This window comes from Triturus cristatus, chromosome 4_1, assembly GCF_964204655.1.
Source record: "Triturus cristatus chromosome 4_1, aTriCri1.1, whole genome shotgun sequence".
NCBI lineage: Eukaryota > Metazoa > Chordata > Amphibia > Caudata > Salamandridae > Triturus > Triturus cristatus.
Genome location: NC_140585.1, coordinates 939,436,497 through 939,508,585, shown reverse-complemented (window position 1 = coordinate 939,508,585; position 72,089 = coordinate 939,436,497). Strand labels below are relative to the sequence as shown.

The following is a 72,089-nucleotide window of genomic DNA, read 5'->3' as shown; positions in this document are numbered from 1 at the left end:
GCATCACTCCATGGTGTTACAAACTAGAAGGCTCTCAGTCTTTTTAGCATTGAGCTTGAAGAAGTATTGTGACATCCATAGCAGATCTTCAAGCAGACAGGTGGCCAATGAGGCTGTGGAAATGGGAGCCAGGTGATTTGGACACATTATCTATTGTGTCATTAGCATGTGGGATTGCTAGGCAACTGAATTATCTAATCAGTTGGTCTAATGGCTACACAATGTTAAATAACATTGGGGAGAGAGAGGAGGCCTGTGGAATTTTGCAGGCGACATCCCGTGAATAAGAATGACATGGTGAAAAGGCCACTGCCTTAGTCCATCCTTTAAGGAAGGAGGAAAAGCAGGCTAGGACAAATCCTTCAATACCAATTTGTGTCTGGTGGTTAAGTAGTACATAATAGTCCATTGTATCGCAGGCTGACAGGAGATCAAGCAGGGAAAGAGCGGCAGAGTCACCGTGATCCAATATGGTCTGCCAATCATCAACTGAGGGTTCGATTCCAGTCTCCATACACTGACCAGAATGAAAGCTTAGCTGCCACCAATCAACATAGTTGAGTTCGTCAAAGTAGCAACCTGATTGCTTAGCTACAATATACTCGGTAATGATGAGTTTTCCTAAGGCTGAGAGTAATGTAATAGTGCAGCTATTTTTGGTCACAGCCACATACAAGTTGTCGTTTTTATGAAATAACAACTCCTGACTTCCATTCTGGAGGTATTGTGGTGATTAAAGACCAAATTGATGATCTGTGTCAAAGATGGAACAGTAGCATGTGAGCAGGACTGGAGGAAAGAGAACGAACAAGGATATTTAGGAGAGCCTGATTCAATTAGCTTTAAGACAGATGTAAGTTCTGGGTGGTTAGTGGGGAAAACGTTTGCCCAAGATTGTGAAAAATAAAGGGTACCATCTGTTTGAGAAGTGCTGGTGAGTGGAGTGCCAGCTATTTACATGCTTATACATGTTCTTAATGGTTAGAGGGAAAGAAACGTGCTAGCCTTTTGCAAAACAATCATGTGAAGGAGAAACAGTAGTGGTAGTACATTAAGGTCAAAAAATGGCTTTAGAGTCTGAAAAAGGACATCATATCTTTTGGTATGCTCAAAAATGCAGTTGCAAAGGTAGTCTCCATCTTTTTTCCCATTTTAACACTATGCCTTAAGTAAAGTGCACAGTACAAAATTGGAACGACATGGAGGGCTAATATCTGACTGTAGACTAATAGAGTTGAAAACGCCGAGCATTGTTTAATTAGCGATTTATTGTTCTCAAATCTTGTCTGAAGTTTAAACGCATCCAAATATTTTAGTAATGTGTAGTGACCAGGAACATTCATAGATATCCCATTTGAAGACATTGATAGTTCCTCAATTGTAGTGAGAAATTCACAGAGCATTAAAAATGCCCCTCCAGGCTTTAAACCATACAAGCACTGATGTCCTAGCATTTAGACATTTGCAGAGCTTTGAAATTGCACATAAGCTATCCAACATTTACACACTGAAACATCTCAAAAGTTCTAACAAGTAACAATGTATCTCCTGCTGGGTTTTTGTAATGCACTGCTATCCCAGCAGTGACACATTATTGAGCTCTCACAAAGAAATTGTTTTCTGAGTTTCAGGTCCGAAATGTTCCTATATGCAACCTACAACCTTTAGGTTAATTGGACAGGAAAATACTTTTTGGTCCCATTTTTTTTTTAAACATTGGGTGGAGAAACCCCCTCCAAAACTCTCAGTGGGAGACCCTAGACTCCCTCACTGATTGGTGTCCCACTCTTGTGGCCTACTCATTGACAAAGACATTGTGACATGCTCCCCACACTAAAGTGATGGACATCCCTGATCTCTTCCATTTGGGTATAAGCCCTCAAAGCACAAATGTGGTCTTGAGTTGGGTAAGGAGGGCATTGTGGTCGTCCGTGTTGAAGGCAACAAACATGTCTAGGAAATGTGAGCCACTTCTTTGAACATTGTCCCCAACATAGAGTTAGTTCCTGATGTTTATTAGGGCACTTTTGGTGCCTTATCTAAGGATGGAATGTAAGTCACAAAGGTGGTAATTTCCAGATAGAACCAGAATTAGAACGTGAGTTATATAGTGACTGAAGCTTCCAGGGTGTTGGTAATGATGTGTATATATGGTATTGGTCTGTAGTTTGGCGGCATGTTTAGGTCAGCGGTGGGTTTCTTGAAGAGTGATGTGACAACATAGAGTGATGTGACAACATTGGCATCACTTAAGAGTCACCAGGAGTCTCAACTGCGAACCCACGGGCTGACATTCATCTTGGTGCCCCCATGCACTCCTGTGTTCCCATGATTAAGAAGCCAAACAGAAACTACAAGAGAATAAAAGGTAAACTGGGTTCTAAATAAATTTTCACTTGCTGCAGTCTTCCAACCTCTTTGCTACTTTCTTAGTTTCTAATGAACATACCGATGTCTGTTGAGAGCCTAAGGTTTAGGGAAGAGGTCGGTACACCCACACTTTGCCGCCTCTACCCTAGTCTCTGTGGGGCCTGTGATTGTGTTACAAAAGACTCGATATAGGCGTACAAGGGATATGAGCTTTTCCTTCCTCTAACTTCAGAGAAGGAAAAGAGATTTCTCTGTGCCATGTGCTTCTCTTATTTGGTTTGAATGATGGAGTGGATGGGAGGTGCTGGAATGCTATGTTTTCGACTTGCATGTAAAAGGTGCCAGGAGAGCTTGAGGACGCAGAAGTTTTGTTTACTGTGCAAGTCGCAGTTCTCTCTCTGCAGTTAGCAGATACTTCAGAACTGCAGAGCACAAGATTACAAGTCTGGACCTAAGCCCTTGCAAGGCCCCATGAAATCTTTTATGTTTAGATGCTTGCTCCTTATTTCTGTTAATATTGTAGATCATTTTAATATTGCTTTATGTTGGATTAATACATCACTATACACTTGTGCATCCAGATCATTTGTACCCTGGCACCTAGACATATGTATCAAGTAGCTGTTGTCTTTAAGTGGATGTGTCATGTGTTACTGTCTAAAATATTAGTGGTGGCATTTTGATATACCTCTGTAAAAAGATTGTTGTCCAGTGATTTTCTTTTTTGAATTTTGATTCTCGACCATTGGAGAAGTAATTTAGCTTGGGTAGACATTGCTGATCTGGGATGAATTTTTCTGGAGGTCATTTTTATAAATGGAGGATGCGTAGCAGTGATGATGTAATATTTCAGGAACCATGAGACCTATATAATTCATTTATGTGTCAAAACATAGGTTTTGGGGGTCAAGCAGTCTCATAGAGATAGAAAATAACTCCTCAGAGCAACAATTCCGCCATTTTCCAAAATGGCGGCTATAATAGAGTAATTAGAGACATTTATGGAAACACATAATAATGTTTTTTAATCCTTTTATGTATACACCAAACAATGTTTATGATCTGAATATTAAAAAAATAATAATGTTTATCGCTCCTGTTTTAGAGACATTTTCGTAGTTCACCTAATTTATTTGTTTCGGCAATTGCTAGTGGTACATTTGCAGAATGTTAAACATTTGAGAACAGCATATCGACAGGGACATCTTTTTGTAGCACAGGCTTTGCAAGTACATGTACGTGTAAGTTCTGTGGGTGGAGGCTTTAGACATTTCGTGGGTTTTAGCACCCATCAATATCTTCCCAACAAAAATCTTTCTCTACATATGCATGAGCCAAAACATCTACATATCTTCTGATCAAGTAGAAGTCTCTTTTATTGTGTCCACGCACAGAATATGACGTCAGTGGAAGATCTCTTACCGGGAGTGATCTCTTGAACTCATTGTACCGAAGACAGTCAGAACTCATTTTCTACACACGCACAAGGTATTTTTCTACATCTTCAATGTCACATTCTTCTTCTGTCTCAGCAAATCCTTTTAGAAACTTCACAGGTTCAGCAGTTAAAGCTCCACACTGTGTTGCAGTTTTGCTCATAGTGTCGTCATCCGTAAGAATATGTTTGTTGATAAGAACACTGGGCTTCTCTGGATCAAGTTGTTTGTACAAAATATGAAGCAGGATTAAGTGTCTTTTCTCGCCTGTTCCATAACGTATCCATAACTCGGACAATCCTTGACTTATGAACATTGAAACAAATCTAAGTAGCACAATAATAACATCTGTGTCATTTGACAGCACAATGACTCAATTGGACCCATTTCGAACAGCCCTCTCAACATGTGGCACAATACGAAGGTCAGCTTCCTCCAATTTGCTGTTAAGTTCTTGAACAATATGGGCGGTACCCTTTGAATATATCTCCGCAGACACCAAACGCTCTTTGACAATTATTTTATTTGCAATAATTGGAAATTCAGTGTTCACTGAAGCATCAGCAATGTTTTGGCGATTTAACATCTCCAAGTTCATCTTGTTTCATGTTGATGACCAGAATGTATCAAGTTGCACAGGTATAGGTGTCAAGTTTTTTGCTACAGGCAAGGTCAATTGTTCCACTTGTAGACATTCGTCTGATTCTCTCACATTCTTTGACGGATAAGTCAAGATAACTGTCAAAGACAATGTGCAGTTTTTGCAAGGTGCACACTGACTTTGATATCTGTAGAACAGTCTGAACGACCTCTCTGAAGTTATGCATGGATGAAATGTTGTGCTTTTGCAATTGTGACATATAGTCCACAAAAGCAGCTGTTCTCAATGAGGATATCTTTTCAAATTGAAATTATTCAGGTGAAAGGTTTTTTTGAGCTCTTGTATGAGTTTGCGTTTCACTGGTTTGGTTGCAGCGTCTCCATCAAATAATGCGTTTGTTCAAAGAAGATCATGCAACAGAATATCCTTGATAAGTTCAACCCTTTCTTTTGCTATATACATCTCTCTATGTGATAGCAAAGGTTTTTTTTGTAACCTGTTTGTAGTGGCTGATTGGACAAAACTCTTACCATGGCAATTAAAGCTTGGAAGTTAACCTTTAGTGATTTTGTCATACACCTTTTTCTCTTTCAGTACAAATCTCTACTGCTTAGTTCTGCATATAGGTTTGATCTATGTTCCAGGACATCTAGTAGATGTGTCTTTATATCGTTATCCACATATTGTTTCATCATGAAGTTGTGTAGTCACACGGGCTCAGTCATTTCAAAGGCGTTTCCTTGCTACTCCAGAGTATTGTCCTTATTGGAGAACTCAAGCTAGCCACTCTCAATGGCTATTCCCTATGGTGGCAACAGATTAACCCAGAGAAGCTTTTAAAACAACTAATCCGCAGCACCGGGCAAGCCTTTGAGATTTGTCTAAACGATACTTCACAGCCCAAGGAGATTGCCAATTCCTTTTTGTCAATCTCACTGACTGTGAAGAAGAGTCTCCATATCACTAGGAAAACCAAAAGGGACAGGAGTGGTTGGTTTGACTCATCATGTGATATGGCTAACAAGAAACTAAAGGAAGCCTTACATAACAATCCAAGAAAGAGTAGAGGGCCAGTCCTGTAGATCAGCTTATACACAGGTGGTGAAACAAAGGAAAGCATGACTAAGAGAGGAGGCATGGGATGTTTTACATGAAGTCAGTACTAACAAAGACAATAATGCATTCTGGAAGGTAGTTAACTCCGCACCATTGAGGGAGGATACTGGTCCTGGCATCGTGGTTGCGATACCTGACGACGATTGGGTAAAACATTTCTCTGGATCCTATTCTCTATCTCCCCCAACATTAGACTCTGTACAGGCACCTAACTCTAATGAAGGTATAGCTATAGGTCAGACCTCCTTTATTACATCTTTTAGCTTGGAGGAAGTTAATAGAGCAATAAATACGAGGAAAGGGGGTAAGGCACCCGGTCCTGATGCTATCCCCGTGGACCTGTACAAGGCCAACATTGCCCTGTGGGGACCTGTATGAACTGTTGTTTTGAGAGCCTGCTGTAAGATAGGCTTTCTCACCACATGGGCGGAATCAATAATAGTTCCGATATATAAAAAAGGTGACCGACATAACCCTGCCTGTTACAGGCCGATTTCATTGCTTGACTCTCTAATGAAGATCGCAGGTAGAATTATTTTAAATAGACTCCAAGAGGGGGCAGAATCTCAGGGCATTTTTTCCAACCTCCAATATGGGTTTCGTACTGGGGTGGGGATGATAGAACAGGGACTCTTAAGTATGTTACTGTGCAAATATATTAACATCAAGAGAGGGAACTTAAACCTGGGATTTGTAGACCTGTTTGTCCACTTTCGGTTGCGTAATTCATTCTAAGTTATGGACAATTATGTTAAATATGGGAGTGGAGACATCAATTGTTTCCTTCTTGAGAGACCTGTACATAGGTACGAATGCCAGGGTTAGATATGGGATTATGGGGGAATGTACTCAGCCCTTCAGTGTGGAGAGAAGGATAAGTCATGGCTGTGTCCTAGCTCTTTTTCTTTTTTCACTTTATATCAACAACATAGGCACAGCCCTAACCTTGCACTCTAAAGAACTAGCTCAGGTGGGCTAGCAGCCTTTGCCTGCCTTTCTCTATACTGATGATGCTGTTTTAATGGCCCACACCCCCCTCTTCCTGCGGTCAGTACTCAATGATTTTGTTGATTTTATACAGCACCTTGATTTGCGAGTGAACCAATCTAAATCATTTATAATGAAGTGCGGGAGGAAAACTGGCATCTGTCGGAATATAACAATTTTGGTTACCCCCGTAGAATTTACAAACACTTTTTCATATTTGGGAGTATTATTTGATAAAGAAGGTAGATGGAATCGTGCTATCTCAGCCAGGGCACTACTGTTTAGAAGTGCTTGTATGGCTTTATGAAAACTTGCCATTAGGCTGGGCACAAACCCCCCAAAGAGATGCTAATGATCCATAAGGCTAAATGCATTAGCATAGCATCATATGAGGCGGGTATATAAGGGCATGCAAAATGTACGGCGCTACAATTAGTGAAAATTAGTTCCTGAGGTAACTGCTTGCTACGCCCAAAAGTGCCTCTCCATTTGTGTGCCATGCTGAGCTTGGTGCCTCGTTCCTCACTGACTTAATTAAGATTCAATCTATGTTATTGTGGCACAAAGTGTGGACATCAGAATATACTGTGTTAAATCCTTCTATTTTAGGGGATTGCTTAAAATTAACCTTGCATACATGTATGTCATGGCTGACATACATACAGCGCTTCTTTCAAGACCTGAGGCATCCAGACTATTTTAACAACCCTGAATCTCTAGTAGAAATTGGATGGAAAGATTTTAAATCTGAATGTATTACTCGTCTGGAGAACATAAGACTGTCTGCCAAACTGTTAAAGCTCACTGTTCTGAGAAATCAGCTTATCTTATCCATTTATGATATGCAGCCATACTTGAAAGCCGTACCCAACTCTAGGCACAGATTTGTCCTGACACGTTTTAGAATGGACATCTTTCACCGAATGGTTAGTTTTCCTGAACCTTATGACTGATCTCCAAATATGGGTAATTGTCCTTGGGACAATACAATGTTACAGAGCAAAATGCACGCCGTACGTTTTTGCAAATTTTATAAAAAGTGGAGGAAACATTATATTTTAAGGACATTAAGGTACACTCAATGTCGCCCAGCCTATCTTTTTCTACAAACATTAGCCAACATTGATATCTTGTGATAGATTGTCATGCTTTTTATGGGGTGTTTTTTATGCTAGGAAAAGTATCCCGACAACTGATGCGAGTAATTTTGTATGATACTGGATTAATAAGCAGAAGATAAATGCTTTTTACTAATTATTTATTATTTATAAAATATGTTTTTTAGCAAAAAGAAATTCTATGAACTATAATAAGAGACTTGATTAAGAATGTATGGCGGACCCTGATCTGAGGTTTCTTTTCTCTTTATATGTGAAATGAATTTAATTGTTTTTATAAGTATCGTTGTAAACAACATGGGATTTATTATTGTATTTTTATTGTATTTCTTGGTGCGCTTTTATGATCTAATTTATTTAGATCAAATAAAGCTGTTACTTGACTTGACTACTGCATGATATGAAGAAGGCTGTCAACATGTTTATTAAAATGTTCCCCTCTCTTTCCCTTAAGTTCATGGTGAGAAACAGTTTTATGATGGTCTATTCATTTCAAATTTATCATCTCTCTGAAAACATTGCAAATAGAAAGGACTTCATGGTAAACTCGCTGCAGTGAGCAACATATTTACTTTTACGTGTCTGACCAACAATTCCCTTGGAGCTTTTCTGTGGTCTCTGGGTCGTCTGTTCCAGTTTCATATCTGGAGCCACCCTCCCTCACTTTCTTTCACCACAAAATGTCTTTAGATTCATTTTTTGTAGAGGTAGGGTTTTTCCAACTCTAGCTTCTTCACTCTTTCCAAATACCAGGACCCATATCTCAGGCAGTTTATGCAATCAAATTCGTGAATCACAGTAATCAGTGACTCCACTTGCAGCTCCCAATCACCTTCTCGCTCAGCATGTACCAAGATTTTCACTAGAGCTATCATATGTAAAACATTTCCCTAGTACTTGCAAAGTTCTGATATTTCTTCACATTCTACAACTTGATTTTCAGGTTTTCTGATTTTGAACTGAGTGCATTGAACATTGCCTGGCTTTGCATTATGTCTGTTGAATGAAGTGCACCCTATGACTTGTTCACTTCTGAGATAAGATATTCAAAACCCTAATTTGTCATTCTTGTTCCAGAAAGCATTCAAACGCAATGTTTCTATAACCTCAGATATGATGAGCATACCTTGTAATGAACTAATGAACGAACATAATGAGTTCCACTCAATACTGACTGGACAGTTTTGCTTCCAAAGATTTCACCCTTAATAAGTGCATCGACTATGCCACGTCCACTGAGATAACTTCCTGCATACAGCAATGCAACTTTTGTAGAAAATGCCCATCATTGCATAAAGATCATCAAATTCTACTGGATTGCTCATAAAACTGTTAGCTACAATACGGAAAACACCTTAATCGCAGAAAATTGTCAGGATAGGCTAGTCTTCAAGCTGAGAATGCACATTTTGGAATGTTTTAGAACTGCGTACACTGTTGCGTAGTTTGTGACTCGAGATTGTGCTACTGGTAAAAACCCAACCTTCTTTGGTGAGACAGTATTCTGCGAGATCATAGCATGAATTCCAGCCCCCAGAAGAACTGGCTTTTCTTCATCCTTCAGTCCGCACCGAATAAGCAATATTATAACTTCAGTTAAATCAGCTTTTCGGACCGCAGCATCAGGTAGAATAAAATCCATGCCCTTGGCCACTTTGATACTTTCTGGTAGATTTGGACGTGTTGATGGCTGGTAGTGATTTTGCACATGTTGGCAAGGCAGTTGGGTTATAAGTTTGCAGCTTTTTTTGTTTATGCCTACAGCTGACATAGCTTGTTTTCCAGCAGATACTTTGTTGGTACAGTCTTGAAAAGGCACCATGTCAGTATCATGTGTGCTGGATACTGCTGTGGTGCCTTTTTCAAAACTCTACCAATGAATTAGTTGATGGATGACAAGTTGTCTTCAAAATCAAAATTATCAAGAGCAGCAATTGTAAATCCTTTTCTAGTAAAGTGACTTGGAAGTGGTGTGCTGTCGGATTCACAAGATATTACAGCATGAGCTGCTAACAAGTTCCTGCTCTGTACTATGTCATTATAACTTGTGATACACCAATCCAATTCACTGAAGTGATTGGCTCTCTACTTTTGCTCTTGTCATAGATTGCATGGGCAGTCATCAAGTGTAGCAGAGTTATCTTTTTACCATGATGTAATTTATAAAACATGATTTGGAAAAGAAAGCACATTTGCACAGCATAAGCCTATCTTTTCATGGGATTGTCTTCCACTTCTTCGCTTATATCTTCAAAGCTATCATCAATGTTGTTGACTTCTGTTCCGAACTCAAGAACTTTTGTTTGTAACAGTTTACTCTGCTGATATTAAACAATGATGTAAAACATGGTAAGATAATAGCAGGCATTCTTGTCGACTCCCATGATTTGTGGAGCTCTGGGGTGTCACGAAAACTGTCATTAATTCTAAAATCTAAATCTTTCTGGATGTTTCCTAAAATAGCTCCTGCTGATTTTAGTGCATCCTGTAATCTTATTTTGACAGCAAGAACTTCAGGAGTCAGATCAGCTGAGAACACTATTAGTGACTCATTCTTTTTGTCAGAGTGACAAAAACGAATTCTGTCATTGTTCATTCTCACTAGAGAAATCTTAATTTCATTATGAATCAATACATTTTCATCAGTGTTGACCATTATTTCTCTGACCTCACTGGGTGTGAACCCATAGCAAGCACTGAAGAGGGGCTCCAAAACTTAATTTCCTTTTTCATAGAGTGCAAACTTAACTGAAGGCCGGCAGTTACATTGCTACTGGGTACTCATTATACATTCATATTTTATAATGTATACAGGCATGCAGTTCGCTCTGCAATACGAACACGCTGCAGATAAATTCACCTTGCAGTTTAGATGAGCTACTCAGGTGAAAACTTCATCTTGGAAGAAACTAGCTGCAGATACAAACATGTTTGCCTTTTGTGACTCACACACTCGGTACTTTGATTTTTCATCAATCTTTTTCGCCCTTGTTGTGGCTAAACCACAGAAAACGCATTGACGGTCCTATGCTTTCTGATCAGTTTTTGAAGGTGGACGAGTTGTAGCCATCGATCTTCTAAGTGGATGGGCATTGGGTTTGTTTGTTATTGCTTTCTCAGAAGACTGAGATTTCTGTTGTGGTTTCTGCTATCTTTTGACAATTTTTTCCAGGCTTCTTTCCATTGTATACAACTTGTAGCACTCGTGTTGGTACAATGACAAAATATTTGATCCTCTTCACCCATCAGTTTTAATGTTTTGTGAACTTCATCTTGCTGTATTTCTGCAGCATCTCAAACTCTTTTCTGTTCTGTTTTCAGATGATATTAGCTTTTCTTTCGGATTAGTTTGGCATATGACACATTTTTCTTTGTTGAATGAGTCCTCATATGTTGTAGTTAGCAATACTCTATCAGAAGGTATAGAACCTCTGCTACTACCTGCTTCGCTCATGTTTACGAATTTGAATCAGTGGAAAACTGAAACAAAAACAATTTTAAAATAAATTACCAATATGATGGCTAAAACACATTATTATAGAGCTGTCATTTTGGAAAATGACGGAAGGGTTTCTCTGAGGAGTTATTTTCTGTCTCTTTAAGACTACTTAGCCCCCAAAACCTATGTTTTGACATGAAAATGAAGAATACAGATCTCATGGTTCCTGAAATATTATATCTTCACTGCAACACATCTGCCATTTTTAGGTCTTGCCTAAGCAGCGCATGTGCAGTTTTCTAGACATGTGGTATTCAGTCTATGGGCTTTAAACACGCTCAGCACTTTCCATTGGTTTTTTCATCTGCTTTTACAAATTCCTTTGCTTTTGCTGGTCAATTGCATACATTTGTCCCACTTTAGGGCTGTTTTGTTCAAGCCTGAAGATCGCCCCTACTACATGGATCCTTTCACTATGGGCCATATGTTTTGCTTCAGTGCGCTAGTTTATCTTTCCGCTCTTTCTCACTGCTGGCCCAGTACACTTAATCTTCCATGCCATTCCCACAACAACACCTCTCATTTTTTACATTGCCTGGGCTTGTGTGCTTGGAAGGTTATTTGTTGTTTTTCCTCCAAAGCAGACCCTTTCCACGACTTGACACAGCACAGCCACATGCCTTTATATATTTTTTAATGGCGCTGCTTTCACTTTGGCCTTGTGTACTTGGAAGGTTCTTTTTTTACTTTCCTCTAAAGCAGACCCCTTCCACGCCCCAACACAGCATGACCGCGTGCCTTTATTTATTTATTAACGGTGTTGCTTTCACTTTGGACTTATGTGCTTGGAAGATTTTTTGTAGGCTTACCTCCAAAGCAGACCCCTCCCACGTCCCAACACAGCATGGCCGTGTGACTTTATTTATTTATTAATTGCACCATTTTCACTATGGGCTTGTGTGCTTGGAAGTTGTTGTTTTTTTGCTTTCCTCCATAGCAGACTCCTCCCACGCCCGACACAGCATGACCGCATGCCTTTATTTATTTATTAACGGTTCTGCTTTCACTTTGGGCTTGTGTGCTTGGAAGGTTGTTTTTTGGCTTTCCTCCAAAGTAGACCCCTCCCATGTCCCAACACAGCATGGCCATGCACCTTTAGTTATTTATTAATAGCGTCGCTTTCATTATGGGCTTGTGTGCTTGGAAGGTTGTTTGTTGGCTTTGTTCAAAGCAGACCCCTCCCACATCCCGGCACAGCATGGCCGTGCGCCTATATTTATTTAGTAACGGTGCCCCTTTCACTTTGGGCTCGTGTGCTGATGAGAATAGTGTTGTCCTTTAAGTGTTACTTGTGTTGTTTCTAGGCAATTAGCCGGGGTTTTTGCTTTCTCATCTGAAAGCTTGCACTAATGTATTTGTGTTTTCATCTTCAAGCTGGATGGTCATCTTCACAACTAGAGACTGTCTGTCAATGAAAATAAAAGGTAACCCGGGACTAAACATGTTGCCACAAAATGTCGAAGGCCTGAATGATTTAATAAGAAGGGGTAATAGAGCTCTCAATTCATCATGTCATTTGTGAGCTCATCAGTCAGTTCTCATGTCAGTGTGGTTCTATGCTCACAATACTCCATGCATGACTATACAGTACCTCTACAAATAGCAAACAACATACATCCACTTCACTACAAACAAAAAACATAAGTAAATACCAATATAATTTACAACACTAGTAGCTCCAACTTTCACAAATGCGAGACCGATTGCATTGCAATTGCTTGTTAAAAATGTTGTCAAGAAAAATTTGGCCGAGATCAGCAACGTCTACCTAAGCTAAATTTCTTCCCTAATGATCCAAAAAACACAAATCAAAAATGAAAAACTCTGCACAACAATTTTTGTATGGAGATATATTAGGGGGACGGGATTATATGGGGAGGAGTGGCATCTATGTTGCAGTTTGTGTTTATGGCAGGGAAATTATGTAGCTTTTGATAGTTGACATGGTTAGATGGGGCAGGTCAAATAAGCTGTTGTACTACTGCTACTGCTTGCTTTTCTGAGGTGTTAATATGAGTCCAGTAAGGAGAGATGCAGTGGCCTCCTCCTGATGGTGCTGCCAACCTCACTCATCTCCATGGCTGCATTTATGTTTTCTGGACTGCTGGGGCTTTTTTTCATACTGTAAATGCAAGATGCAGTCAGGGCGAAAACTGGACCAGGTCCTTTCGTGTCTGAGACCCGCTGGTAAATAAAAACGAACATTAAAATGTACTCTATTGGGCCTTATTTGCAAGTCCTTAGCCCTATTGGAAAATAACACTGATTCATTTTTCAACAATTAATGTAAAAAACTTTAAGGTATTCCATGTTAGTGATATTGTTTCTGTTTACATTTGACATCGGTTGACTTAATTTTGCACCAAAATAGCAGACAGGGGGCAAATATAGGGCTCACAAAAATGTAGTTACCGGGCCTCATGTAGGTAGCCAAATACCGGTCGGTAACGGCCGATTTTCGGTAAATATGCCGTTACCGACCGGTATTCAGACAAGTGAGATGTAGGAGTCCAAAAACCACCTTTCGGTAAATATGAGGCGGTAAATACCGAATCATATTTACCGAATACATACTTAACGAATCGGTAAATATGAAGTGGTAAATATGAAGTGGTAAAAATCAAAATGACATGTAGGAGCACTCGGTAATTAAGAAATCCAAGAAAATCGGTAAATAAGAGTCGGTAATTAACACGGATTGAAAGCAGGTGGTAACCATCAACAGTGCATATTAGCAATCCCAAAATGCAACAGCGTGGACAACATGGCCGCTATGTATGTCATTGCAAGGCGCCTACGTCTACAGGCAGCAGGACTGAGGGTTTGGCGACGGGAGGAACGCATCTACAGACAGCGCATCACACTATTCCAGCTGACTGATGCAGAGATACATGAGAGGTACAGGCTACACCCCGAAACCATCATGGACTAATTCAGGGACCTGCACCCACTCCTGGACCAGCCAATAAGATGGGCGCACGCCATACCCCCACATGTGCAGGTGCTCTGCTGCCTACATCTGCTGGCATCCGGCAGGTAGCAGGTGGTGATAGCTGCGGTGGGTGGTGTATCCCAGAGTTGCCTGTCACGTGTATTCAGGAAGTTCCTGGATGCCATGATGCAGAGAATGCACCACTACATCAGCTTCCCCAACACACAGGCTGCACTGCAGAAAACAAAAACAGACTTTCAACACATGGCACAGTTCCCCCATGTCATCGGCTGTATTGATGGTACACACATCCCAATCTGTCCACCAGCTGACACAGAGCACATCTACAGGAACAGGAAGTGCACCCACTCCATCAATGTGCATACCGATTTGAATGATTTTGTTAAGGGTCCTGTGGGTGGCAGAACCAAAAGGTGGGCGTATGCTATTTATTTGACAGGCGAGGAATGTACCACAACACCAGACCATTCCTTGGTATGTAGGCACATTCAATTACACGGCGCATGCAATGTACAAGCCCCGAATTTGGCGTGCGTCCTACGAGGTATCCCAGTGCCTGTGATTACACCTCCTTTCACGCTGCTTGCAAACGGTAGTTATTCAATTTTGAATAATGAAGCTTGCTGCGGGATGTTAGTGGGAAACCTAACTGTCTCGCAGAAAGTTGTCTGCTGCATTAATGTTCTTTTCCACCCCCGCATGGGCGGCTGGATGTTTCCATCTGGCCTTCGATTCCAACCTTGAAAGCAGAGTTCAACAAGTTGAGCAGAAGAAGAGCGCTATTGTCCCACAAAGAGGTGCCTTTGACTTCCTCTCGTGAAACATTTGTCCTTCACGTTGCTAATACGCGCACTGAGGTACAGGCGCTTCTGAATACTGACCTCCCCCTACATTTCGGCTCTTTGATCCAAACTATTTCCAATGCCTCGGCCACGACCGGCCTGGCTCATTTTTTTAACTTGTGGGCTCGGGTCTCGTGACCTCTTTCCAAACTATTTTTGGTGTGATTCCGGCATTTTTTCATTCACTTTTCTCGAGCATCTTTGGAGGTGTCCCGCTGCTTCTGGCGCTAGTGGCAGGTGTGCTGCATTTCCTTTTTCTACTCCGGAATGGCTGGTCCTTCTGTGCCACACGAGCACCTGTCCCGTCTGCATCTTCTTCGTGATAGGATGCTTGACTTTTATGGTACTTTGCCATTGGCGACTTTGAGCCTGGCTTATGGATTATCCTTCAGGTATTCCTACTTCACCTGCGTGCAACCTGTATTTCACTGCCTGGATTGTCCCTTTGAATGGCCTCTGGATTTGTGCCTGACCAACACGGTGTCTCCGGTGCCGGATTTCGATCGACTGATGAGGCCCTTAGTGTCTCACGAGTTGGCCTGTTCTGGTGTCCGGATTATGGCCTGTGGTGCGGCGCATGGTATCCTGGGTAATTGGGACATATCAACTGCTGCCTACGACTTCTTGGCTATGAGCTATTTGGAGGAACATTCCGGTTGCCCTCTGATTGTGCTAGAGGCTCCGATGGTTGGAGAACACGTATGTTCCTTTTCTTTACTTAATTGGATGGCTGAGACTTTTAGTGGCCCTGCAAACGATTTTTTGTTGGAAGCAGTGGCCACATATGCTGCCTATACATTCATGGATTAACTGGACTGTCGTCCATTGCGCCTGTGCTACTGGACAGCACCCTGGCGCAACATTTATTTCTTTTATTTATCTTTTTTCTCTTCCTGATGGTCGTTTTGAGTTTTTTTATATACTTGCTTTTTTTGATAGAATTCTATGATGCTATTTTATGTAGTTTCGGACTTTTGCACAGCATTGGTTACGCCTTGTTCTGCGCTGACTAAACTGAACTCTGCGTTCTCTCTTTTCTTGCCTATTAAATGGTGCTTCGATCAAGGGGCCGTGTAGTGAGTTCTCCCTGAATACGTACATACATTGTTCAGTTAGCATGACCACGTTAAATGTTTGCAAGCCATCTTTTTGTCTTTGCACACGACACTACGTTTACATGTTATTTCTTAAATAAACTGCTGACTCGAGACTTGCTTCACACGAGAGCAATCTGTTGTTCCCATCCCAAGCTCTGCGCAGCGACCTTGGTCTGTACATGGTGTGACAAACAGTCTGGAATATTACGCAATGCATGTTTTCCACTCTAGGTTGATCGACCCACTATTTAGCCATGACACACGCGCAGCTGCAAACACCTGAAAGTTGGTGCTTTTAATGTCACAGACATCATGTTTATTATTCAGACCGAAGACGAGCCTTCCTGCGAGAAGACTCCTGATGCTCCTGTGATGTGATTTCACTAAGCTGATCTTTGAGGTATGGGGTCCCCTATTCAAGCCTGAGAGACCTTCTATTGGCATGGTACTAATTTTAGCTTTAGTGAAGGGAAGGTGGTAGTATCCTCGGTATTTTCCGATTCGGTAAATGCCACCTCGGTATTTACCGATTCGGTAAATACCACCTCGGTATTTTCCGATTCGGTAAATACCACCTCGGTATTTACCGATTCGGTGAATTCCGATTCGTGATTACCGAATGTTACCGAATCGGTAACTGTTACCTAATTTTTACCTACATATAACTTGCCGATTCTAATTTACCGATTCGGTACGGCTCGGTATTTAAGAATCGGTAAAATTTATTTACCTACATGAGGCCCACCGTGTGTAAGTCACGCCCTTAATTATGTAGGCCACACGCCTATAAGAGAACCACCTTCCCACTTTTTGCAACTCAATTAAAGCCATAGGTGCAGTGATAATGATTTTTTGATTGTTTTATCTGTCAGTGGGTTTTACGTGTATTGTTTTTCTTCATGTGCTGCATCAAATCATATTTTAAGTATCTGTAGTGAGAATATTCACCCCATGTTTCTCCTGTGGTAACTCCGTAATGAGTTATTTTCACCTGGCATCATTGCCCATCTGCACAATCTCACAAAAAAGGTACCCTCGCATTCTTGTAGTAGAATTGATGATTTCAAACAGGACATGTGGACATAGTTTACCTAGCGTTCCCAACTCGCGAGGGGCATTTTTAAAGCTATCATTATTTTGAAGTGCTTTTTAATGTGCAGCCTTTTTGATTAATCATATTTACCTGTGACAAATGTAGGGGTCGCTAACAAACGTCATTGAAATGATATGGCGGCTGCTTGCCCTTATAGTGTCTGGCCTCCTCATTTTCAATCTGTTAAAAATATAATGTATGAGCCTGGGTACATGTTGAAAGTATGTTTTGTGACTTGACTGTGTGACACTTCTCCTTTTTAGGTCGAGCATCAGCATGCATGCGCTGTCTGCAAGACCTGCTGTATTAAATACAGGACTGTCATCCTGCCTGCTGCATACCATAGGTTTATTGCAGTCTCACTCTTCTTTGCAGCCTGCTAATTGCCTCCGAACCGAAAACATTACTTCTGTTTTCTTGGTGAGGAGCACCACTCTACTACACATTAATTTCCATTGATTAGTGGGTTTCCGCTTTTATAAGGTACTATTTCTTCTTCTCCCTTCCCCCTGCCCTCCATTTTTCATTATTTGTTTTTGTTTTCATATCGCGGCAAGCACTTCTAGTGCAGCACACCGCGCTCTCTAGGCTCCATTTTGGGACCACTTTCATATTTACAAAATGGGTGCTGATCTTTGTTTGAGCATGGCGCCTGCTTTCATGTTTTTTTATATACCATGGCGGCTACTTCATGGGCCTCTATGCGCATAACTTTCATGTGCAAGGTATGTGAACGGGTGCTGTGCTTTATCTGTGAGCACGGCGCCCACTTTAATTTCTTTTGGTTTTGCCGATCTCGTAGAGCACCCTGCTGCCAAATCAGCAGTGGAGCACTGGAGACACCGTAGGGAGCTCCGGAATATGGCCATCATGCTTGGGCTACTTGCTGGGGCTGCGAAAGGGTGGTCTACCCATAAACACATGCACAGAGTCTGTTGTCCCCAAGAAAGAGTGTTTTTTTGCTTCTCCTAGCGTTACTTGCAGTAGAATAAAGGAGTAGAAAATACACAATTTTTTAAAAATGAGTTAAGAAGGGTGTAGTGGTGCCCCTTAAATACAGAAAAATGGAGCAGAGGGCAGGAAAGAATCATCGGATGCACAATTATCAGAAAACAAGAGTTCAGGTTATCTTCCTTCACCGACTGAAACAGCATTGTTTTTAACATGTGTAACATCACCCATTGAAGGGATGTGGGAAGGAAAGAAGAGGCAAAGTGAAAAGGTATCCTTGCAAATCTTACAAAAAATGAAGAGAACACATATGAAAGAATAAAGGGCACTTACAGTTTTAAATACGCATGTAAAAGCCAATTAAGACAAAAAAAAGAGACATCATTTTTCCACGCCCGATTTACAAGCCCATGCCCCCATCCATTCCCAAGCATTTTCTTTTGTAGGGCACCCTTTTCCTCCTTTGTCCTTCTGTCCCCCTTCCACTCCCACCCAGCACCAGCCCAGAGCTCATATTTAATACCTTCTCAGAGCAGGTGGCAAATGTGAGCATGTATCCTGCCTAAGAGACAAAACCGAGCAGAATTCTGCCAGGTAAAACAGGGTCTGCACACTAATGCCTCATTCTACAGGAATTAAGTCATAACATTATTTTTAGATTCGAGTTTGCACCCTAAAACTATACAATTGTAATGAAGGCCAAAGGATGGAAGCAAATAGATTTACTATGCGAAAATCAAACTTTTTTTGTTTATTTCAAGAAAAAAAAGTTGTTAATGTATCATACAGACAACAGAGTTCCTATTTCTCTGCTGCTTGCCATGGAAACTGGTCAGCCTGAGGAGAGCGGGAAGTGTCTAGGACACATTAGAGGTTGAATCTTGAGCAGATAGTGTGATGGGAAGGAGAAACAGGTAGACGCATATTAATGCGATAAAGGTGATATCAGCCGCGGTCGGTAGTAGGAGTAACTGCAGGGCAGTGACTTGGGGAGGGGGAGGGGCAGGGTGGGGGGTAGTAAACTATGGATTACGGAGGTTTACAGGTAAGTTCACATATAAACTAATTTAAAAAAATTGTTGCGTGCACTGCATCCCCGAATGTGATGCTGTGCACGCAACGAAATTCGTTTTATTAATTTATATGTCAACTTACCTGTAAATCTCCGTAATCCATAGTTTACTACCCCCCACCCTGCCCCTCCTCCTCCCCACGTCACCGCCCTGCAGTTACTCCTACTACCGACCGTGGCTGGGTGATATGATCCATGATGTGCAACATGTGCTTTGTCGGTGTGGCAATGCAGGTGTGGCTAGTCTTCCTAAACTGCTTACGAAGTCAGATAGCTGCCTTATAAACTGCTTCTAGCTGATAAAGGAGCTTTCCTTTTTCCTTGATTAAAGGGCTTGCAAAATAGGTGCTGTTGTATACAGGGAAACTGGAATTATGTGATTCTGGGGCCACAGCATGTTTCGTATATTTATGGATTTACCACATTTGCCACATAATCCATCATCTGCTACATAATTCTCAGATTTTAATTTAAAAACATAGTTTTGAGCTCAACCGGATCAAAAGCTACCAAAAAACGCAGCAACACATATTGTTTTGCAACAGAAGGCAGTTTGCGAAGGTTGACTCTTCACCCTACAGTTACATATTGCTGTATTTTTATGGTAAACTATTACTAACAAGGCAAAACCTTTGTCCAGACAGTTTTAGCATGTGTACAAATGACAAAGAATAAATTGATACTATCACAAAAAGTGCAAAATTATGCAGCTTAATTTGCATTTTCTTGCTGCATAATTTGGTAGACCTTGCCGCATAATTTGCTCGTCCCTTGCCGCATAATTCCAGTTCCCCTGGTTATAGTCTTACAGCTCTCAGCGGACGGTGGAAAAAAACAAATAAGATGCCATTAACTTTGGAAAAAACATGCAAGGTTTGAGGAATAGAATACAACCAAGGAAATTCAGGGATCATATCATAACTGTGTAGTGGGCCTTAATTAAATTCATTGAAGACTCAGCAGGCGAATGTAAAGGCCCTTGGTCACAATGGATTGATTACGTGCACGTATAACATTGAAAGTTATAGTGACGGGATAAAGCATCCTGTACTAAATATCAACTGCTATAAAAACCCAGTACCGGTCACGATGTAAACTTAGATGCAGAAGGCTTCCAAGACCTAGCCAGCTAATACCAAACAACACATGCCCAGAGTATAAACCGTGACGAAGCCTAGAGAGGAAATCCAAAAGGCAAATCTTACCTCCAGACCACATTTAGCAAAATTGGAGGCATGACACCATGTCCCACTTCAGCCTATGCTAGATTTGTATGTGCTCTCTCAGTCAAGATGGCAGGCTCTGGATATGCTAACAAACAGGTGGTTGTTTGAGAACCTTTCAATGTTTTCCCTTTTAAAATCATCCAAAAATTACACGAAAACAAATAACCCATCGATCAGTTAAGCAGTAAACATGAACACCACCTTAAGAATGCTGGATTTAATTTTACTTTCAGATACATGCCGCTGGCCATAAGTCTCCAGATTACTTTAACAGCTTAGGAGTGAGCCTTTGGTGTAGCACTTTTGGAGGGGAGGTCTCTATTTACACAGGACATTTATTTCCACAAGTGGCGGCTCCTCCAAAGGGGCGTGGGGGTGTCGCCTCACTGCTTTCTCGCAGTGCGAAAAGCAGAAACATAAAATGGTAAAACTACCAATTCATGTTCCTGTTTCTCACCCTGCGAGAAAGCAGAAGTGCCTGGTTGTGGGTGGGAGGGTGGGCGGCCCTGCTCAAGGGCAGGGGGGGAATGGCTTGCCCAATGTTGTAGGCCCTGACTGCTTTGGTCAGCCTGGGGCCGACCAAAGCAGTCATGCGCACTCTCCCTTTTCTGTATGTAATAAAAAAGGCCTCCGATTAGCCTACCGGATGGGGCGCTGTACGCCTGCACCGCACTGATCACAACGCTGCCATTGCAGCATTGTGATTGGCGGAGGGGAGGGAGGCTGCCTATGGGTGGCAGTTTCCTGTCAGAGGAGAGCTGCGGCAGCAGGAAAACACGGCACCCAGGGGAAGGTAAGTTTTATTTTATTTTTTAAACCTCTCCCCCCTCCCCCTACCCCCACCACACACAACACCCCCACACGATCCCCCAACCCACCCGTCATGCCACCCGCAACTACTCTGGAAGGTGACTTATACCCCTAGGATTCCCAACCACGACAGGTGCCACCTTCACCCCGGACAGTCAGAGGCCGAAGTCGGGCACAGGCAGATCCAGGCCGTTCCGTCCTCGTTCCGATGAGCTGTCACAGGTTTTGCCATCAGCTGGTCCCACCATGCAGCTACTCCAGGCCAAAGGGTCGTTTGCGCCTACCAGCCCCCCCATGGGGTTCGTTGGCAGGCCTACAAGAGTGGGGAGCAGGATCAGCAAATTATCCCCTATCAGGCCTCTAGCCAATAGCCAAACAGAGTGGAAGGACTGGCCGGCGACCAGTCGAGGGCCTCAGCGAAAGTCCAGCGCTGGAGATGCGGGAAAATACACCTCTCACGGTAACAGTGGGCCACGCTCAAGTTCCATATTGACAGTGGCTGCTGGAGTGGCAAGCACCAGGCCTCCCTGCCCCCCTCCCGGTGTATTTTCCTCTGGCCTCATCGCCAGCCAACACCCAAGGCAGTCACTCTGAGCCTCTCTCTAATATATTTTCCGTGTAGATTTAGATACCCCGGCACGTTAGTATAATGTGTCTGGCCCCATGGGGATTGAAAATGAGCGTTTAGTAGCAGAGGATGATGGATTATGTCACTTGCCTGCAGGAGCCTCCCATTTGTGTGCCCATCTTGCTGTTGCGAACACACAATTACAGCAATGTTATTTCCTCCAGTCACAAATGGGAATAAAGTACTACATTATAGACATTGACCCCAGTCTTCCAACGCACTGAAGCACTCGGATGTCGATCAACCACTCATCCAAAACCTTTACTCCTCCCCACTTTCAAATGTCACCAGCCGCCACTGATTTTCAGGGAACTGGTCCGATGCTATGGACTGCATGTGTTTGTGCTCCTGTGTAAGCGCAGTCAGCTGGACCTGTGCCTACGTCACATCAGTCCGAAGTGTCTTCGCTATCCCTGCAAAACCGAAGGTGCTTCCTGAACAACTGCATTTCACTTCCTACCAACTCGACTTTTTCAGAAAAGCCACAATTTATATTCAGTGACAGGCGAGACGTTGCCTGGAGTGGAAACACTTTACAAAGGGACATGTTTTAACATGTTGACAGATATGCTTAAATATTTTAACTCCCTTCCAGCTGTGCCATCATTTTGTAATTGGTAGTAATCCTTTACTTTTTTTTATTTTTTGTAATCTTTGATAATGCTGATAGGATGTTGCAATCACTTTTTTCCGAATTGTTTTACTAACTAAAAAAAAACTGTTGTCATATACGTTTTTAATTATCCGTGAAGACAGACCTTAGCAAGGCCCAAGCTTCTATGTTTGCCAGAAGTGGATTGTTTAGTGGTTCAAAAGCCCAATTTCATCTTTTGTTTTTGTAGTGTTATCTGACGATATTGTTATATAACCAATGCAAATATACCCGCCTGTTGTCAATGATAGAGCGCCATGTTATTTGAAAATTTGTAGGGGTGCATCATAATCACAGGTAGTCCACACCTGCATATCTAAAGGAATGTATTAACGTGTGGTCATTAGAAATGTAGTATTAAAGCAGAATACACTAGTGCGAATAGAAATGTAATCATGTCATTTGTGAAGATCAACGTAGTGTTTAATCGAAAAAGTATTTTAGATGATGCATAATGAATTAATTCACGTATAAAGTGATGCATTAGGTTTAAATGTACACCATATTAAAGTCTGCACGTGTAGTTTTGCTTATTCATGTGTGAACTATAATGAAATATATGCTTATAATGTGATTTTAGAATTGTGTGTTTACATGTGAAACGGTCTTATCGCATATACGTTTAAGAGAAAGGCCTATTTGTTTCTTATGTTAGCTGAATATCGTAGACCGAAAATTGTTCCCTTGGGAAGGCTCTCGGTTGGAAGCAGTTAGCAAATTCTGCAAGTGGAAAGTTTTTCGATTATACGTTTCTGTTGCAGGTGCAAGGACACATATCTTGTTAGGAAGACTAATCCTTTGTTTTAGGAGTTAGGATGGTAGGAGAGGAGAACAAGGGGGTACACTGGAATGCAAATACGATACTTTCCGCGGAGAAGGTGCCTGGGACCCAAGGCCATTCCAACGGTCTTTGGATGAAGTAAGAGTTTCGATGGAAAAATACAGAAGGAAGACCTGGCCGAAGAGGTGTGACAAAGGCGTGTTCTACTGTTTTGTGATTTTGTATTAGGGACAGTGCCCGGAGGGTGAGGCAGTTGAGGATTAGATGGGAAGATAGAAGGAGCATCTCAGAACGAACTCTATAGCTTTGGCTACTGATTTAAGCAAAGTGAGTGTACTTCAAAGGAAGTCTTCACTACGGACACCTTTTCTCTCTTGTCTGGGAATAATGCTAAGTAGGGATGTCACTTTAGAGTGTAGGGATAGACAAACTGTTTTTTTCTTTTACGTTAATGAAGTCTAACATAGAGATTGGAGCAGTTATTGGTTGCCTGATGCTTTTGGAGTTAACTTTTCTCCTTATTCTGAGTCGGATGAGACTCCTGCGTAGGATATTCTTTGTATTAGTGCCCATTTATTTTCTTAACCTCGTGATGAGGTGCTTGTATGTGCAACTATTTTTGACTTTGTAATAAACCCCTTAATTTGGAATTCGGAGTCAGTGATCTTTGGAGTATAAAATTGAAGTTTAATTGGCTATATAGAGAAATTGGATGTTCTTCCGTTCACACTATTCAGCAGGTAAAAAGGTTCAGTTAACCTGTGGATTCTTAGAAATGGTAAGGTACGATAAGATAAGAACCCAGCTTTATCATTGGTAGCAGAGTAGGATGGGTTCCTTTGATAGTAGGGGGAGATCTAGATCAGGATAAGAGATTACTGAGTCCCATAGAGTTCGAGTGATGGTGATCCATTGGATTGTAAGAGGAGGACGACGGCGGTTGATGGAAACCGTCGGAGAGTACCGGTGCGGTGGAAGTAGCAGTTCGTGGTAGCTTGAGTACGAACAGGGTGATGTTGTTAGATTGCGGTGTTGATTTGAGTGCGTGATGTCTTGCGGAAATGGAATGAGAGTCGAGTGATTGAGGTTTGGACCGTGAGTGTGTGCGGAGCAAGAGATTTGATTTTGATATCCCGGCATAAGAGATTGTGCTGTAGAAGACACCTAGAGTTGAGATTGTTGACCAGAGATTGTGGGAGTCATGAGACGTCGTTGACAACCCACGGATGATAGGGAGCATATGTGTGAGTGTGTGAGTAACCAACGCTGGTCGTAGGTTGCTGTATGTGGAACATCGAGAGTTTGAATCCTATCGATTGATTTAGAGGCAATTGTCCAGTTGTTTCGCGGACAGACAGTTGCCAGATTTGAGGTCAACAGTTTTGAGAGACTGTTCGGTCGTTGGTGGACAGACAGTCAGAGAAGTGATTGTCCGGTCATTTCGTGGACAGATAATTACTGAGTGTGAATGAGACGCATGTAAGGGTGAGAAGCGAATTGTAAAGGAGGGGAACTGCTTCGAGCGAGGAGAAGGGTGACGTCAGACGGTGCCGCACTGCGATAGGTCAGTTGGTGTGAGTTGCGCTGGTATTGGTGGATTGGCATCAGGAAATAAACGAAAATACTGTGTGTGAACAAAAATCAGTTCCATCATGAAATGTTTTAAAGTTTCACGAGAATTCTGTAGAGGAGACAGACATGTGGTTACTCGGGGAGGAGAAGAAGCCCCTCCTGAGGATACTCCAGCACATTACATGGCTAAGAATATGGGGTTGCATATTATAATTTGGCTTGAAAATTGGCATAAAATGACTCAAGGAGAGGGAGAATTGACTTTCCCACGATATGGTACTTTCAGGTTAGACGTGTTATACCAGTTGAAATCTGTGATGTCTTCTTTGCGACCTCTGCCTAGACCGACACAATTTGAGGCGCAATACGCATGGATTAGAGCAGCGTATGACAGGAAAAGAGATAGAAGTCAGGAAAGAGTGAAGAAGTCGATCAGGGCGTTTCAGGATGCGAGATGGGATGTATTGGAAAAAAGGTGGAGAGTGGAAACGATTGAGGGGGATATCCGCTAATAGAAAAAAAATGTGAGGTGCGCAGGCAAAGAGCGTGGAGGAAGATTACAGTGATACGGATGACAGCTTGGTAGAGAGATTGTTTTCAGAAAGACCACCTCCATTTAATCCAGATTCTTATGAAGGAAAGTAGACACCAGTAGAAGGGACTGGTGGATCACAGACTCAGTCAAATGTGTGAGTAGTAGGGAAAATCTCAACAGGAACAGAGGACATGAAAATACAGTCTAACCTAGGTACAGAAGCAGCAGGAGTTGTGAGGTTACCGGATACCCTAACAGTACCGGTTACCATTGGACCCATAGTATCGGTATATGGCCCAGACCAAGTGAAAATGGCAGTCTAGCGCAGTCAACTGCAGGAGAGAGAACCACTACCGAAGGAAATGGCACTGGCTCCGAGACCTATAGAATGGAGTACGCCATTGCCAGCCACAGCAGACTCCTCTAGAGGACAGGTGGATGTGAGACCGGGGAGACCAAGGTCTTTGTCGAGTCCAGATCAGATCTGAGAATGTGGGTACCACCTGTGAGGAATCAGAATGGTAGGACGACAGGGAATAGTGAGCAAGATGATTTAGACCAGTCTCTAGGAACATAGCAGAAGAGAGTAGGTCTCGAGATCAGAGCTGCGAGTATGATGAAAGAATGGCGCAGCTTGTCGAGCAATGTTGCGAGGTGCCATGAGGGCAAGGATGTTGGATGTAGTGAGGTTGAAAGCAGAGGTAGATGAAATAATTAATGGAAATCTGCCTTTGGATAGAATAGAAATGTATGAGCAAGATGAGCTGCTTTTTGTAGCAAAGGATGTGACTCATAAAGCGAGGACTGCAAATGAGAAACTGACCGGTTTGGCAAAAAGGTACGCGGTGGATTTGTCCAAAACCAAGGCATTGCAGGGAGGTCATAGGTTGCAGTATAGTGATCAAGAACTGGAAGAAAAGAGGGTCATAGGATTGAGGACACACATCAGAGATTTGATTGGAGGGATGCGTGCATGGATCATGCTTGATAAATGGGAGGAAAGATGGTCTAAGAAGAAGAGCTCTAGAAAGAATGTAGGAGAGACGCCGCCTCCGGGTGGAGGGATGTTAAGGGTAGAGAATTACCCTTTACGAGAGGTACAAAATGAAGGATACGTGCATGTGCCTTGGAGTAGGGGTGATTTGGCTGCGTTTAAAAATAATTTTCCTCTGCTGAGGAAAAGCCTGTAGAATGGTACAAACAGGTTGACCGTTTTGTTAAAATCTCGAAAGTGGTGTGGATTGATTTGAACACATTGTTTGACATTGTAGTACCAGGTGATTTGTAAAGTTGCTGTTGAATGGCCGACTTCTGAGCCAGACAGGGATTCTGTCACGAATGGGCCGTCACCTATAGTGATGAGAAAGTTTGAACAAGTGATCACATGGTGAAAGTTGAAGATCTCACCTCAAGATATTGATTTGGTTAAGATAGACCGAACTGTTCAGGAACCAAAAGAGACAATGCATGAGTATTATGAACAGCTTTTGCAAGCCTTCAAACAGTACAGTGGGCTAGACACCTTAGACCCCAAAGATATGGAACAGTTTGTTTCGAAGTTTGTTTTGGGATTGAGGCAAGAGGTTAGTCTCATGATACAGAAACATTTGATTTGTTGGCAGAACAAGCCAGTGGATGAAAGTTTGCGGTATGCAAGGTACTGTAGTGACGAGGTAGACTCGAAGCATCGGAAGTTGAAAGACAAACTGATGCTTGTCCAAATGCAAACGGCTCAGGTCCAACCTGGTGGAGGCACGCTGGGAAGAAGACAGGGAAATATTCAAGGGAATCAGAATGTGCAAGGTCAGGGAAGAGGAAAACCTGTAGACCCTAAGACAGGAATGAATGTGGCAACATTGAAGAAGACCACTGCGTGTCATCTTTGTCACCAGATCGGACATTGGTAAAGCGAGTGTCCCTTGAACCCGGAAAACCAGGTGCAGCAGGAGGTAGAGGTAGCTCAGGTACCTGTACCTGAAGTGGTCAATACAGTGACAAGGCCAAGATCGATAAAAGGTGGGACGTTCAGTCCGCAGGTACAAATTCCCCAGCCACCGAGGGTCCCACAGGGAACTCGGACCTACCAGCAGATGCCTCTTTTTGAAGGGTATGATGAGTACAACTCAGACCCGTTGACATGACGGTGCCTGAGGGGGGAGGAGGACTGCACAATTGGAGCAGTCCTGGAGGTAGACCAGAGGGGACCGTTTGTGGAAGCAAATGTTGACGGTCACCCTACCACCTTTTTGGTTGACACTGGTGCTACCCGATCTACTGTGAGATCAGCAGTAGTTCCTAACCTACCCCTCTCGGGACAATCGATCCAAGTTGTTGGAGTAGCGAACAAGAAAATGACTAACCCATTGACAGAACCGATCCCTGTGAAAATAAGAACTTTCTGAGACCGACATCAGTTTGTGGTGTGCGACTCGAGTCCAGTCTGTCTGTTAGGAAGAGATCTATTGTGCAAGTTAAATTGTACCATCTATTGCACACCTATAGGAGTTGAAGTACAGACAAAAGACGACGATGCCACCTTTAAGGTTGCCAATCAGCACTTGTGTATAGAAATGTACCCTGCGTTGACAGTGGAAGAGCTTCCACTCGATCTGAGAGATTCTGTGTCACATGAAGTGTGGGACTTCACCGGAGGAGAGATTGGATTGATCAAAGGGGTAGAACCAGTGAGATTCAGGTCAAACAGAGTGTAGAATTCCCTAGAACGCCTCAGTACAATTTGTCACCTGAGACTATTGCAGGGATCAAACCTGTAATCAAGTCTATGATCAACAGGGGATTCTGGAGGAGATAATGGGTAGCCCATGTAACTCACCTATCATGGGACTACAGAAACCGAGCGGGAAATTGAGGATCGTGCAAGACCTACGAAAGGTAAACACGATAGTTGTTCCATGTTGTCCAGTGGTACCGAATCCATCAGGGATATTGTTTCAGATCCCATGTGAAGCCGAGTGATTTACAGTGATTGACTTAAGCCAAGCATTCTTCTCGATACCGCTCCACAAGGAAAGCCAATTTATTTTTGCTTTCCGGCTGGAAAATTGTGTGTTAACGCGGTGTCGTATACCTCAAGGGTATACAGAGAGTCCATCGATCTTTAATCAGATCTTGAAGAAGAATCTTGAGAGTCTGGTGTTGCCGCAGAACTCAGTTCTCGTGCAATATATAGATGACCTTCTCATTGCCTCAGAAACGGATGACACTTGCAGGATTGATACTATAGCCCTATTGAATCATTTGGCAGAGAATGGACACAAAGGTGTCTCAGAACAAGTTGCAGTCCTTTTTGAGCAAAGTGCAGTACTTGGGCCACAGAATTGAGAAAGGCATGAGGAAGGTGTCACCAGACCGAATTGAGGCAATTATGAATATGGCTGTGTCTACCACTCAGCGGGAGGTCATAATGATCTTGGGGATGGTTGGCTCCTGTCGTCAGTGGCTTCCCAACTTCTCTTTTGAGGTGAAGCCCTTACAGAGGTTGACGCACAAGTATGTGAGCGATCCGGTACCATGGGATCACGACTGTTTGGTGTCGTTCTTAAAGCTGAGAGAGGCCATGTGTAGTTCCCCGGCTTTGGAAATTCATGATTACAACAAGGCTTTCTTGTTGTTCTGTTGTGAGAGAGAATGTTGCACATTGTCAGTCTTGACTCAGAGTCATGGAGGTATCCGTAGGCCAGTTGCCTATTTTTCGGCTACTTTAGATCCAGCAGCTTCTGCGTTGCCCGGATGTCTCAAATCCGTTGCCGCAACAGGTGTCAGCATTGAAAGATGTGAGAGCATTGTGATGGGGCATCCCTTGACCGTGTACGTACCACACTCTGTTGAATTGTTAATGACAAGGACTAAGACACAGCTCCTAATGAACAATAGATTAACACGCTACAAGCAAGTCCTACTTGCCGCAGAGAATGTGACTCTGAGAAGGTGTTCTGTCTTAAATCCTGCTACATTGATGCCTACACCGAATATAGATGATGAAGATTGTGAGGACCATGATTGTCTCGATGTGACTGAACTATGCACCAAACCGAGACCTGACATTGTCGATGAACCACTGCCTGACCCTGATGAAATATTCTTCGCAGACGGTTCATGTCTAAGAGACAATGTTGGTCAGTTGAGAGCAGCATTTGCTAAATGTACCATCACAGGATTTGTTGAGGCTGCTTGTCTAGAAGGAGTACAGTCAGCACAGGTAGCTGAAATCATTGCCTTGACTCATGCCTGTTTAACCGCTGAGCAAATCCGAATCACGATCTACACTGATAGCCAGTATGGGTTCGGTGTGGTTCATGACTTCGGACAGTTATGGTCAAAGAGGGAATTCATTACATCATCTGGTTCGCCCATTAGGAATGCGGAGTATGTGAGACAGCTACTAAATGCATTGCAATGTCCTAAGAAAATAGTGGTTGTAAAATGTGCAGCTCATGGGAAGGGGACTGATTTTGTCTTCCTGGGCAATAATTACCCTGATGAAGTTGCCTGTTTCTGTGCAGAGCAAGGATGTATTTTTACAGGAGATTACAAAGGAGAGAGCCAAGAAAGAACCAAACTCAGCATGATATCAGCCATGGCAGACACTTCGGAGGAATTAAAATGACTACAGGATGAGGTTACCGAACAGGAACGAGATGGATGGATCAGATCAGGATGTGAGAAAGGAGATGTTGACGTTTGGGTTTCAAGTGATGGTCGAGCAGTATTACCAGAAAATGTATTGAGTCCAATGGCAAATCTTATACATGGTGCAGTACATCTTGGCAGAGATGCAATGGTGCGAGTGTTTAGACAGACATGGTATAAACCAAAATTTTGTGCAGTCGCTGAAACAGTGTGTCAGAGGTGGGTTACTTGCCAACAGATGAATGCTGGAAAGAAGACTGTGGTTACATTGAGTCACAATGGGAGGTCGGGAGGACCTTTCAATATGATGCAGTTGGATTTCATTGAGATGCCTAAGTGTAAGGGGTTGAGGTATATTCTGGTGGTGGTGTGTGTTTTTTCACGATGGGTGGAGGCTTACCCAACACGTAGGTGCGACACTCTCACTGTAGCTAAACTGTTATTGAGGGAGCTTATCCCGAGGTTTGGTTTTCTGACCTCTTTGGCATCGGACAGGGGGACGCATTTCCACAGTGTAATCATGAAGTTGCTTTGTGCCGCATTGAATGTGGACCTGAGGTTACATTGCAGCTATAAACCAGAGGCTTCTGGGATTGTGAAGCAGGTTAACGGGACTTTGAAAGCCCGGATGGCAAAAGTGTGCACATCGATGTCTCTGAAGTGCCCTGATGCGTTGCCCCTTGTGCTCATGAGCATCGCAGTGTTCCAGACAGGAGAACTGGGTTGTCCCCGCATGAGATTCTGATGGGGAGGACGATGCGATTGCCAGCAGTACCAGCTACTTAATTCTTGATTACTGCAAAGGACTAGCTGATGTGGTCCATTCTGTGTCCCAGCAGGTGCAAGCAGCAACTGTTCCAGCCTCGAGTGTCCTATGCCACGACCTGTGTCCCGGGGATTGGGTGTTTGTTCGTAAGCATGTGAGGAAGAGTTGCCTGGATGTTCAGTGGCGAGGCCCTTACCAGGTAATGCTGGTAACGAACACAGCAGTGAAGTGTGGAGGAATGCCAAACTGGGTGCATGCCTCCCATACCCACAGAGTTCCAGCACCCTTGGAAGAAACAGCCCCTCTCGTGAATGAAAATCCAGCTGATGTGGCAGGGCCACATGAGAGGGCAAGTCAAGCTGTGAGGGTCGCTGACACAGCTGGTTGTGCGCCAGAACAACCTGAAAGGGGTTGCGTCAATCAGAACCCCGATTTCGACTCAGATGAAGGAGGTGTTGCTGTGGGTGGAGTAGAGTCAAATTCAGCAGAAGAAGGAAGTGGTGCACAGGGTATTCAGGGAGAGAGCAGAAGTGCGATCAGAGCAGACGAGGTTTGGCCTGAAATCGAAGGATTGCTGACTCTCACGATACCGAATCCCCCACTTCTGAGTAGAGTTTGCCATCTGATATTGCACAGTTTGACCTTTCCGACGTTTGGTTTTGAGCCAGGGTCTCATGAAATGATAATTCTTAGTCTTGAACTTTTGCAGCATGTTTTAGAGATTCTTGGAGCTGATCTCATTTTGGACTAAGAGTAAACCCTGTTGTAAATAAGAGTCTACAAGGAAGATAACCTAGGTCAGAGTGGAAGAATAAAAAACTTAGGGACTGTCCGCAGAAACGAAGAAGAAGGGCTAGGGAAGTCTTTTTGTGGACTTTGTAAATAAGGAACTGAAATTGCAAAGGGGATCTCCAGTTTTTCGGTGTGTTGTTCGAACTGGTTAACAAGCGACTTGTGGAACACAAAAGAGACTCTTGAGTGTTTGCTGTTGAAACCAAGAACTTTTCTGAGAACTTTTCCGAGATCATGGAGGCTGGAGATGCTCATCGTAGATCTAAATTAGTAGTAGGCACATTCGTAGGTGGAGTGATAGTTTCCATAATCATATTAGTTGTGGTTTCGTATATAGTCCCACATGAGCAGGCAGTGGAGGTGCAAGGGACTCCTACACCCACCACTCCTAGCAAAAAGGAGGTCACCATAGGAGCTGAAAAAGCTTTACTAATCAAAGAGAGTTGTAGATTTCACGTATATTTGTCTAGAGGTAATTTTAAGCTTAATGTGTACGCCAGGCTGCTATATGAATACGTGGATGCGATGGATGCGAAAGATTGTTATGTGTGTATGCAGTTACCTTATTCAGTGGATGAGGGTATTAGGTATCATCACCTTCCACTGACGTATGGGATTTCATGTGGTTTGTTGCTCAGTATATTTTATGGAAGAGGTCAGTTTGAGTATTTCTTTTCTAACTACGATGCAGTGCTTCCTGAAGTTCCAGCCTACAAGCATTTGAACAAGTACGATTACTATAAGCAAGAAGATAGGCTTAGGAAGTATTTCATACCATCTTTGGAACTAGATACAACATATGCCCATAGACACAATTTAACATGCTCATTATCAGATGTAGAGAAAAGGTTTGTGGATCAGGTAGAAGATAGATACAGAAAACTAAGACAGACACAAGATACAGGAGACAGTCCAGTAGATTGGACCGAAGAAGAAAGGTCTCACAGAGCAAAGGGGAGTTATGGTCCTATAGCATTGGACAAGGAGCAGAGAGGAAAGTTGTGTTGAGACGGTATCAGACCTATTACGAGAAGGTCCCAGTGGAACAAACTACATGTGATCACGTTTTCACTATGGAAGATTCTGCTAAGAACTTTCTGCGAGGTTCTGTACAAGTGATACCAACTGTATATTATGTGTGTGGAAAGAATGCTTATGTTAGGTTGCCTGCGAATTGGTATGGTACATGTTATTTGGGGATTATTTTTCCAAAGATCTACCATGCAGAGGATCTGGAACTTCTGGAAGGTGGAAAGCATTCAAGAGTGAAAAGAGCTGAAAGTGCAGGAGCAGAGTCGCTGTTACTTGTGGATGGAGAGATGTCGATAAGGACACTGGTTTTGCAGAACCGTCTTGCTTTAGATGTTTTATTAGCAAAAGAGGGCAGGGTCTGTAAATTGTTGAAAGTTCAAGAGTGCTGTACTTATATACCAGACAATAGCAAAGGTCTGGAGAAATATATAAGTAACATCACTACAATCCATCATGAGATAGAGGATCTGACTGAAGAAGGAGTTTGGGAAAAGGTTGGTAAAGGATTTAGTCAGGTGGGAAGTTGGTTTGCAAATCTGGGGAGAGGCTTTCTTGGCTATGCATTGAGACCTCTCATCATCATTGTGGTTTGTGTGGTTTGCTTGTGGGGATTTATCAGAGCCTATAAGTGGTATAAAGGAAACAAAGCTGAGAGAGCTCTTAGGGAGAATGAGACGAGAATGGCTACACTGCAGGACAGTCACTATCAGAACCTCAAGAATTTGGAGAGATTCCAACGGGAGAAAATGGCAACAAGTTCTGTTCTTTCACTAAGGAAGTTGTGTAAAGGTGTGATGAAACTAGTCATCAAAGGGGGGAAGTGATAGAGCGCCATGTTATTCAAAAATTGTAGGGGTGCATCATAATCACAGGCACCTGCATATCTAAAGGAATGTATTAACTTGTGGTCATTAGAAATGTAGTATTAAAGCAGCATACATTAGTGCGGATAGAAATGTAATCATGTCATTTATGAAGATCAATGTAGTGTTTAATCGAAAAAGTATTTTACATGATGCATGATGAATTAGTTTACGTATAAAGTGATGCATTAGGTTTAAATGTGCACCATATTAAATTCTGCACGTGTAGTTTTGCTTATTCATGTATGAAGTATAATGAAAGCAATGCCTTTAATGTGATTTTAGAATTATGTGTTTAAATGTGTAAAGGCCTGATCGCATATACGTTTAAGAGAGAGGCCTATTTGTTTCTTATGTTAACTGAATATCGTAGACCGAAAAGTGTGACCTTGGGAAGGCTCTCGGTTGGAAGCAGTTAGCAAATTCTGCAAGTGGAAAGTTTTTCGATTATACATTTCTGTTGCAGGTGCAAGGAAACATAGCTTGTTAGGAAGACTAATCCTTTGTTTTAGGAGTTAGGATGGTAGTAGAGGCGAACATGAGAGTACACTGGAATGCAGATACGATACTTTCAGTGGAGAAGGTGCCTGGGACCCAAGGCCATTCCAACGGTCTTTGGATGAAGTGAGAGTTTCGATGGAAAAATACAAAAGGAAGACCTGGGCGAAGAGGTGTGACGAGGGCATGTTCTACTGTTTTGTGACTTTGTATTAAGGACAGTGCCCGGAGGGTGAGGCAGTTGAGGATTAGATGAGAAGCTAGAAGGAGCATCTCAGAACGAGCTCTATAGCTTTGGCTACTGATTTAAGCAAAGTGAGCGTACTTCTAAGGACGTCTTCACTACTGACACCTTTTCTCTCTTGCCTGGGAATAATGCTAAGTAGGGATGTCACTTTAGAGATAGTGTAGGGATAGACTAATTGTTTTTTTTCTTTTAGGTTAATGATGTCTAACATAGAGAGTGGAGCAGTTATTGGGTGCATGAGGCTTTTGGAGTTAACTATTCTCCTTATTCTGAGTCTGATGAGACTCCTGCGCAGGATATTCTATGTATTAGTGCCCATTTATTTTCTTAACCTCGTGATGAGGTGCTTGTATGTGCAACTATTTTTGGCTTTGTAATAAACCCCTAAATTTGGAATTCGGAGTCAGTGATCTTGGGAGTATAAAACTGAAGTTTAATTGGCTATATAGAGAAATTGGATGTTCTTCCCTTCACACTATTCAGCAAGTAAAAAGGTTCCATTGACCTGAGTAAGCTTAGAGACGGTAAGATACGATAAGATAAGATTCCAGCTTTATCACCAATCCTAAAATGGCAGGCTTACAAATAATACAATCGGTGGCTTTAACTGGCGTTAACAAATGGGTCTGTGATTCAAGGATACCCTCTACCATGTATTTTTAAGATTCTGTGTGGTAAATATTGTATTTGCAAAATGCTTAGAAATGTTAACGATCCACTGCTAACAAGTACAAAACACATCTGTTCTATCAGCATTATCTCACAACTCGCACGCTTGTTTTTAACTTTGCACTTTTGCATGTTACTATTCCTTTGCTTTTTTTAAAACATTGCGCTATTTAAATGCTTTGGAGCGTGATCAAAAGCAGACATTCTTTTGTATGTTTTTACCCTGCTAAATGTGCTTAGCTAGCATTCGGAAGGTTCCGTGGCTTTCTATTTAATTTATTGAAATACGTAAATTAAATGGAAAGATACGCACTCTTTCCGATGTTAGTTAGGAACTTTTAACAGTGTGCGTGCTGCAACCGAATATTTAAAATAATATCAGTAAAACACACAAGCGCGACGTTGACAGAAACAAGTACTGAGATTTATTTAGGGATGGAAGTGTTTATTTATATCTGAACAGCTCCAGTGTTGTTTTATTGCTCCACAAATTACTTTAATGTTCGCTAACTCAATTATGCAGAGCTCTTACATATATATAGTGTTCATTAAATCATTCCATCATCAAAGCAACAGCTGTATATCTACCAGTGGATCTATTACGTCACCATGATCTCATATTTGCACGCTTGTTTTTAATGTTGTGCTTTAGCGTTTCACTAATGTTTTGCTTTTTACAAACATTGCTCTACTTATGTGTCCAGACATCAGCTTTCTAAAAGACAGATCTAAAGCAAAGCTCCTTTCTATCTGTTTTTTTAAGTAATACAAATGAAAAGCTATCCACACAGTTCTACACCACACAATTAAAATCCACACATTTCCAATCCACACCACATAATTCAACACCAAACCACCTAAATCAACTCAGCAAATCAATTACACGACACATCACATACATCCAATCCACACCACAAAAAACCTCATCATGCCACAAAATTCAACAGCATACCACATAATTAACCACCTCTACATACCACTCCTCAAAAACAAAATACCATTCCACATAATTACACCTCATAACACGCAATTCCACTCCACATAACTCCACTATACTCACTACCACCTTACTCACTACCACATGATCCCATACCATACCTTACAACATAATTCCACTACCCAATGCCACACCACACAATTCCACAACCAACTAATCCAATCCACGTAATTCCACTACACACCACATACACACACCCCATAACACATAGGTAAAAGACATTCACCCTTATGCATCAAGCCAAAATCCAGTCGGTAAAATACCGATTCCTTATTAGCTCCCGGTATTAAGTAAAAAATACCCAATCCCAATGCATCAACCCAAAAGCAGAAATCGGTATTTAAGGAATCCTTAAATAGCGATTCTTTAAATAGGGATTCCTTAAATACCGATTCCTTAAATAGCTCTTGCATTTAAGGAATCCCAAAGTGAGATTCCTTAAATGCAATGCATCAAAGTTAAAAAATTAGCGATTTCGCTAATAAGGGGAGCAAATTACCATGAAGATGAACTGCATGGTAATTTGCAAAAACTTTGAAAAATGCACTTTTGTGCATTTTTCAAAGTGTCATGTTGCGCACACACATGCCCTTAGAGCATGTGTGTGTGCAACATATGTGCACATATCATTTTCAGGGGTGCAACAGGGTGTCCTTTTGACACCCTGGCACCCTTGAAAGTGCTCCAGCTATTAGCGATTCGGTAATACCGAATCGCTAATACAGAATGGCTTTACATTCATTCCTATGGGCCTCCAAGCCCATAGGAATGAATGGGTAGGTATTCCTTATTACCGATTCGGTATTACCGATTCGGTAATAAGGATTGTTAAGGAATCGCTATTTGAATAGCGATTCCTACATGCATAGCCTTTTGCTATTCCTTATTAGCGATTCCTTATTTTTCGCTAATAAGGAATCGCAAATGCTAATGTTGATGCATATGCCCCATAGTCGTTTACAGTGTCAATAGGTCTCACTCATACAAATGCAAGACCTATTGCATTTCCAATGCTTGTTTAAACGGCCTCAGGATTTACAGTAAATGGGTTATTTCCCGCATGCCTGAAGGGAGAACATACCTGAAACAGGATGATGTAATTAGTTGCAGCAGGAAAAGAAGATCATAATTTACTGCCTTCTTAAAGGAAGCGACCTTCAGTATGCTGTTTTGGACCCATTATTGCACCATTGTATTCTATTTCAACATGTTAAAGTACTTTTGGAGGCAGATTGGCAAATCACTTTTGATTCCGATACAGGTAATGGTTAGTTTGAAATGGCGTCTTTATCTTAAAAGTACCTGATTGTTTGAGACACAGTGTTGGGTGTATAGAAGGAAAAGACCTGCAGGCTTTTTAATGTCTCGCCAGGCAGCGCATGTGCCAGCTGCATGCACTGTCTCTTCAAGACATGCTGTATCTAGAACATGGGCTTGAAGCACCAACCATGTTTTCTATTGGCTCCTTTTAATTCCCTTTGTAAATGGTTGCTTCTGATTGGTGAATATGGTTAACTCGTCCCGCCTTTTGCTGTTTAGACCCTCCCAGCAGACTGCCCCTGTTACAAGTTCTTCCTTTTTTTTAAATGTGTGTTTGTTTGTGGCACTGTTTTCTTTTTTGTTTGCCTGTAGAGATCTCTCTCGCCTCGGCAGCAGAAAGCACGATTAGGCGGTTGCGGGGGAGAGTGGAGCAGTTTTGCCAGCAAAAACCGTGTAATCCAATGCGTGAATCTGACTTGCTTTAACAGGAGGAGAACATTCTGCAGCACCGTAAAAGACACGTCACTGATGTTATCTGCCACATGTGAAGAGTGCTCCATCACTGGTAAGATGGGATAGCTCTCTGCTCCATCTTGGACCCCATGGATGTTCTGGTCCAACTTTTTTTAGCTCTATTAAACCCACATTTTCCCATGCAATGTATCTACATGTCTGAAACAGTTATGGACAACACCCTGTTTTACATGCTGAACAATCAATCAATTCATGTTACCACTGGCTCCTCCCACGCAGCTGCCAGGTATCCTTGTGCCATGTGTGGCACGCTTGCGCAGCCATTCCCGGGTTTAAGCCAGAAATGCTGTGCTTCCTGGGACATGTAGTTTTGCTTTCAAATTTGGAGGTATGGGCATATAGTTCCAAGGATGCAGAGTGCCTGGGTATGCTAAGTTCCAGAACTGTCTGAAAGAGACTCGTGTGACAGGAGGCCACATGCAGCTCTGTTTTTATTTCTTGCCATTAGTATATCGCGGTTTGCAAATATAACAGTGCCCAGAAGTGCCTCAGGCCACGTTTATAATCCATAGAGACTCCATTATCTATGTGTTTAGTGCAGCCTCAGTCTTTGTGCTCGATCCAACCTTAATCCGGTTTTAGTAAATGGCTTTTTTTGTTTTTATTCTCACGCTGTATTCACTGTTGATGCGCCCATGTTCACCTCCAGGGGAAAGCTCTTCCTTGCTTCAGTGAGGGGCTGTTCTTAAACGACAGTTTCCAAAGTGTCACCCCCTTTCTGCGTTTCATGACCGCTGGTTGTTGGAATTGTTCCTAAACCTTCTCACCCGGAAAGATCTCCCTATAGGGGGTCTTGTGAGGTATTTTGTTTAGTCTCTGCAATGCAGGATTTTTGTCCCAAGAAATGTTAGCTGTGTTGCCCCCACTTCAACATTCATTATCGGGAGAAAGCCAAAGCCGCCCCCTTCCTTTCGAGCACCGCCCACCCCCACCCTCCTTTCATTATTTAGCTTTGTTTGAACTTGTGATGGGGCGGGGGCTGTGCATGGGGCTGGAAGCTTTATTGCAGCTACCTAGGTCTGTAGGGTGTCTCAAGAAACTTTGGGCTCAACAGCAATGCCCAGCTAGCTGCCCATGCCCGCTTCTTTTATGCCATCTTGCCTGACGGCTTTCACCACTGTAGATCATCTTTGTCGAAAAGTAGTATTAGCATGCTTTGGTATAAAACATTTCTAGTGCAGCACAGTATACACGCTTTTAGGGGATCTGTAGTGTGCACTAACATAAGCTATGACCTACGTGCTCGCAGATCCCAAAACAAAAAGGGCTTTAGTCTCCGCTGCTTATTAGAGCAGCACTAATCCAACGGCAAACAAGGTGCATGGGATGTGAATGCAAGTGAGTGTGGTGTTAAGAGTAATGCGGACAAATGTTTATCTTTGTTAACCAGGTTTGAGTCTCGTAGCGGTCCACTATCCTATTATTCCTGCTACTGCAACTTTCAGTTGAGTGTTTCTATAGGTCCTGCATGCTGTTGAATTGCACTTTAAATGCTCTTTGCAGAGGAATGCATTTTATGCTAAGCAGTATGTAACTTAATATACATGGAAATGCACAATTCTCACCAGAACTAGAATAGCTGAAGTCAGTAAATAAAACTCTCTGATTAAACATTGTGCTGATGTAAGCTTTTTTCTTAGTCTGCAGAAGTCATCAGGGAAAGTGCTTATCTGTGCAAGAAGGTCATCAGAGCACATGTATGTGCGCCTTCTGTAAAATTACTTTCATTGATCATGTTACGAAATAGCAGTGTTAAATGCTTTCAAACAAAATGTTTGCCATTTACAGCGCCAATACCTCTAACTTTCACAAATGCAAGACCGATTGCATTGCAAATGTTGTTTTTTTAAGTCTCCAGTCTGTTGGTGTCTAGGTTGGGGTGTGCCGAGAGCAATCAGAGATGGTGAGCTCGACTGAAATATAAGCATGCATGCGTTTGAAATGATAGAACCGGATTTTAAGATGATGTCGGCCAGCAGGAGAGTCAATGGAGACAGGAGAGTAACACAGGTCTGCTCAGCGCCTGAAGTGTGGGGTTGGCAGGGTACCTCTTCCAGAAGTGGCCCCTCACCCTTCCAGTCTTGTCTGCAGAATGCTTGTAGTTACATTAAAATACTCTAGAAACAGCACAGGAGTTCCCAAGCAGAAATGTACAAACTTGGAACATTGTTGATTGAATGGTTCAATTTAAGAGGGGGCCTGCACAAAGGTGGCTCTCACTGTCACAGAGAGAGCAAGAGACACATGAAGAATGGATGTAACTAACACCCTGCAGGTCCTGACGTGGAGGGTGAGAGAGGGTGGGCACTCACTGTACACTGGGGCTTAGGTTGCAAAGCACATTTTAAAATGATGCACAACTTCAGCTGCTTAGTCTAGCATGCTCAAGGCTGGATGGTTCTCTTTACAGCTGCCTGTAAGCTGTCGTGGGCAGGTGCATAACACAGGGCCTTGCAACCAATGGGGCACCCCAACCTTTCAGTGGCCTCCCAACCTTCAAATCAGACCAAAACCAAACAATTTCTGTGAAATATGAGTGACTCAGGGACCCCATCATTTTGTGTTATACCACTGAATAGAGTTCCATAAGGATAGGGGTGGTGTGATTATATTTTGTCCAGCCCTGGATGAGATGTGTTGCAGCATGTAGTATGTCCCTAAGGTGTGCCAGTATGGAGGCCTGGAGGTATTGGAGGAGGGCATCACCACCATCCATATCTGCGAGTACGAGGGCTTGAATAGCAGTTCTGAGGTCACTTTCTGGAAGAAACTGCTTCCGCTTGTTTAAAACAGGGAATTTGTAATAGGCTGCGTTTTTTTTTAACAATGTGTCCTTGAGGGTGAGGCTGCTGTCCAAGGTGAATCCAAGCGACCTGGCATTCCTGAAACAATGGGGTTTGACGCTATCGAGTTTCATGCAATATAAAAAGAATTCTGTCCTAGTGGGGCTGAGCTTCACGTAGGTGTGGGGCATCTAGGTTAGGATCAGATGCAAGCAGTGTTTGATGTGTTGGGTGTCTGCAGAAGATGAGACTTTGATTTTCAGTTAGAAGGGGGCATGTAAGCCAATAAGTAGGCTTGGTGTTGTCGATGTGCTGTCAGATCGTCAGCATTTGTTCACTGAAAAAGTGGTTGATGATGGCACTGTACTTGTTTGTGGAGTCTGGCATAGAATGGTCAGGCGGGGGTTGAGGCAGTGCTTTGAGCATCTTGAAGAGTTTTCTGCTTCCATTTGTGGCGTCACTGATTCATCATTCTATTCACTTGAGCTGTCATTAGGAGTGGCCTGGGAGGGGATTGAGGCTTAGCGCCCGGTGAACATGGCAGTAAAGTCGTGAGGCTCCCAGACCGGGCTGGTGGAAGCTCGCTTTTCGGAGCAGCTTAGTGCGTCGCTGTTCGGAGAAATACCTCTATGAACAATCGCTCGCAAAGATGTGAGCCTTCCCGCCGACTCTCCACATCAAGATACTGCCGAAATTCAAGGTAATCTCTAGAACACGGGGCCGAGTTTTCACGGCCGCCATTTTGTTTATTTTGATTGCAACGCGATTGCTGGCTTTTCCTCACATGTGGAGGGAGCAGACTTCGCCCAAAATGTTTCAATTCACCTGAAAAGCATCAATCTTCAATACTTCCTCCAGTAAGTTGGGGTAGCGCTGCAACCCAGTTTCACCTCACCTTTCCGCAAGTTGTGAGGAGATGAGGTTGTGGCCGCCATCTTAGAAATTACGCGTCTATTAAGACGAGCATGTACACAACTACAAGCAATCTCTCCGCACCATTAATTTCTTTTTGTGCGCTTCGTACAATGTTTTAAGGAGGCATATTTACTATTATATTTTAGCATTCGCACCTCGTAGTAGGTGTCATACCCTGATTTAGTGAGTGGGGATAATCCGAGGAGTATACCAGTACTTTGGCAATAATAGCTGAAGCGGCTCTTGATGCACTAAGTCTCCAGTTTCCTCGCAGCCTGCAATTTTGCCCAGCGGTGTATTGCTTCCTGAGCAATACTTTGAGACCTTCCATCTCAGGCATCCTACACGTTGATGGGTAGGACGAAAGGATCTCTTTCAGCCACATCAAAGCCAAAACGTGTTTTTCTCAAAAACTCAACGATTTTTTCAGAAGTTTCCAAACTGGAACGTTCAGGTCTCCTTGAAATTGACAGAGGTAACACTATTATGGATTCCAAGCAAGCACAGCCAGGAAAGTCAAACATGAAACGCCTGAAAAAGGACCCCCTTCGCCACCTAAGCCAGCTTCTCCAGTTTCAATGGAACTGTTACTTCAGGAGATAAGAGCTCTTCGACCCTTTGTTGAGGAAACTAACTCTAAATTGCAAATCCTCTCTGATAATTGGTCGCAACTTGATACCAGACTCACAACTGTAGAACAGAATTTCTCCTCCTTTAGTGACACCATCAAAACTGTCACTCTACTGCATTCTCAAGTTTCTACGCTCCAGAAGCAGGTCGAAGACCTTGAAAATCGTAACAGAAGAAATAATTTGCGTATTTATGGTCTGGCAGAAGGGGATGAAGGTACGGACGCCATCGCTTTCTTCAGTTCCTTCCTTCCCAAGATTCTACATTTATCAGAGAATACCACATTGAACATTCAACGGGCTCACAGATTAGGTTGTGTCTCTAGCAATACCTCATCTTCACAGAGGCCAAGAGGAGTCATCCTTTACTTTCTAGAGTACACGGACTTACTGAAAGTGCTGGCAGCTTCTAAAGCTATTCAACGGATCTCTTGGTCTGGATCCACATTATTCTTTGAACAGGATTACTCTAAAGCTACAGCAGCCAGACGCAAGGCATTCCTCGACATGAGATCAGATCTTCGCTCCATGGGGGCTAGATATGGTCTTTTCCACCCATGCCTATTTAAAGTCACCTATTTGATCCGATACGTTTGCAAAGTTTCATCAATTCACATAAAACGGATCATATGGAATTTTCAAGACCTTCTTCCTCAGGTATTGCTTGACTTTTTCTAACTTTATTTATAGGTCGTCATTTTCCCTTTGATTGAAAATTTATTGTGGTTCCATATCTTCATTAGACTTAAAGTCTATGTCACTTTTGAATTCCTTGTTTTTGCTGTTTGATCTCGTTATTCTCATGCTCACCTTTTGGATTACGAACTAATGCAAGTTATTTTATCCTTTGTCTCCACAGTTATGTTCTCGTCACGCCGCGTCTTTCACTTGACGTCTCGTCTGTTCCATGTGGCTCTACCTACCCCCACTTCCATGTTCCCTTTATGTAGGTATGTTTCAGTTTTGTCTTTTATTTTTTGTTTTGCCTTGCTTTTCTTTACTCTCTTACATGATGGTGTCTTGCATTTTCATCTTTTCTTCCTTTTGTATACGTATAATTCTGCTTGTCATTTTTATTACAAATGTTCCTCTCTCTATTCTTTCAATATCCTTCTTCTATGTTCTTTTTCTTTGTACCGTTGTATCTAACGCTTGTTACTGGCCTTGGCTTTCCATGATTATCTGCTCATTTGGTGTCTTCAATCTTCTTCTCTTCTCTCATATGCTTGGCCCCCTTTTCATATCTACCATCGCATTTCCTAATTTTAATCTCTTTCCATTTTGATGCTTCCTATTCACCATATTTTTCTATTCTTTTTTTGTTATGCTTTTCTCACCACTTTGGCTCCAATTTCACTTTCGGCTTTGGCTACCTGACCTATTTATTTTTCTTTACCTCGACACTGTATCACTCATTAATTTCTTTCCTCTCTCATACTGCATTCTATATTGCTGCTACAATGAATTGGGCTTTTGTTTCTTATTTTTAGTTCACTTCGTTTCTAATAACTCATGTCATTAAAATGTATTTACATGGAACGTTAGGGGATTGAATTCTCCCATTAAAAGGCAAAGAGTTCTTACCCACTTAGCCAAGTTAGATGCTGATATTGTATTCTTGCAAGAAACTCACCTCTCTGACGTTGAATCATTAAAGTTAAAAAGAGTTTGGGTGGGAGAGGTCTTCTCCTCTCCTGGTGATGGTAAACGTAATGGAGTAATGGTTCTTTGCCATAAATCCCTTTTGTTCTCTCCAGTATCCCAAGAATCAGATGCTGCTGGCAGATGGCTAAATATTAAGTTATCCCTGAAGGGTGTTCCAGTCTCTCTTCTAAATGTCTAAGCCCCTACATGTGGTGAACCCTCTTTTTGGCCCACATTGGCCAAGCAAATTACTCACTGCATAGATGATAATTTCGTTTTGGCTGGCGACTGTAATCAGACTTTTGATCCGTTTATTGATAGAATCTCTAAAGTCTCCTTTGTTCCTAATAAACCCCATAAGTCTTTTGTTCACACTATCACTCAGCACAAACTCCTGGATGCTTGGCATCTTTGTAATCCGACCACTAGAGAATATACTTTTTACTCCCCATCCCATCATACTCAATCAAGAATTGATTACATTTTTGTCTCCCATAATATCTCGCAAACTCTTACAAATGCAGAGATTGGTCCCATTTTATTGTCAGATCATGCCCCTTTCTCAATTGGCCTTGACATTTTACCTAAAGTTACAGGTCCTAGAAGGTGGCGGTTCAATAATGCCCTTCTCCTTGATCCAAAGTTTACTGCTTCCTTCACTACCTTCTTCGAGGAATTTTTCGAGATAAACCAAACTCAATATATGCCATTCTCCACTTTATGAGATGCATTCAAAGCCTCAGCGAGAGATTTCATAATTGGCTTGGCTGCAATGAAACAAAAAATTGCCCGTAAACTTACCAAAGGTCTCATTCAGGACATTAAGAGACTGGAGCACTCGTATTACACCTCACATTCAAAGGATTGTTTAACAGCTTTTATTGATGCCAAAATGCAATTTAACAAAAAGTCAACGGAGGATGCCTCATTATATCTGTTACAGGCTAGTGCAACATTTTATGGGGGTAAAAACAAAGCTGGGAAAATATTGGCCAATTATTTAAAAGTTAGACATAACAAACTGAACAGTGAATCTATTTATGACGCACAATCAGACTTAAAATGTAAGGATACTGACATTTTAAATGAGTTTTCTCTCTTTTACAAATCTTTATACACTTCCGAAACACAACCCACTAACCATTCTTTAACACTCTTTTTCTCTAATATCCAAAAACCTCAACATGCTCTTCCAGATTTATCCTCCCTCGAGTCAGATTTAACGCAGCAAGAAGTATTAAAAGCTCTTCAACATCTTAAACAAGACAAAGCACCGGGACCGGACGGTTTTACTGTTGAATTCTATCTTCACTTTTACAAACTTGTAATGCCCAAATTGTATTCCCTAATAATTTCATTTAGCAAATCAGGAGGCTCCTCGAGTTCCTTCTCAGAAGAACACATTTGTCTCATCCCCAAAGAAGGCAAAGACTCTAAATATTGCAAAGATTATAGGCCTATCTCCTTGGTAAATATTGATTATAAAATCTTCTCTAAAGCATTAGCTACACGATTGAACTCCTACCTGCCAGATCTGCTCGGAAAAGAACAATCTGGATTCGTCAAGGGTCATTTTATAACTAACAACACACGACTTCTTTTTAACGTTTTATCTAAATCCTCCCATTTAAAACAATCCTTCACAGCGAAAGCACTGGATGCCGAAAAGGTGTTTGATAGAGTCGAGTGGACTTATTTGTTTTATACTCTCAAGTGGTTTGGCTTCGGCCCTAAATTCTCATCTTTAATTACTCTTCTTTATTCCAATCCTCGTGCGGCTGTTTGTGCTAATGGTTTAATTTCCCCTTTCTTTGACTTAGGAAGAGGTGTGCGCCAAGGATGCCCTCTCTCCCCCTTCCTTTTTAATTTGGCTTTGGAACCTTTTCTTTCTAAGTTACGTCAAAACCCACATATACATGGTTTTCCGACATCAAATTCCCACATTAAACTTTCAGCCTACGCTGATGATATTTTGCTTTCTATGTCAGGACCAAGTGACTCAATCCCTGCTTTTTTGGCAGAAGTACAAACATACGCTAATATTTCTGGTTACAAATTGAATAATGATAAATGTGAGATCTTGCCCTTAACTACATATACTTTTAAATCAGACTTTATTCCTTCCAATTTCACGTGGAGCCCCAACCACATTAAATATCTAGGTTTGCATGTTACTTCTTCGATCTCGAACACAGTATCATTATGCATGAATAAATGCACACAAAAGATTTCAGATTTAACCACCAAATGGCATCCGCACTATTTATCTTGGTGGGGCCGTTTGGACACCATAAAGATGATGCTGTCACCCATAATTCTATATACTATATCTAATATCCCGGCCCCCAGTCCCACAAAAAGTTTTAAGAAGATAAATTCTATCCTCTCTTCCTTTCTCTGGAATAATAAGAAAGCCTGAATGTCTCTACTTAAATTAATTTGCCCCAAAACAGAAGGTGAAGTTAATTTTCCCGACTTTCCGGCGTATCAAAAAGCTTTCTTATTACGTCAGGCCTCTTGTTGGTTGTGTGATCCCACAGAAGACTGCCACATATGGACTACAATTGAGCATCTCTTTTTATCTCCCTTTTCCTTTGACAAATACCTTTCCTTTTCACGTAAACCACAGGCCTTGTCTACCCCCATAATCAAATTAACCTCTAAACTTTTGGTATCCATACTTCCCTCTACTCACAGTACTATAGACTCCTTCCTGAACTCAACAATTTGGCACAACAAGAACCTGCTCATTCGAAATAAACCATTCTATTGGAAGACTTGGCATCAGAAGGGATTTATATGGATCCATCAGCTACTCTCACAATCAGATTTCATACCTTTCTCCTCACTTTGTCAAGCATTCAATTTGCCTGCCTCATTCATTCATAAATACAATCTACTTAAGAAAGCTGTGATGGATACATATACCCATATATCTATTACACATACCCCTTCCACCACTCCGGATCCTTCATCACAACTTTACACTTTGCTAACAACAACACCGAAAGCTTCTACCTTACACAGTTACTTACAAAGCAAGGATACTGTCAGGCAGAAATCTTAAATAGAAGAAGCATGGGAACGAGATTTTGGGTTGTCGTGGCCGGTGCCTTTATGGAACACTTTGTGGATTAGGATATGAAAATCATCCAGAGCTGCTAATACAATGCAAACATTGTTTTTTGTTTATAACAGACTTTTATTAACACCGAATGCTTTAAGTAAAAGATTTACGAATATACCAAACGTTTGCTGGACATGTTCCTTTCCAACTTGAAGAACTAGGATTTTAATCCCAGCGGCGCAGGGGACACGCCCTAAGTCTTCGGGTTCACCTGTCTTAGAGTACAGAGACACGGGATTCGTCTGGTGACATCAAAGATCATATTTATTAGCTGCAGCCAGTAACAGATATCCTAGAAGTACAACACGGTGTATGTTCTCAGGAGACTGCTCAACATAATAGAGCGGAGCATCGTCTTTTATGCCAAAAACCACATTCCTGGCTAGCATCAATTACTCACAAACTTGACCAATCAGAGGATGATATTTACAGAGGCATCACATAACGACAAACCCACTTTCAGTTATCCAACCCACCGCAAATGACAAGGCATATATCCAGCATTCTTGCTCGAACAGGCCGGATGGGCCCATCATAAAAGACCTCAACCCAAATCAATAATTAGGCAATAAGGCCATAAAAGTAAGGAGCAGAAACAGATGAGGAGAAAGATAGAGGGGTGTGTGCGTGTGCCATAGAATCAATAATGTCCTGCTCTTTGATCTCTATCTGACCAGCTGCTTAACAAGGTACTGGCTCAACAAGTTTAGCCTCGGGCAACAGGGTCAGTTGACTCAGGTCAAACTGAAGTCAACACGAGCTCACCTAAGGTGTATGCGTCCCTAGAGGCTCGCTTGGCCACAGTCATCCTGTAGTCGTTAGACTATGTGAGGGCAACCACAAAATGGCGGTTATAAACAAAATGGAACCCACGGGTGCAGACTAGATCGTTAAATACACAGTTAATCCATCGGTTTAGCATGACGAAAAGGCTTACACGTACCGCACTTGTCAGTCGCGGTTCGCTGATACCAAAATCATCACGATACGACAGCCTTCATTAAATGGGTTCAGAATTCACGGAACCACAGACCCTCCTTTTGCCCTTACATAGGCAATAACCTAAACTCACGTCAATCTGAATCCAGGTCTATGTTCATCAGATCATTGAGATGTTGCTGTAGCATCATCCTGGTACTTAGTAACTCTCTCTGGACAGGTCTCCTCGAGCACGAGGTAGCAAAAAGGCCACATATTATGGGAGCACACTGTACACAAAGACAGAACAGGAAGAGGGTAGCTAATACCATCCCAATGACCATCAGGATCTTCCATCCCCAAGTGGATAACAATCCCCAGAACCATCCCATAAACGACCAATCTCCTTCGTCCACATGTATGGACTCGGAGATCTTATGTAACTTGGAGATGGCTTGGAAAACTGTCGGAGCATTATCTGGGATGAAAACACAACAGCTCGATTGGATCAATTTACAGACCCCCCCTCTATCTGCAAGTATGACATCTAACGCGACTCTGTTCTGAAGAGTCATAAGGCGATCCGACTGGAGCTCAGCAGTCAAGTTACTAAGGGCGCCGGCAGTTTCGACTATGGTGGACTCAACCACTCTCGTCAATTGCCGTATGTTCCTGCTGTTAACCATAGGTCCCCAAAATGGCAGAAAACCGTTCACGGAATCTCTCAATTCTCGTCCTGCGGTATCTTCCTTACTGAAGACACCTCTAACGACTCTCGTTTTGTGGTAATCTGCCGCAGCTGTAAATGTAGGAGGCAACAAGAACGAGACAAAACATGTGCCCGAGAAATCAGGGGGCAACCATGTATATGCTCTGTCATGGCAAATGAAGTAGGTACCCTTAGCTGCTAAAAACGATGGGGAAGTCTGGGACGCAAAAACATATGTCTCAGTGCAAACACTCTTCCCTAGCTGAGCTCTAGGATTCTTGCCATTTCCTTGCAGACAGTAATGACCCCGATGGGGTACTATCCAGATCGGGGAGGATCTCTTCGCTCGCTGGTTCCCACTCAGACTAACTCCATATCCAGTGACGTTCCAACCAATATACGCTAGTGTCTCATCTCTCGGGATAGCCTCATAAGAGCTCATTCCTCTAATCATGTCGACTATTCCCTTGACCAGAGCACTATTCTTCGGGCTATCTTTCAGAGAACGTAGGGGGTTAACTTCACGGGCATAAATGAACATTGTTCTGTATGCCCACACAGAACCATTGTAGCTAAATGGCAGGACCAGGTAAGGAATACCTTTCTCGGCAGTATGGGGCATGAGGCCACACACCCAACAATTAGTTGTGTTTACTACTAGCTGGTGTTGGTGTAGAAGCTGAACAAAGGAATTATTATGAATTCCATTCTCCTAATGGACTCATATTCAGGCAGAGGGTGAAAAGAATGCGAAGAAACAGTAGGAGGAGGCATAGGTTGTGTAGTGGGCATGAATGTCGCTTGAAAAGAGAACGTCACATATCCAATTAAAAACATTATTAAACTTAACAGTATAAACAGACATAATATTAAAAAACGTTTTATACTCATTATTATACACATTTTGCTCTTGAAGCTCATTCTTTCAGTAGGTCTCTCCATCTCGAAAAACGCCATCCTCTAATCGTGCTGCTCGCGGCAGATGGGTGTTCTGTGCTAAGGAATGCGCCTGTCGGTCCAGGGAACGCCCTGAGACCAACCAGAACCGTCAACCTAACGTCTTCGGCTTGCACTCCAAGGACTTGGCACCGCGACCCTACAGCTGAACCCGGATGGTGGTTCGAAAAACAAAAATCAAAAAATAGTTTCTCGGAGGGGAGCCAACCAAAAGAATAGCAAAGAAGGGACTCAGTTTGTTATTCCTCCCACGACTCTTGGTCGCAAGTTATAGCGCTCTTTACCAGGCAATGTCTGTTCTCGGAAGAGTAACTCAGGTTCAAAAGTGTTCAAATGATTTGATGGAGGTACAACTTCTTGGAGAAGTTCGTCGCTCTCTGGCTCAATGTTTGTTCCAATCAAACGGGCATCGCTAAAAGGCAGAAAACGAGGCACGGTCTCAGTCTCAGACTCAGGAAGTCCTCTTTGGACCCACCGGTTGTACGGCAGAGGCAAAGGGACCCTCTTACAATGTACGCCGTGAATCCAGTTCTTTTTACCGTGCACTCGTACCGCAGAACGGGTGGACAATAACACCAGATACGGTCCTATCCAGCGGGGCTGCTCGTTCCGGGTTCGCTGGAAGTTCTTCACGAGCACCCACGCTCCAGGTTCAAGGGTGTGCCCTGGATCTTCAGAAACCTGTGGCAAAGTATCATGAACCTGTTGATGCAGAACACGCAATTTAGCCATCAATTCGTACAGGTAGTCAAGCAATACAGGGTGTTCTATCTCACTAAATTTTGTCGGCCGCGGCACTCCCCAAATATTTGCCGGGCGACCGAACACAACCTCATAAGGACTCAGACCCATTCGCGAATGCACAGTCATTCTTGTGGACAGAAGGGCAAAAGGCAAAGCATCAGGCCATTGTAGACCAGAGCTCGCTTGAATTTTGGCCAATTTCAATTTTAACGTGCCATTGTAGCACTCAACTAGACCAGCTGACTGGGGATGATTGGCAGCGTGGAACTTCTGCCGGATACCCAACCCATCACACACTCTCTTCATCACTTGACCCACAAATTCACTCCCATTGTCACTCCAGACCACTCTCGGCAAACCAAACCTGGGGAAAAATTCCTTAATAAGGGCTTTAGCTGTGGACAAGGCAGTGTTGTCCTTCAGAGGGTAGGCTTCCACCCATCTAGAAAAAGAGCAAACAACCACTAAGACATACTTCAGGTTGTTGCACCTCTCCATGTGGATGAAATCTAGCTGCAAAGCCTCAAACGGATACGTGGGGGGAGTAAAATGACCAGCTGGAGTTGGAGTTCCCTTACCAGGATTGTACATCAAACAAACCATACAGTTCTTGACCAAATTCTCTGCACACTTAGGAATGCCAGCATTTTGCCATACTGGGGCCAATGATTTACAAATCCCTTTCACACTAATGTGAGCCATCCCATGTGCCATGGTAACCACTGGAAGTACATACGCGTCAGGCAACAACCATCGCTGATGCTCTGACAACTCAACCCAACAACCATTCGAATCCAATTTACCCTTGCTTTCTCTCCATTCATTCAACTCTTTCTCTGTAGCTTCAGCTTGGATGGATTTCACACTCTCAATTGTATCTTCACACATACTCCTATCTGGAATCCATCTCGCTGGACCCGCAACATACATTCGACTCATCACATCCCTCGCAGTTTCTTTCGCGACTTCATCTGCAAACGCATTACCACGACCAACATCGTCCGTGACTTTCTTATGCGCACTGCACTTCACGATCGCAACTTGCAACGGCAAAGTAAGAGATTCAAGAAGTTCATTCACCAATCGACCATGTTGGATCTTGGTCCCATGCGAAGTCAGAAACCCACGTTCTCTCCACAATCGTCCAAAGCTAAAAGCAACACTGAACGCATACTGGCTGTCAGTGTACACAGTCACTCTTTTCCCTTTCGACAACACACACGCTCTTGTCAATGCAATCAATTCTGCCACTTGTGCGGAGTTGTGTGGGATACGAGCAGCTTCAACAATCGCATGCAAAGTCGTAACTGCATATGCCGCAGTCGTATCACCGTTCGGAAGTTTAAAACACGAACCATCAACCCATAATGTACCATCACATTCTGCAAGGGGAGTGTCCCTAAGGTCTATCCTCCCTTTCGTTTCTTCCTCAGTCCTGAGGAAACAATCATGCTGTTCTGTATCATTTGTCTCAGTTGAAATCGGCAACAACGTGGCTGGATTCAACGTGTTGCATCTTTTTATATGTACATGACTTGCTAACAAGGTCAATTCGTAACCTGACAACCGAGCACTAGTTAAGTGCTGTGTCTTGGTACGGTTCAACAAGGTATCCACTGCATGTGGAACATCACAGTCAGTGTATTGTTCATCACCAAACCAGCAGACTGTCGGATTGAAACAGCTGCTGCCGCTGTAGCTCTCAAGCAACTCGGCAACGCTCTAGCTACCGGATCTAAAGTCGACGAAAAATAAGCACATGGACGTTGCCTATCGCCAAACTGTTGAGTCAAAACTGACAATGCACATCCCTCTCTCTCGTGGACATACAATGTGAAATGTTTACTGTAATCGGGGGTACCCAACACAGGAGCTGAACACAGGGCGTCACGCAATTCTGAAAAACTCTTCTGACATTCGTCAGTCAAGGGAATGAGACTCGGGGTATCCTTAACAGTAAGAGCTATCAAAGGTTTTGCAAGCAAGGAAAAATTAGCGATCCACTGTCTACAGTACGATGTAATACCTAGAAATGCATGCACTTCTCTCTGTGTCGTAGGCACACTCATTTTCGCAATCGCTTGGATTCTCTCTGGGGTCAATCTTCTTCCCTCCTTCGATAAGAGGTGACCTAAGTAGGTAACTTCTTGTCGGCAATACTGCAACTTCGACAGAGAAACTTTATGATGGAATTCAGACAAGTGACGTAACAACGACAGAGTAGCCTCTCTACAAGTCTCTTCATTTTCAGCAGTGACTAAAAGATCGTCAACATACTGAATAAGGGCAGCGCCATTGGGTAAAACCAACGAATCAAGTTGCGTCTTTAAAGCTTGACTATAGATCGATGGACTCTCACAATAGCCTTGAGGAGCGCGTTTAAACCTGAAGCTTCGGCCTCCTAAAGAGAAGCCAAAAATATCTCTACTCTCTGCGGCAATCGGGATGCTGAAGAAAGCATTCTTCAAATCAATCACCGAAAACCACGTGGCTGTAGCCGGAATCAAAGTCAGTAGAGCGGTGATATCAGGCACAACAGGGAATTGTGGAACAACGATCTTATTCAACTCGCGAAGATCGATCACAAACCTATATACAGGAGGCTGAGAAAAATCAGTTCGTTTCAGAACCGGCAAAACCAGACTATTGCACACATTACCTCTCGTTTCCTCAATCACACCTTTCTCAATCAGATCAGAGATGATCGCCAAAAGTGCTTTTTCACCATCACTTGAGATACGATACTGTGGAATGCGTGGCAATCTAGCATTCGCCTTCAATGTCACAACATATGGTGGAATCTCCAAAAGACCCACATCATTAGGACCAGTAGCCCAAAGAGAATCAGGAAGAGAAGACAATTCAGCTGGAAGTCGGTCTTTAGACAAATACATCGGAGAGATCACTCTCTTTCCCAATGTAAGCTGTACTCCTGAAGGAGAACAATAAAGCGTCGCATACAATCTCTTCAACAAGTCCAAGCCCAACAAGTTCTCACCACAACCTGTCGTCAGAATGAGGGGTGCTTCGAAGTCACAAGGTCCAACAGAAAGAGACAAAGGACTAGAAATCGGATTGCTAACCGGGGCGCCAGAAAAACCTACTGAAACATTCGTTAAGCCAGACAAAGGTGCGCCAGGGAGTTTGGTGTGCATGATAGAACTTTTCGCAGCACCAGTATCCAACAGAAAAGGTTCAGACACCCCTGATGCAATCACTTTAACATAAGGTCCACTCTGATCCACTGGAACTGAAACAACTCCCTTTCTTTGTCTGTGGCTGTCCTAGCAATCATTACCTTCCATACTCTCTCCTTCAACGTAATAATCGTCCGCATAATACTGAACCGTCCTACCAGACGCACCATTCTGTTGATCAAAACAATTCATCGAATTCTGCGGAGGCAAGGAACGCGCAATCTGAGACACACCACGTCCTCGACCTCGCGGAGCTTGTTGAACACCTCGACCTCTCATAACAGAAACACCATTCGTGCGCTGTATTAATCTCGGGCAATTATTCTTGAAGTGACCTTCTTCTTGGCAATATGCACACTGATTGGGGCCTACAGGGAAACGCGGTTGAGAAGACTCAACCATTTGCGAGCTTCTCTGATAGTGTTGTGGTTGCTGATAATCACGCTGGGTATTGCGGGGCGGGTATGCTTGCTGCAGAAGAACCTTAGTCTTCAATTCCTTAGTCTTTTTGTCCGCTTTCTCTATCTCATCCTTATTTCTATTCTCATAGTACTGGGCAGTAGCCAATATCTGCGCTGATGAAGAAACAGCCCAAGCACTTTCAGAATCCTTCAACCTATTGCACAACTCGGGAAGCAAATTATGCACAAACTTGTCAACGAACAACCTCTGACCACCTTCTGTACTCATGTCTTGACCACTGTGGTCTACAAATGTCTCTTCAAATCTAGTGAAAAAGTCGGACACAGTTTCGTCTTTCTTCTGCTTGCAGGCAGACAATTTGTCCCAATTCACACGTGTAGCAGGCATCAAAGTCTTCATATAATCAATAATTCTACCAGGGAGATCAGCAATCACATTTTCGGGTTTAGCACCACCTATTTGTCTCTCATCTGTAGTTCTAAGATTATTCCATGTATCACCTAATTCCTGCACATGATCCGTATGATGGATCTTACTCCATATAGGCTGTGGAACAACATTCCCAAATAACATATCTATATCAGCCAAATTCATAATACAGGAACTCGCAGTTTGAGATAGCTCCTTATAAAACCCCACAGGATTTTTACGTGGATCAGGCAGAGTCTACTTTAGAGCTAGTACTTCGGCACGCTTCCATGGAACATGTACCCAAACGCGCTGGAAATGTGCCAGAAAAGGTGGATTAGCATTCGCATCACCAGGTCTCCAAACGGGAGGAACCTCACGCATCGGTTATTGACGTGCCTTTCTCCTAACTGAAGAATCAGGCTCAAATAATGACTTAGAAGGAAAATCGCTCCTAAATGACAACAATGTCACGACTGCTCTTTCTACATCGAGACCCACTATAGTTCCTTTTGCGAACTCGGACTGCACATAGAACAACTCAGGTGGAGCCCACCCTACCTCACTATCTTCCCACTGTTCACGGAGGAAAGAACACATCACATCAAATACATATCTTTGGGTCGGTGCTTCCCATTGATGAAAAACATTCGTAACACTCTCCAGATCATAGTGTGAAGGATAGTTAACCCATTTACGTGCCAAGTGATCCAGCACTGTCCGTTCATCAGGACCAGGCAATTGACTACGCAATTGCTTACGCTCTACAACAGGAGACATACCTAATGAACCCATTAGAGGAGAAAAAAAACTAGCAACCGCATCAGTCATTCTCCGTCGGGCAGAAGGAGAAGGTGACAAAAGAACAGAGGACAAAGCAGAATGAGAAGGAACCGAAGTCGGAATAGTGACTGAAGGGACAGACAACACAGGTATAGAGATAGTAGACGAAGGAGGTAGCAAAGACGGCGGCCCTTGAGAAGGCTGCGCCGAAGCAATAGTAGTAGCCAGCAAAGGGAGAGCTGGCTGTTGAGGAACCGCTGGAGGTAAAACAACCGGAGGTTGCACAACTACAAGTTGCGGAGGTGCGGTAGCACTCTGAGCATAAGGGGGTGGCGAACTTAATAGATGCGACATTAAAGGATCTTTCACAAGATCTTCCTTTTCTTCTTGCCGTTGAGGTGGCAAAACTGGATAACATTTGTCTACCGCTAATTTACATTGCCTAAGCATCTGTTCGCTTTCCTGCTCTTCCTCATTATCCCTAAACTGTATCGCAGCCTGCACCATCGACATACCTTGTGCACGTTTAGTTCGTTTCGCTAACTTAATTTCCTTTTGTTTAGATTCCTTTCGCCAAATGCGGAAGGAGTCGAACATTGCCGGCCGAGCTTTCTTTTTGAAGAGTCGGACTTCTAAATTATCTAAAATTTCTGTGTCGTAGCTACCATATTGGGGCCACTTTAGGACACCATCTTTCCTAGCATACCTAATCCATACCTCATTATACGTGATGGGGCCCACGCCGTGTTTCAAATAGAGCTCATAGTTCGGAGTTCCGATCGGAGGCACCAGACACGAGTCCTCCAATCGGGAATCCTTTTTACAACCATAACAAAATATCTTTCCAAGTCTGCTAAGACCAGGCATCTTCGCTCACTAGTCTAGCTTCAAACTTCAAGGGAATATCAGAAACGATAGCCTCGTGAATACACGAGTCCCTCGGCTTTGGGGCCTGCAGGTACCAAATCAAAGCGATCCCGAAGGATACCAAATCAAAACGATCCCGAAGGATACCAAATCAAAACGATCCCGAAGGATACCAAAACAAACTGGGAGACGCTCCACTCATGCTTAACTGAAATATCGATGACGTCGCCAGAAGACCCGTCTATCGTCTCGCTTTACAAATCATCAAAGGGCTCCATGACAGGGCGACAGTCAGGGCAGCAGTCCCTCGTAGCCGTCGGAATGCGGGGAACTTCGCAGCAAAGACTTTCGGACCACGACGACATACAGGGGTCGATGAAGTGGTAGGCCTCCCTCCAGAATTTTCACACGAAGCTCCTCACGATCTTCAGGCTTGGACCGGTACCGCTGAAGTCGCCCCGAGTTGGGCGCCAACTGAAGAACTAGGATTTTAATCCCAGCGGCGCAGGGGACACGCCCTCAGTCTTCGGGTTCACCTGTCTTAGAGTACAGAGTCACGGGATTCTTCTGGTGACATCAAAGATCATATTTATTAGCTGCAGCCAGTAACAGAGATCCTAGAAGTACAACACGGTGTATGTTCTCAGGAGACTGCCCAACATAATAGAGCGGAGCGTCGTCTTTTATGCCAAAAACCACATTCCTGGCTAGCATCAATTACTCACAAACTTGACCAATCAGAGGATGATATTTACAGAGGCATCACATAACGACAAACCCACTTTCAGTTATCCAACCCACCGCAAATGACAAGGCATAAATCCAGCATTCTTGCTCGAACAGGCCGGACGGGCCCATCATAAAAGACCTCAACCCAAATCAATAATTAGGCCATAAGGCCATAAAAGTAAGGAGCAGAAACAGATGAGGAGAAAGATAGAGGGGTGTGTGCGTGTGCCATAGAATCAATAATGTCCTGCTCTTTGATCTCTATCTGACCAGCTGCTTAACAAGGTATTGGCTCAACGAGTTTAGCCTCGGGCAACAGGGTCAGTTGACTCAGGTCAAACTGAAGTCAACACGAGCTCACCTAAGGTGTATGCGTCCCTAGAGGCTCGCTTGGCCACAGTCATCCTGTAGTCATTAGCCTATGTGAGGGCAACCACAAAATGGCGGTTATAAACAAAATGGAACCCACGGGTGCAGACTAGATCGTTAAATACACAGTGAATCCATCGGTTTAGCATGACGAAAATGCTTACGCGTACCGCACTTGTCAGTCGCGGTTCGCTGATACCAAAATCATCACGATACGACAACCTTCATTAAATGGGTTCAGAATTCACGGAACCACGAACTGCTGATAGTTTCATATGCTTTTTTCTTGCCCAATTGTAAACAATTTTTGGAAACAAGTATGGTCTCACATTAACCTGATCTTTGGAACCAAACTTTCCTTTTCCTTTACTCATATTTTCTTAGAAAGTATCTCCTTTTGCTGGGAGAATGAACTGAGGCAATCACAGGAGCTACAATCTTAGTAGCATGGAGACATTATGTTTGGTGTTCACATTAGGGTACCAATGGGAAAGGAGGAAAAATTGCTGAATGTTGTTTAGTAGTATTCTTATGAAAACAACTTCCTAGATTTCCTCTTACCTCTACACTTTAGTATTGTCAAGATCACACCCTAAGTATCCAACTATGTGCAGTCTGTGGTGTGAAAATATAATTATAGAGATAAGATGTTGGAGAATAGTATACTGCTTTACAACATCAGTGGCTGAACCTTACTCAGTGTAAGGAAACATCAAAGGTTATAATGAGAGGGTACAAGTCCATTTGACATGCAGGAGAGGTTACAATTTGCCTTTTCATCTTTGCGTGCATGAAAAACTTTAGCCAAATGATAAAGAAAAAGTTCATTATTACACACTCAATGATGAAAAAAATGTTTTACATCATTATAATGACAGTCTTTGAACCCTGCACTAAAGTCTAATATGTAATGCTCTATTAAAGTGCCATTGATCACAACCAGAGCGGTATTGTCAAGTTCATTTGCTTATTCAGTAATAATATTCTTAACAGTAATTGGGAAAGGCAGGAGGTCTGGCTCTAATGGACCAAGAAATGTAAGCACACATATTCTTAAATGCCGTTTGCGCACATTCTATTGGCAAATGTTGTTTTTCACATTAAAATTTGCCCAACCGACTAGGCTAATGCTGGAAAAAAGCAGCAATGACTATTGCTTTCTGTGTCAAATGTATGTTGGAGAAAAACCACAGAATGAGGCACACAGCATAGTTGAGTTTATTTTTAAGATGCTGAATAGTCTCTCATGAAGTTTAATAGAAGCACTTCCTGGAAGGCAAAATGATACCTTGCCAGCTGATAGCATGAAGTGAGAGAGAAATACTCTACTGGGTGAAGCCAAGCCAAAGCCAATTCGATGCATATTTTAAAGAACTGGTAACTGTAGGGAGATGGCTCTTTATGTGATATAACAAAAATCTGATATACCGGGTAAAGAGTCCAGAGTTTCCTCATAAGTGGGCAGGGCTTGTTATGTAATCCCAAAGTGCTCTGTTAGGGGCAGTGTGGTCAAGCAGCCTTAGGCTTAACACTGAGGAGTGCAAGACATTTGCAAATATACACAATGATCACTAAATGATAAATTGTAAAAAATAACAAACATTGAACTCTCACTGGATACCCCCATCTCCTCACCCGTTACCAATCCCACCCTCTCCCCCTTTGGGGCACCTCTGCACAATTTTATTGACACGTGCTGTGTTTTGAACATGTAAACATATGTTCGACATGATTAAATGTGTTTAACATGCAAAGTATTGTTTGTAATTATTTTTACAAGCGATGTTGAAATCCATGTTATAGTTTGCTTCCACTCAGACCACTCCCTTGTACCATACTTTACCCAGGTCCTAGTGACGTCTCTGGGTCATACCCATTGTTTTGTAACTCAGCAACCATCTTAAGCTGAACCCCAAAAAAACGGAACTCCTCCTCATTCAAACAAAAGTAAAGTCCTATCCCATACACAACTGGATTGACAACTTAACTGCACTGAACTGCAAACATTCCATCTCCAACTCTGTCAAATCTCTAGGGATTACACTCAACAAAAACCTGAGTGTTTACATATTATTATCATGTAAGCCCATTATTTTTATTATTTTCCTGTATATTGGTACACATGCATCAAGCTAAGAAATAGCGAGTCCTTATTTGCGAATTTTAAGGAATCGCAAATAAGGAATCGCTATCTCCTATGCATGACGCAGATACCGAAAAAACACAGAATCGGTAAAAATCGCTTAACGCGTCAGCGAAAATACCCCAAAAATCGCTAATCGCTGTAAACACACATATTGCGATCTCGCAAATAGCGAGATCGCTATTAGCGAGCTCGCAATTAGCGAAATCGCTAATTGCCAGTTCGCATTTTTACCGAGTCGCATTGGGAACAGCCTGATGACATCACAACAAGGAAGTAACTCTTCCCATGGTGCAGTCTGTGTCCATAGGAAGCCAGAGCAGGAAGCTGAGTGCCTGTGGAGAGCTGTGGAGAGGAATACTTGGCATCCAGACCACTGCAAACACAGGAAATGGCCAACACATCAGCAGAGGAGGGGGCAGGTGCCAGGAAACGAAAAAAAAAGTTCAGTGAGAGGGAACTGGAGTACCTCATTGAAGAGGTTGTGAAGAGCCATGACAAGCTCTTTGGGAAGCTCTCCCTTAAAGTCCCAGAGGCTGAGAAAAGACGCCTCTGTAACTAGATCAAGTCAAGGGTCAATGCTGTGGGTGTGACACACCGCAGCATTGATGATTTAAAGAAACGCTGGTATGATCTGCGGAGCCGTGCCAAGAAGTGAATTGCCCAGAGGCTGAAGGAGGCAAAGAGCACCGGAGGAGGACCCTCGACAGTCCCGGACAACACAGCCCTGGAGGACCTGGTGGAAGGCACAATCCTGCCAGAAGCTGCTGTGGGGGTGACGCAGATGGATACATCCAGCGCAGCCTGCAGTACAGAAGGTAAGAGGCACTATAATATACCCATCAATGTAAATTAAAATAGCGCCCATACAGTAATAAGAAGGCAAGCAGCTGTAACCAACCCCAGTCCACAGTCCATATACAGTTACTAATGCATCCTGGGGGTTGTAGTCCCCTGAACCAATTAGTGAGTCACATAGCACTTTGTGTGACCATTGTGCCCAATATGCATTACAGACAGCGAATACAGAGAGTGAGAACGTAAGAGCAGACATAATCACCATGTAGCAAAACATTATCAAATGAAATTTTAAACCTGCACTGTTTCACACCACAGGTGCTGAGGAAGGAGACAGTGATGGGAGCGAATGCAGGGAGAGCACCCAGTCCACCGCAGAGCCTGCCGTTGCCAGACCAGTCACACCTCCCAGCACATCCCAGGCACCCACACGACGCAGGGCTACAGTCCCTCCCATTCAGCCAATGGAGTGCCTTCCTGAACCTGAAAGGGCAACTGCAGAAGGCCAGCCTCGTGTCAGGTCCACCACCACCACACTGCAGACACCCATCCCGACAATGCGAAGACGCAGGGCAAGGGGCCACACAACTGCACAGGAGGCATCGACTCCAAATGTCTGGGGAGCCGTTGAGCTGTAGATGACAAGGGTGCAGCGCCTTCAGGCACACCACATGGGTGCCATCAGCCTGCAAATGGCCAAATTGAACAGAAACCTCTCCACCATGGCAGATTGCATGAGTGGCCTCACTCAAGCAGTTGTGGAGGGCAACAGGGACACCAACGCCACATTGCATGAGCTCGTGCGTGTGATGCAGGAGGGACAGAACACCGAGCGGAGGAGGCAGCGGCAATTCATGGGGCGCCTGGCTGGATTTACATGCTCCAACCACAAGTTGTGCAACGCCACTGCACTGCTGTCACGTCGGTCGGTGGCAATGCAGATTGACATGGGGCATTGTTGTGGGGACGTGGCCAGGGCCCTTGGCCAAGTTACCACAGCTGTAGTGCAGGTGGCCTCAGCAATGCCACTGGAGATGAGGGGAGTGAGGGGGCATCCAGCGTGAGCAGCATGTCTGCGCCAGTCAGCACCGGCAGAAGGTGTAGTGCACGCCGTTCTACACCTACAATTCCACCAATGGGTGGGGATGGCGCTGCAGGAGATAGACGCCTCGGTGTGCATGGGAGGAAGCGCTGAGCACTCACATCCCTGCGGACAATTGGCCATGGTGGCGTAACCATGGTCTGGACATACAGAGGGTCTGCTAATGGAGTCCCAAACCTTATTCCTAATAGTGCCTCGGTACATGACTTGAATGTATCCTTAGGCTATGTGTATGTTTAGACACACAAGAGTCCATGTGCAAGTGCAAATAAAAACTTTGCATTTGAAGAATAATCGTTTCTGTCTCATGATTACGTACCTTTGAAGTGATGTTGGGTGATGTGGGAATGTATCAACTGCCCCTCCGCAGAGCTTGCGGGATGCGGGTGTGGTGGCTGTACAGGGGGCTGATTGTCCACAGTGCCGTGGCCATCTATGGGTATGCGTATCGTGGGAGCTACGATGGGCTACATTGCACATGCTGCCACTATCCGAAAGCAGGTCACCGGCTGGTCCTGCATCGCACCACCAGGTCTGTGCAGGATGTGGAGGCGACTCTTGACCTATCCAAATGTCCTTTCAATCACATTACCTGTCCTGGTGTGTGCTGCGTTGTACCACTGCTCCTGTTGGGCGCCTGGGTTCAACTATGGAGTCATGATATAGTTCCTCACCGCGCATGTAATGTCACCTACAGGGTAGTGTGGAATGTGTATGTGTCAGGTTTGCATTGCCATTACAGAATGATTTAGTGTGCATGAGTATATTGTCTGACCTAGCAGGTGTCCCTCGCCATATCCCCCCTGAGCAGGCGTGTGTGTATGCCAATGTATCGGAAGATGTATGGATCATTGATGCTCCCAGGATATTGCGCTGCGATGTCCGACATGATGTCCTTCACATTGCACATTGGTTGGACGTTGATGGAGTGATAACAATTCCGGTTACGGAAGCTCTACTCATTGACTGATGGTGGACATATGGGTCGTGTGTGCAATCTAGGCATTCATATCACATTGGGGAACAGTGCAATTCAATATGAATGGAGTCTGGGTGGGTTCAATTCCATTTGGGTTTTGGGGAGGCTGATGTGGTCTTGGGTCTGAGTCATCATGGCAGCCAGGAAGGTTCTCTAGACACGTGAGTGGGAGCTTAGTGATACCCCTCCCGCTAATGTCACTACCCCCTGGACACCTCCTGATGCAAGTAGGTGCAGGCAACATGACACCTGGAAATGGGAACGGTTGGCATAGGTCCTACGTGTTTTGCGCTGCATTGGTGCTTCCAATTCGGCTATGTGGTTGAGTTGTATGGCAGCGTTGATCATGTACTACTCATATATGTCCTCATCGGTGTGTCACATCTGAGTGATGCGCAGGCAGAGTGCCCTCTCCTGGAATCTCCTTCTGCCCTGGCCTGCTGCATGGGTCCTCATCCTCCTCTCAAACAAGTAGTGTGCCGCCTTTGTGTGCGTCCTCTATGGACTCATTGGTTAATTGCAATGGCCCTCCCCAGCTCCATCATTTGTATTGCAGTTAAATGGCAGAAAATAATTTTTACCACCTGCTCTTGATTCTCATTAATCTGCACTTGCTAAAATGCGAATTTTGAGGAAATCGCTATTAGCGATTTTTGATGCATCCATTTGCGATTATTTTCTGCGATTCCTTTTTTGCTCCTGCTATTCAGGTTTGCGCTAATTCCAATTCGCTATATCTGGATTCCCGGTATTTGCGAATCGGTATTTTAGTGAATGTTGGTTATTTGGTTGATGCATGGGGATTCGCTTGAATGCGCTCGCAATAAGCTAATCGCTAATTTTGCGAGCACATTTTGGCTTGATGCATGTGCCAGATTGTCTATTAATGCTGCTTTAGACATAATTTAAAGAACTCTGATACCCTGGGTCAAAATTGCGCTAGTTAAAAGTTAAAGAAATGTGTATGATTTTTTTCTGCATACATAACACACTTAATTATGCCTAAGTAACAATACAGAAAATCATTTGAATGTTTGTTTTTTCCACTTTTCAGGTGGCCAATGGTATGGTTTGCAGTCATGGATTATGACCCCACATCAAAATCCCTAGACAGATGGCAAGAAAAAGTACAACTCCGCTCTAAGTAACAATATACCAAATCATTGAATGTTTGTTTTTTCCACTTTTCAGGTGGTCAAGGGTATGGTTTGCAGTCATGGACTATGACTCCATATCAAATTCCCCAGACAGATGGCAAGAAAAAGTACAACTCCGCTCTGAGCAAAAGCAGGAATGTTGTTGAGAGAATGTTTGGGGTTCTAAATTCCTTTTCCGTTGCCTAGGCAAATCAGGTGGAAGACTACTGTACTTGCCTTCTATGGTTTATAAGATCATTTTAGTCTGTGCAATATTGCACAACATCTGTCTGAAGATAATCTGCCATGGAACTATGAGTGTGAAATCCCACCTGAACATGAAGAGGATGATGAACGGCAAGCAGATATTGAGCACACAGTGGCAGGTCATGTGAGACAGCATCAAATAGTGGCAATTTGTTTCTTAATTAAATGAAAATGATGGTAATAATGACATACAATATGTAAACTTATCATCCAATAAATCATTTCTTTTAACTTCTCAATTGTATGTCTTTTTCTGTCTTGCCCTAAGTGAGCCAGGTATGCCCAGAGGTGGGTCCCGGGCTCACTGTGCCACTTGATTCAAGCTATCCTGGCTGATGAGGAATGAAACCCCGAAAACGGTCCTAGGATGCTTGTTTCCAGTGCAGGGAGGACCTGCCTTGGCAGTTCGGGCTGGACTGTTCCCATGAGGCACAGGATCAAGACTGATTTGCATATGGCCAGGTTTAAACTGGGTTGGCATGGTGAGCAAAAGAATGATGGATTTAATCCAGATCTCTTGACTGGGGGTGAATGTTTTGATTTGTTGTGCATTCCATCCATCAATTGTGTGTCTTTTACTTTCTCGCCCTAAGTGCGCTTGTTATGCCCAGACGTGGGTGCGGGGCTCACTGTGCCACTGGTTGTAAGCTATCCTGGCTGATGAGGGATGAAACCCCGAAACCGGTCCTAGGATGCTTGTTTCTGGTCCAGGGAGGACCTGGCTTGGCAGTTCGAGCTGGACTGATCCCATGAGGCACAGGGTCAAGACTGATTTGCATATGGCCAGGTTTAAACTGGGGTGGCATATTGAGCAAAAGAATGATGGATTTAACCCAGATCTCTTGACTGGGGTTGAATGTTTTGATTAGTTCTGCATTCCGTCCATCAATTATGTATCTTTTGCTTTCTCACCCTAAGTGCGCCGGGTATGCCCAGACGTGGGTTCGGGGCTCACTGTGCCACTGGTTGTAAGCTATCCTGGCTGATGAGGGATGAAACCCAGAAACCGGTCCTAGGATGCTTGTTTCTGGTCCAGGGAGGACCAGGCTTGGCAGTTCGAGCTGGACTGATCCCATGAGGCACAGGGCCAACACTGATTTGCATATGGCCAGGTTTAAACTGGGGTGGCATCGTGAGCAAAAGAATGATGGATTTAACCCAGATCTCTTGACTGTAGGTGAATGTTTTGATTTGTCTGCATTCCATCCATCCATTGTGCGTCTTTTGCTTTCTCGCCCTAAGTGCACCAGGTATGCCCAGACATGCGTCTCGGGCTCACTGTGCCACTGTATTCAAGCTATCCTCGCTGACGAGGGGGGTGAAATCCCAAAACAGGTCCTAGGATGCTTGTTTCTGGTCCAGGGAGGACCTGGCTCAACAGTTCGGGCTGGACTGTTCCCCTGAGGCACAGGGTCAAGACTGATTTGCATATGGCCAGGTTTACACTGGGGTGGCATGGCGAGCCCATATCTCTTGACTGGGGGTGAATGTTTTGATTTGTTCTGCATTCCGTCCATCAATTGTGTGTCTTTTGTTTTCTCGCCCTAAGTGCGTCAGGTATGCCCAGACGTGGGTCTCTGGCTCACCAGTGCCACTGGATTCAAGCTATCCTAGCTGATGGGAATTGAAACCCCAAAATCGGTCCTAGGATGCTTCTTTCCGGTCCAGTGAGGATCTGGCTTGTCAGTTGATGGGAGAGCATGAAGCCTTATGTGTGAAACGAAGACATTTTTGTAAAAACATTGTACAAAATTGAATAAAATTGCAGAAAATGGTTTATTCATTTAAAATCGTATATCGGCAAATATTTTTGGAACTACGCAGTGCAATTGGGATGGGGCACAACTGCGCTCCTAAGTTATCGGATCTACACAGGTGTGCCATGAGGACAGGGTACTGACTCAGTCTGCACGCAAGATTAACACATCTTGAATAAATTACAACAAATGGAGCAAAATGGTGTGCATACAATCAATCATACAATCTGTTCCAGGTGTGCCATGATGTGATTGTTGATGATCTTTTCCAATACATTCACTGGGAATGGGAGCAGGGAGATTGGCAGGTAGTTTTTGAGTTTGCTGGGGTTGGCGGAGGGTTTTGTGAGTAGTGGTCTGACTTCTGCATGTTTCCAGGCGTCGGGAAATATTGCTGTTGTGATAAACGTGTTGAGTAGGGGGGTGAGTTCCTGGCTGATACTAGGTTGAAGATGAGGTGTGGGCATGGGTCTGTGGGAGCTCCTGAGTGGATGGATTTCATGGTGTAAGTGGTGTCATGGCTAGGAGGAGAGGATGTACCAGGTGGTCAGTGGGTAGTTCATGTCGATTACAGTGGTGGCGTATCTATTGAGGAAGTTGTTGGCCTAACGGCTGGGGCGCTCGACCTCGGACCTGGGGAACTGCGTTCGAGTCTTGGTAATGATGCTGAACATCCTGTGATTCTGGGCAAATCACTTAGTCTCCCCATGCCTAACAAAAAATAAATGTGTGTCCTCATGTAGCGTAACTGGTGCTATGTAAAGCCCTCTGATACCTGATTGGATTTGGGTCAAGTTTGCGCTATATAAAACTCTGCAAAAAAGTGGGTGTGGGTTGGTGTTCAAAGATTCTGTATATGGTTATGATCTTGTCGTGGAAGAAGTGGGCAAGGTTGTCTCACAGCTCCTGTGACAGTGTGATGTCGTTTTGCTGACAGCCGGGTTTAAGAATTCCTTATTGATGTTGAAAATTTCAAAATGTCACATTAGGTAGTGGTGGATATGTCGTCGCACATTCAAACAAGTCTTAACAGATAATAGGGTATTTGCATCTAATTAAACACGATCAGCCGTATGACAGGTGCCAACTCGGGGTGAGATACCCCACTACCAAGAGTATCAATCACACAAGCCACCAAATGACTTGTAAGAAATATATAACAAAGGAAACTCCGCCACTCTGATTGTATGTGTATACAGTTTTGGATGTGGATCTCTCAAAGCAGGAAAACGAGATGATGTGAGGGAATAACCCGTGACACAGAGAACGCCCAGGAAAGTATATATGGATCATTCAAACACTGATTTATTCATTATTGAAAATGGTCAAGGACATGAATCAAATTATTACAACAAATATCAAAAAATGTTCATAAAAATGATTAGTTCTATGAAGTGCTTAAAAGTCCAGTTCTTGACATGTAGAGCATCAGAAACAGCCAACGCGCGTTTCGTCACCACCGTGACTTCCTCAAGGCTGTAGGAGTAATCATAAATCATAAATACAAAAAATTGGTATGTACATACAGAGAACGAAAACTCTTACTATTTTGTATTTTATATTATAGAACTGGACTTTTAAGAACTTCATAGAACTAATCATTTTTATGAACATTTTTTGATATTTGATATTGACGTTCTCTGTGTCAGGGGTTATTCCCTCACATCATCTCGTTTTTCTGCTTTGAGAGAACCACATCCAAAACTGTATACACATACAATCAGGGGTTTCCTTTGTTATAGATGTTGAAAAGTTCCTTGCCGTTGTTGGCACTGGTTTTGATGCACGCACTAATGGCTGTCTTCTTTGTTGCCCTCAGCAGACAGTGGTAGAGGTTGTGGGAGGTCTTGAAGGCTGCCCGGCCGGATTTGTCCTTGCTGGTGCACCATCTCCTCTCCAACTGTATGCTGTCTTGTTTCACTGTTCTGAGTTCTTGGGTGTACAAGCTGGCCTTTTTGGAGGATTTTCTCTTGATGTTGCTCGTGATGGGGAAGATACTGTCTGCGCAATTGGTAATGCAGGCGTTAAAGTTTTTCACTTCCTGTTTGAGGTTGATGATGGTAGCAGGGTTGGAGGTGTTGAGGGTGTTTGCCCAGCTGGTCTCTGAGATTATATTCAACCTCTGGTGGGGGGTGAGGGTCATCTTGGGGGTGGCAGTGCGGGGCTGGAGATGCTGAAGTGGACAATAAAGTCATTAGTTCATGTGAGTTCTGTGACATGGCCGTATTTGCTGCAGTTGCTGTTGGGGGAAATTGGGTCCAGCGTGTGTCCTGCAGTGTGTGTAGGGTCGTGGGCAATCTGGATCAATCTGAGGCTGCTCCTACTATCGAGGAGGTATGCAGTGTTTTTGTCATTGGGGTCATCGATGTGGAAATTTATGTTGCCGAGGAATATGTAGTCCTTAGACTCTAAAGCTAGGGTTCAATGAAGTCTGCAATGGTGTTGCAGAAGCTGGACCACAGGTCTGGGGGTCGGTACAAGAGGGCGCCTCTGATGATTGTTTTGCTGTCCGTATGGAGCTTGAAGTTGAGATGTTTCATGGGATGGTGGTGTTGTCAGTGGTGGTACACTGTTTGGTCTCTTTCTGGATGAAGGCTGTTCCTCCTCCCGGCTTGTTGGTGTGGTCCTGATGAGTGATTTTATATCTGTTAGGGATCACTGTGCAATTTGTGGGGCAGATGTGGGGTTTAGCCAGGTCTCAGTGAAGAAGACTATGTCCGGTGGAATGCTTGCATACTGAGCATGTGTTGAGAAGGGCGCATGCAAGTTGGTGTTTTTTTTCAGGTGGTGTCTGTGGTGTGTTCAGGGTGGAGCTGGTGAGTGGGCTGGTGGTGTGCAGGTACAGGTGAAGTCCCAGTCGGTGCAAGTGAAAGGTACTACTATGCAGCATGGGTTGGCACGGTGGCAGTTTTGTTGTGGTGTCTGAGTTCGAGGGTGTAGAGCTCAGCGATGGTGTATCTTCGGAGGCATGACGGTCAAGGTTCGTGGCGCTGGGTGTGGTCCAGGCACAGACAGTCTTGTCACAAGGTCATGTAAAACATTCCCAGGGCTGATTGATGTAAGGTCTACATTTTCCCACACGTGATATAAAACACACTTACCATGCTTTGAAGAGCAATGTAAGGAGGCTCAAAGGCATGTACAAAAACATACTAAACTGCTGAAGTATCAATGAGTAGCACTTACTGGAAAAGTAAGACAAGGGAGATGTTTGCCAAGCATCACACCACTTCAGAAATACAGAGATGTGTAATGTGTGAAGCATGTATGTCACAATGCAAGTGCCAATGGTTGTGAAATTACACAAATATTTGAAACATGGTGTAATGGTGGTGTTGGGTCAGAAAAGTCTCCTGCATGGTAAGAATTGTGTACCTCTGTCCTGAGTGCCCATCTGTTGTGTTGTCTAGATCAGTAATGCTGTAATATTCCTATAGGGGAACATGGAATATTTGTGTGGGCCATGACATAGGCCTGTGTCATAGATTGAGTCTAGTTGGACCATGCGGGGTACCAAAAGAGCTACCCTCATAGTTGTGGAATGCTCCTGCCATCGCCAGGAGTAAAACCGGGCAAGCGTGGTGGTGGCAGCATACCATTGACTGATCAGTAGTAGTGAATATGACCATTCTATCCTGGGTCACTGGAGTGAAGCCAACAGGCTCACGCACATTTACTAAAGTTCTGCTGCTGTGTGTTCAACTCTCCTCTGCCCAACATCAGGATGATCTGGATGTGTGTATCATGGGCATCATTTGAAGGTAGTCAGGAGTTGTAGCTGAAACCTCTCACTACCTCTAAATGATGTCCATGATAACATCATGTGCAGAATTCATGTGCCCATGCAAGACATACACTACACATATGGTGAAATGAGGGACAGTGTGCAAATGGTAAATGTGTGTGTGCTGGTAGTGTGTGCTCAAAGTGTCACACTCTAGTACAGTGCAAAGAGACTGTAGTACTGAACGGTGTGAGTACACTGAGTGTGTGTACTGCATGTGAGTATGCTGGTAGTAGCATAATACATATGGATTACAATAGTGGGCACAGAATGTTCTGTGACTATACACTCAGTGCAGAAGTGCCTGCATTGCTACATACCATGGGTTCATTTTGGGTGAGGTCATGCCTACCTAGGAAAAAACTTGAGGAATAGAGGAATCCCATCAGACCAATTCTGATAGTCCAGCAAAGCTGCAAGCTGGGTGGTACATACACTGGAGCATAGGTGAGCCAGCCTGTATCTGTGTTTTATGATTCTGTGATAGATCACAGGGAAGGAACCTGGACATTTCTCAGGAAGAGAGACATTGGGCTGAAAAGGGAATCAAACATAGTGGGGCAGAGGGCCCAGGATAAACGTTTTAATGCAGATAAGACTGTGACTAACATCCAGGTGTGTACCCTGGTGACACATGAATCTTGTTGTGGGATTAATAAGCTTAGGAGTCCTGTCTTCCTGAGCTGTGCTGATGCCTTTTGTATCCCTGCCTGGATGAGAATGCCTGGGCATGTATCCCTTGAACCCAGAGTGACTCCAAGGGCTAGCTGGCTGGCCTCCTGATCTGAAGTCTCAGAGACATTAAATACTTCCAACCACCACCCTGCTTCTGCACCCGCCATTTGTGAGTCTAGCCTGCCAAGTGGTGCTACCCCAGTCCTGGACCCTTGGAAGTGTGCCTAATGTGTTTGCTCCAGCAAAACCACACCTCTTCTGTTGAACTGACACATTGCCTCTGTTGCATGATTCGGATCGGCACTGATGCTTCACCGCCATTGTTGGTTCCTTAGCGTTGCCGTATTAGTGCAACTGTATGGTGCATCACACAATGTGCCTTTGTGTCGCAATGCATCATGTTACGTGATCTCGTTCTCAATAACAAAAATACAACATAAAAAAAGTACATCAGCATGCAGTAATGTAGTTAACTTAGTTAAGCTACATATCAGTATCAAAATGAATTTGCAATGCGTGGATGCCGTGTGACACACAAGGCAAAAACGAGTGACACCAGGTTACAAATGTATCACACTGTCTCACAAAGCAGCACACCTGGCATAAATACTGTGTTGCATTACAGGGAGCTAGCACTATTGGCGCTAAGTAATGAAAAGCAGCTCTTTGTCCAAATGAGGGCCACTAATTAGCAATATCCAGCACTGAAGAAGGTTTGGGCTTGTAAATGTAATTTCACTTATCATTTATTGCAGTTTTCCCTCACTCATGTGACGCAAACACTGCACAATATGTTTTCACAAGAAAAAGAGAAGTATTGGCCCTGGGTGGCCACACTGGTGTTAGTACTTCTATATGGAAAGCTAGCGCTCAACCTCTTATGATTCTACTCCTCGGGAATCAACAAACTTGAGCTAAATCTATACACAAAAAAAACGCTGTATGAACTTAAGGAGTTTAATGAAAGTTCAATAGATCAAATGTTCATCTTCGTTGAATAAACAGTTTCCATCTTTTCAATCCATCATGAAGCGGGAGCCATAATGTAGTATCCAACATATTTTTATTGCTGTTCTTCAGACATCACAATCCAGCTCAGCCAATGCATTTGGCCCTGAGGAGTACTTCATCAGGCTTGATATATTATTTTGTTGTTTTCCAGGATTTGTGGCAGACCAGACTACTAATTTAATCCTAGAAAAAAGTCACTCCCAAGTGGGTTCTGCAAAGTATAACAACCACAGCATGGAATGGCACTGATACAGAGGTTCCTCGTTGCTCCACAATATGTGCCTATATCAGCCCCTATGGCTAGATTCACATTACAGATCATTATCCACAGAGCACAAGATATAAAGTATGTCTGCGTGCAAGACGAGTATGTATGTACCAAGGGACACATTTATCACTTTTTCACACAGCACAGTACAGCAAATCACCTTGCTGTGCTGCATGAAAAGCAGGAATGCATCATGCTTAACATTTTACAGTGCATTCCTGTCCTTTACTAGAGCTCACACACTTTTGGCTGCTTAGTGCCAATGCTCGCACCCTTGCGACATGGTGCAAGGGGTCCTGTGATGAAGCTCGCCAGTCCTTCTTACAACATCATATGCATGGGGCCTGATTTTGACATATGAAGTAAGAAAGTTCTGACCTTTCACCTCCAGGCAGATTAGTCCTGTGAGTAGCTGCATTGCAAGGTCTGAAAATGTATACATATGTGTGTAAGAGTGTCGAAATGTGCCATGACACTGGTATGTCACAGTGTTTAGTTAAAATTTGGAAGTGTGTGTAGGTGTTCTAAACAATGCAATTTCTCTATGTTCTGCAGGTGGGCATTGCCCTGTCATGCAAGTCAAAGTCGACTCCTTCAGGGATAGTGATGCGGAAATGGTTGTAGCTTTGTAGCAAGTGTGTGTGATGCATGATATTTGTAACAGAGTGATGTGTATCACCTGCCAACTAATTATTCAGATGTAATGAGCAAACACAGCATCACATGCCAACAGATTGTAAAATAAACACGAAGGCATGTTAATGTGAATGCAATGTCAATATAGGTGTGGTGAAGTTTGTCTGCAATACCCCATTGAAATATTGGGATGGTATACTTGTGACAGTACTTGTGTGTCATGCCTAACGACACTTTGCATGAACATTCATGACCATGTCACAGGGTTAGAACATCACATTCCAATCGTTCCACAACAGATACATGCTGGAAATGTGCCAGCTACAACACAACGTTAAGTGGATCCTGAAAACAGACCATGAAAAGGTACAATTGACATCCCAACATGTGTTGCCGCAGGGTAGTGAGTCATTTGTATGGCATCTAAACATTCCCTCAGTACCACTTACCTGAGATATTTCTCCTGTAATCCTGTCTCCGGGGTGACTGACCCTCCATCAGAGGTGTCCATGTCAGACCTATGTAGAATAGATTGACAGTGGCCCCATTACACTGATGTCCCGGAGTCTTCCTGGATGTAGGACAGCTGATGTATCGATCCAAGGTTTGCTTCAAAACGATAGCTCTCAGCCTGTCTAATGCACATTGTGAGGCTAGATGTCACATGGCAGGGAATTTGTGCTG

The 72,089-nt window shown here is 43.4% G+C and overlaps 1 long non-coding RNA gene across 2 annotated transcripts; it reads left to right on the top strand.

Moving 5' to 3' along the window:
* The first annotated feature begins 37,447 nt into the window (after nucleotides 1–37,447).
* LOC146855874 (uncharacterized) lies at nucleotides 37,448–63,496 on the top strand. 2 transcript variants are annotated; one of them, XR_014980881.1, is made up of 3 exons: nucleotides 37,448–37,678; nucleotides 42,834–42,920; nucleotides 62,926–63,496. It is a non-coding gene; the product is annotated as an uncharacterized LOC146855874 (long non-coding RNA). The 2 variants fall into 2 exon arrangements; XR_014980880.1 differs by having other exon boundaries at nucleotides 42,834–42,924.
* Nucleotides 63,497–72,089: the final 8,593 nt, after the last annotated feature.